Source organism: Apus apus, chromosome 11 (assembly GCF_020740795.1).
Source record: "Apus apus isolate bApuApu2 chromosome 11, bApuApu2.pri.cur, whole genome shotgun sequence".
NCBI classification, from domain to species: Eukaryota; Metazoa; Chordata; class Aves; order Apodiformes; family Apodidae; genus Apus; species Apus apus.
The window spans coordinates 9,032,918-9,093,865 of record NC_067292.1 but is presented as its reverse complement, the minus strand read 5'-3'; the positions used below and the strand labels follow the sequence as shown (position 1 = coordinate 9,093,865).

Genomic DNA, 60,948 nt, shown 5'->3' with positions numbered 1-60,948 from the left:
TCTGTAAGATGGAAGCAATTGTGCACAAGCCCATTAGGGGAAGTTTAGTGAAGAGTTAAGAGTCTTTCTAATAGTAGATGTTAACAAGTTTTGTGAAGGCCAGCAGTATGGCATTGATGGAGTTAGATGTCTGAGATGGTGTCTTTGCAAGTGGTAGTCTTCAGTTTCCTTTTGTATTTTTTCATTACTAAGTTGCTGTTAAATAGGTTTCCTTGTGTAAGTACAGTAAAGATAAAATAGGATTTTAGGTATATGAATCCTGTAGTACTGGTGGTCATCTAAATACTTGGGAGATACCTTCATTTGTGATTAGGAGTTTTTGCAGTTTTGGAGTTCCTGAATAGTTGACACAATTTGAGATTTAAAACACACAATTTTAATAAACCCCACAGGGGGAAAAATACAGCCTATAAAATCCAAAATGCTTAGGAAGAACAGATGGGTACTTGAAAGAAGACCAGGGAGGTTGTGGTAGGATGATCTAGCCAGAAGCTAAGCACCTACACAGCTGCTTGCTCCTCCCACTTCCCCAGCAGGATCAAATGAGCTTTTGGTTTGAAACAAAAGGTTTAATAAGGAAAGAGAGGGGAAAAACCCAGCGATACAATGGCAGTAAGTCACCACATTCCACAGGAAGACGAATGCCCAGCCAGTCTCTGAGCAATGGCCACCTTGGTAGGCAAAAAAACCCCTACCATCTTCTGCTACCAGCTGTATTGCCAGGCATGATGTTCTGTGGCATATCCCTTTGGCTGGTTTGGGTCAGCTGTCCCAGCTGTGTCCTCTCCCAGTTACTCATCACTGCTAGAGAGAGTTGTGACAGTGTGCAAGCACTGTTCAGGAAAAGCAAAACCACTGGTGTAATACCAACAATTTTAGCCACAAAACCCACCACACCACCCCAGGGGCTGCTATTAAGAAAGTTACCTCAGACCTAGCCTAGACCCAGAACAGAAGTATTGATGCATGTGCATGTTCACCCATTCCTCACAATCCCACCCAAAGCTGAAGTAAGCCCTGTCACTTGATGATGGACAAAATTTTATTCCTCCTACATTACTGGAACAAAGTGATGACAGGACTTCAATAATTAGTTGTTCAAAAATCAGGTCTTTACATTTTAGCTCCTGAGGTTTTTCTAGTGCAACCCATGTGCTCCTCTTTGATTTTCTGGGGGCTGAAGGTCAATGTTAAACAGTTTATAGTATATTAATTTTACCCAATATTCCAACTACATGAAAAACCAAAACATTCTTAGCACTGAAGTGCTACTGGAAAAGTTACTTAAAGCAGTACTGAAGTCTTTCTGGGTAACAAGTGCATAAAGAAGCACTGAAGATTGTGCTGAAACACAGTACCAGTGACTGTGCTTTCCCAAACTGAATTACATGTTGTGCATGACAGAGCATCTCAAAGCTGGGACTCCAGCTTACAGCTGATCTAACAATGCTGCTCCCTTCTCAGCACAATGCTTTTCACACAGCACTCTGACCTACAGGATATCACTTATCCTGGCTCTAATCCTGGGGCCCTTCTCTAATCTTTTCTTTCCCTGCCACTAAAATAGCAGAGGATGGTAGTTTTTTCCCTTAATTTTAGTGAGATGGACTTACAGAAAAGTCCAGTGAATTCCAGAGCTGGTGCAGTTAAGTGGCAGAAACAGGGCAAGGGAGAAGGCAGCAGTAGCTGGATCTCCCTCTTCTGGTAGCAGTGAATGATTAGAATGCTCAATGCTTCTCTTGAAATTTGTGGTGGTAACCACAAAAAAACTTGGTAGCAAGTGGAGACAGGTATAAAACCTGTAATACAGGTTATTGCCTCTATAATATCTAAACTGTTGCTCCTAATGCAAAAATAAAACCAAGTGTTCACAAGGCTGTTTCCTTCTTTAAATGTAATGGAATGTTACCAAACTTTCTAACTTTCAACTGAGAAAAGGTGCAAGATCAGCTAGAGCACAGCTTCACAGGAATGTAATGAATTAACAGATGTACACTCCAGTACAGCATTTGTAAAGCTGTAAAGTTGGATCATCCCATTTTTAAACATGTACCTGGCTCTATCACTGTACAGGATGCTACACTTGAAGAGTAAGGAATACTCCAGAAATGGAACTGTAATGGAAAAAAAGAAAAAATTGTGCTTAACTGAAGAAACCTATCTGGCATTAAGCAGCACAGGAAGAAGTCTGGCTGATGAGTTACATGGTTTTAAATTTATGTAAGTTGCCTGTGCTTTAGAAAGGTCACCATTTGGTTTTCAGTGCCAAAGATTCTAATGAGCATAAGCAATTGAGAATCTGCTCAACTACTTCCTTTTTTTACTGTCCAAAAGCAGTGGTTGGTGTTTTTGGTCTTTTTTAAACTGCTTCAACAAAGCTAATAATCTCCTTGAAAAGCTGATCAAGGCCACGAGTGAGAGGAAAAAAACCCAGGCAGGTTACAGATAAAAGCACTGGTAGAATCAAGTGTGATGGCATAACATTCCTTGGTCACTTTTGTCAATAATGACATAAGGCTCCTGGATTTCATTTACTTTTGAATTATAGTTCTCCAGCTTTACTTCACCGGATTCAGGAGAGTCATGTTCAGGCTGCGAGAGGTTCCTTCTGCCCTGTGTGGTGGTCCTTCTTACACATGAAGACCGAACATCTATACTTTGTGGTGGAATGTAGGTGAGGTTGGGTGGCTCTCTAATGTGTTTGAAGCACTCACAGGCTGTATGTGCATTAGGAGTATCCAATAATAGTCTCTTGCTATCAGAATCAACAGTGGGATCCTCCATGTTCCTGGTACTACAGCACGGATCTGAAGATGGCTCAGTATGTACAGCTGCTCTGCTCTGCATCTGAGCATTAGTCAGATATGTATGGTTTATTTGGGAATGATTAAATTCTCTGACGTGCCTGTCACTTGTACTTGCATATGATACTGACTCAGGTTGGCCAGTTTCCTCTACTGGATACATAAGGTCTTCCTGAGTGTCCTTGATTTGTAGTTTTGTGAAGGTTAAAGACAGCTCACAAACTTTCTCTTCCCTGGGGACACTGCAGTGTTGGACAGATGCAGTGTCCTCGTACAGCAGGGACTTCAGCTCATTGGGTTCATCTGCAGGGTCCAGGTCTATGCAATTTATGGCATCGTTAATTTCTGCTTCAATTGATCCTCTGGAGACTTCTTGAGCTGTGTACTCCAAAGTGGCTTTGCTGTCACAAGAGCTGTCAGCAAATAGTGCAAAGGCTGGTGGACCGCTTGCTCCTGGTGAGAGCGGCACAGGCCTGATCTCATTTGCAGCTGACTCTGCAGAGACTGCCAAAGCACATTCTTCACTTAGACTGGCTCTTGGCTTTTTTTCAAAAGCTTTTGGAGAAAGATTCTCGCTGAAAATAGGTGTTTGTCTTATGACAATGTCACTATATTTGATTAAGAAGTCCTCACTGTCTGAGCATTTGCCTGGAAAATGTGCAGTGTTAATGACTTGCCTTTGGTGTTCCTGAAGCCTGTTAGTGGATTGAGTAACTGCTAACTGAGGTATCTCATCTTTGATCCTCAGATTCCCAGCAGCTTCAAAGGCTACATCACTATTAGTTGAAGACCTCTGTTGAGTAGCAAGGCACAGACATGTCTCACTGTTTTCTTTATTTTCTAGATTTTCAGCATCTTCTCTCTGGGGTGTTTGATCCTCTTTGTCCTTATCTCCAGGATGCTGGTGCATTTGTATGTTCTTCTGTAGGGTTTTCTCCAAATTGCCGTGTTTTTCTTCACTTGTCATTTCAAGGATGGTTTCACACTCAATTCTTGCCAGGAATATTTCAAATGCAGTCTGCTTTGTTTCCTCATTGTTTCTCTTTTTGACAAGTGAAAACTCTGTTGCTGTTGTTGCAATGTAACCTATTTTCTCCAGTACTGTTTTTACAATGTCATCTGGGAGCACAGATTGAATATAGTAGACAAAATTACCCGTGAACGTCTGAAACAAAATGCAAGATTGAAAAACAGGTGAACACTTTTTGGGTGGGGTGGAGGGAAGCATGAAAGACTTCCTAAAAATCAAAAGTTCTTTAAAAATTAGCATTATTTTCTAAGCCTCTCAGCATTATAGCTTTGCTATTGCACATTAATTTCCATGAAGTTATGCCAGTTTAAACCTGCTGAGATACTTGCTAGGAGCATCAATATTAAAAAAGGAAGAGAGCAGGAAAATAATTTTAGTCAGACTAGAGAAACTCAGAAATATGTCTTTTGTGCTCTAGTGAAATGCAGGATTTTTCAATGAAGATTCATAGAACAAATAAATGAGGGCTGATCTTTTCCTAAAGAAACAGACATGGTGCAGTCACTGTTAATAATATTTCTTATTATCAGGCTGCCCAGCTTGAGACTGACTTACCTACTTCTAGGACTGAGACTTAAGCATTGGTCTCACAAGCACAAGCTTAGGGGGAGAACAAAACTGCCCCCTCCAAAAGGCTGTAGTGCAATGTAGGACTGAGCCTCAGTCTCAGGTAAAGCTGTCAGCACTGCCTTTCACTCCCCAGCTTCTGATCCTTCTAGAGGGGACATGAGGAGCTGGTATTGGAGGGGGGCGGGAATGGTGGTGTGTGTGTGTGTGACATCAGAGCAGATGACAAGTCAGGAAATGTGTGTAGAAGCTCAGGATTCTTGTACTATGTCCTGTTTTAGATGAATGAGAATACTGGAATATACAGCTGTTTGAGAATCTGCAGAGGGGACTAAATGGCAGGGAGAAGGAAATGGCTTTTCCTCCCCAGCACCTGTTGCTGTAGAAAGGGAAGTAAGTTTCCATGTTGAGCATTCAAGGATATTGTTTAATTACAAATTTTGCATGTGTTGGAGACTGCTCTCTCTTTTGGGAAATGAGAGATGTTCAGTGTGCTAGGGAAGAGGGGTAATCTTGACCATCTAGCTACAAAAAGCAGCCACATTTCCTTTTTCAAAGGAGTTTTTCCTACTCGCTTCACTAGCTGCAGTCACCAGAGCTGGGACAGGTGCTATAATCACTGGACCAGAGAGACACTGGTCCACCTGGGCACTGGCATCAAGCTGTTAGCAAAACTGATGACTGAAGTAAAAAGCATCCCCTCCTTACAGGCAAATTAAGGTTAAAACTCAGAGTAATGAGAGCCTTTCATTGTGCCTCTTCACTTCTCTACCGTCTCACAATAACTGAAGGTCTCTGTTCCCAAATCCCTGGGCCGGGCAGGCCCTTAAGGCCCGGTCTCGGCGCGGACAAGGCCCGCAGAGGGCAATGAACGCCTCGCACGGCGCAGGGCACCCCTAACCCGTTCCAAATCGGCTCTTAAGCGCAGCTCCGACCTTCCCGCGACGGGGCCGCTGCCTCCTGCGCAGGAGGGAAGAGGCCTCGAAGCCCCGCGGTCGCCGGGCCCCGAGGCCGGAGCAGCCCTTCCCGGGGCTGGCTGCGCCCGCGGCCCGTCCCTACCTTCAGCGACCAGATTTCCTTCCGCCACGGGCAGAGGAGCAGGTTGACGCAGAGCAGCTCCAGCACCTCCAGCGCCTTCAGCAGCCCGGGCAGGACGCTGCCGCCCCGCCGGCCCCGCGCCCGCCGGCACCGCTCCGCCACGCCGCGCACGTCCAGGCAGCCGCGGCGCGGGCCCAGCAGCCGCCGCGCTCTCGCCTTCAGGGAGGCCTCGTCGCACACCGCCAGCTGCCCCGCGGCCCCTCGGGCCAGGTAGTAGGCCAGGTAGTCCCGCAGCACCTCCTCCTCGCCCGCCGCCGGCTCCTTCATGGCGGCGGCAGCGCCGCCCGGCCCGCCGAGCTGCCCCCGCCCGGGCCTGGCGCCGCCCGGCCCGACAGCGGCCGCGGGGCGGGGCCGGGGAACCGAAACCGAAAGGCGGGGGCGGGGCCGCGCGGGGCGGGGCGCGCGGGGCGGGGCCGCGCGGGCTGTTGTCGCCTTCGCGCGAGCGCGTGGTGTTGCCGCCCGAGCCGGGCGGCGGCGCGTGAGGTGCCGCCCTGAGGTGACGCCCCGCGCTGAGGTGAAGCCCCGCGCTGAGGTGAAGCCCCGCGCTCCCGGGCTGGCAGCGCCGGTACCGGCCTTCCCGGGCCTTCTCCTGCCTCCTTCAGCCGCGAGCACCCGAGGGAGGTGTCCGCCGCGGGCGTGGCCTTGGGGAGGTGAGTCCCCGGGCTGGCGTGAGGGTGAAAGCTGCCCTAGGGGTACGTGTGTTGTGGGGTGAGACGAGACCATCTGTAACAGCGTGTTCCTCCTGCTCACTTTGTTACTCTTTTTATGTTGCCGCTGTGTTCCTGGACTAGGTTTTGGTAAGGATCAGCTGAAAGAGACTTGTGTCTTCTGCTGTGCTAGCTGAAAAGTTTCCTGGAATGAGTTTAAAATGGAGGGTTGGGTCCAGCCACTGGAAAGCAAACCTGACTTGGGTCCAGATAGTTTTGCTAACCTTGGCTTTCGGAATCCGAATTTCAGAGTCTCTTCTCGTGGCCGCTACAATGTTGCATGTGTGTGTGATTTCATAAACTAGTACCAGCATCTGCCTGCTGAGACCTTAGTTTTTGTTGTAGGCCAGCTGGGCTGCCATCTTCAGCAGTGTCTCCACTGACTTGACTTGCAAAAGTGTATTTGACTTGATGGTTTTTTAATGGCTCATCTTGTTATAGATCGTCTTCATTACATGAAAGACTTTTAAATTAATATTTGACTTGCTGTTAGCCGCTGGGAATGTATGGTTTCTCTTTATTAAGGGAAATTTCAAGCTTACTTGACTGCAGTCCTTTTTCTTTCTGGTGGAAAGTGACTGTGTGGTGTTGCAAACAAACTGGTTTTCTCTCTGACTTTCCAGGCAAAAGGGCTTTCTAAAAACATATGGTTTTGATCGTCATTCCAAGTGAAATGTCATTAGGAAATACTTTTGTAGAATTTGTGTATGGATAATTGCTATATAAAAATTGCTGATCTAGCCAAGAGGGTTGGGGGAACAAATCCCCATACTGCCACCACATGTTAAAATGAGGCCATTTGGCCATCTGCTGCAATGTCTGAGTTTCCTCCCCTGCCATATGTGCAAGCACACACAGACAAGCGTGGCTGTGCTCTTAGTCGGGTGCCTGCGGGCTCAGTGCTCTTCTCGCCATATGCAAAACTTCATTGACCCAGATGAGAGGGTTGGATTTCATGTTTCTGCACACCCCCTCCCACAGGGCCAGAATGGATTCTTTAGACTTCGTGGTTCTCATTTCCATATAGAATAGGTGCATTTTGTTAAAGCCTTGTGGATTTTGGTAGAATGATACAGGGAATCTTGCTTTGTTGCTGGTTCTTTTGAGTATTTCACTTTTCAGTAAAACATATTTGCATAATACAGTAAATACTGAGTCGTCTCTTCTGTCTAGCTATAACCTGTGTTTTTATTCTCTGAATTAGTTTTCTAATATGGCCTCTAAGGATGGGATTTATTTTCTGTTTTGAAGATCCTGATACTTTAAAAGCTTTTTCTCTGAAAGGGAAGCTTAATTACTTCACTGGTGTGTATGTGTTAACAGTCCTACCACTGCCAACAGGGCAGAGTAGTCACCCATGACTCAGGTGCTCTAAAGACCATTTGCGGTTCCCTGCATTATGAGGTCTTCCATCTTGCTCCTCCTTCCACAATGAGCTTTTGAAGAGTTTTGCTCTTTTCTGGGTGTATTAATTTTGTTTATTACTGGTTTCAATCTCTTGAAGAAATGTAAAATCATGCTAGGAGCACAGCTGTGACAAAATAGTCTTATTTTTTTACAGGTCTGTCATTGCTTCACTGTAATTTCAATTTAAATCTAGAAAAAATGCCTTTCTGCTGCGAATGTATTTGGTTCATTTGGAGCATAACAGAAGACATAATCCATCAAAGAGTTTTGGTTTGTTTGTTTGTTTTTTTGAGACTACATCAGGCAAAAGTCTGACCTTTAGTAACAGGAGAGAAGAGGAATTAAGTAGAAAGGAATGTTCACTTCCAGCTGTGTATACAAACTTTTCTGTTTCCCTGGAGTTCAAAAGATGTTATGCCAATATACCTGGTGAATTGCATCAGGCTATATACATGACTCTTTTTCTGATTGCAGTTGTGCTGATTAAGGCAGAGGAGGGTAATTAAAGCAATATTGATAGGAGATGCAGGAGAACAAATAAGAGAATAAAGGCGTTGAACCCAAAACATGAATGGACCACTGTGGATACTTCTAGATTCCTTAAAGCTCTAACTTACTTTGTGCCTCTGCTGGATGTAAAAGGTATTTTGCTTGTTAGTTCTTTTTGCATTCATGGAAGTGAGAATATATATGCACATGGACCTGTCTGAAATCAGAGCTGTGAATTTATTATATGTTTATGAGTTCAGTAGCCACTGTTCAAGCATACATTACTGTGAGCTGAGCAAAAGGGAAATGAATATGAACTTTGCTAGCTGAGAAAGGGATTTAATGCGCGAGATGCTGTTGGGGATTCAGAAAACATGGGTTTAGTTCTGATCTATCTGCAATTCCCACTTCACATGTAGCACATCACTTCAGTGGAGCTAGGCCTGGAGGTGCTTGGATATAACTGTGGTGATGAGTATTTTCACTGTAAGCTTCTTGCTGTGACAACACTATGGTGTTAGAAATCATGTAGTTCTCTGTGGGTCACCAATATGGTCCAGGCCAAGAGAATCCTCTTTTCCCAGTTTTCACTGCAGCAGTATTGCAGACTCTTCCCTTCCTGCTCTTGCTGGGCTGGGCTCATCCTGACTGAGCACACACTGACCCACCCCCCCTGAGCAAAAGAGACCTGACTTTCCCCATGGCTGCTTATTCCTGTGATCTCTGGCAGATGTAAAATCCAAATGTGAGTGGGTGAAGCACAATGTTGCTTAGTCAACAGCTGCCTAGTTGCCTGATTAACAGGAGGTTAAAGGCTGTGGGTAGTCCCAAAGTGGTACCGATGCAATAAAGAGCAGAAAAGCTATATTTAATACAGGTATGTTCTTTACTAAAAGTTCTCTGTAAAGATCAGTATCCTAAAAACAGAAGCAAAAGAGATGACTACAGAAATACAGTATTATTGTCACGTAGCAAGAAAAAGCATGTCCATACAATTTTCTTTGATACTAGTAATAAATGAAAGGCCTGTATTAAGCCTTTTTTAGGACTGGCATTAAAATTATGCAAGAGTTTTGGATAAAATCTCATAGGAGAATATGAATTTCTTAAGAGGAGCATAAAGAGATGCTCTGTCAACTTTGCTGAGATTTATCTGGCATCTTAAATATTCTCCAAGAAATGAAAATATGTTCTTACTGCATCATTACAAGAAATGTCAACACTGTTCCAGTCGTAGCAACTGAAGATCTTAGAGCAGCTTTAGAGCTACAGATGTCTCTTCTATGTCTATTTGCAGAGGTATATGGTTTGGATTTATAAGCTTTTCCCCCACAACTTTGTTGGATATCGCCTAGTTAAAAAGATGAACAAAAGCAGAATTTTCTAAGCTACTCCTGCAAATGATTGTAGTAAGGTATCACTGACCGTAACATACTCTACTTTTGACTTAGTTTGTTTTTTAAAGGTATTTGTTTATAACGAATAACGTAAGCTATGCATTTAGTGGTAACTTAGAAAAAATTCTACAAAGTATGGATGTGTATGTTTTGGTTGGCTTCCTTATCTGTGTAACAAAAAAGCAGGGATTATTCTTGTGACCTCTGTGTAGCGTGATAAATACATGACATGACTTTGTAAAGCGGTATTACCACAAGAGGGAGTAGACAGCTATTTGTAAGTAATGCTGCTGCTTGCAATCCAGATCACAGTGCTTAGGATGTGTAACTGTTAACAAATTAAGAAAGACCTTGATTAATTTTCTGTTCTTCTAGTAATGCAATTCTATCATGAGGTAAAATACAAATCTCCCATTTTAATCAGAAGCCTACTTAGAATTACTTTATTTTTTTAAACAACAGATGGAAAGTTAGTGGAAGAGCATGAAATCCCTGTAGAGTTAAAAAACAAGCAGGTTGACAGGATTTTCCAAAATGTACAAAACCTGTAAGCATCTGTAACAGAATAGAGGCTTGCCTGCCAGATCTGAAAAGTCCTCTGCCCTTGTCTTCAGAAGAAAATTCAGGTTTGCCATGTTACAGGTGAAAGTGAGATCCACTTTCAGGGGAAAAAAAAAAACAACAAAACAAATCGCATTGCCCTCTAAAATTTGTTCATTAGATTTCTCCCTCCATCTCCTCAGTAACAGCTTGAAGGAAGCAGAGCCTGGTCCTAGTGCCTTACCCTGTTCTAGGCAGGTCTCCAAGAGCTGCAGGAAGACACAGCTATGAAAGTGTATTCTGCATAAATAAACCTCTGTGCTTTCCTTCACTTTTTATTTTCTTGCCAATAAAACTGACTGGCGTGTTTCTATGTGGGTTTTCATTTATTGCCTCTAATAGATGCTGTGGAGTTTTGTCTTTCTTATTGCAGGTTACTCTGCATACCACAAAATTGTTTACACTAGTACTTTATACAAAGGAATAATCCTATCTGTTAAAAATATAAAATACAGCCTACATTCTGGCAATGCCTGCCAGCAGTTTTGCAATGCAAAATTGTGATTTTTTTGTTATTTTTGGCGTAGTATGCTGAGAATGTTGAAAATCTTGCTGCACTGCAAAAGAATTGTTATTTTAGCAAAATACATATTTACTGTCATCTACTTAGCGAAAAATGCATACTTACCTTATCTCATCATGTACATATGACTCCATGATGGTATAATTTATAGAGCAGTAAGAACCATATAATTACTTCCCATCTAAGTATTAATTATAATTGTGTCAATCTTTGGAGTGTTGAATGATGATTACAGTTGAAAATTAGTTAGTATTTACAGAAAATCTAAGTGCAATTTTAATAATTTGGATGATGCTTCCTTTTAAACACAGTTATGTATTTACTATACTCATTTTTTATATATCCTTCAGTGGGGGTAGTAAAGTGAAGTCCATTTTATCAGTGTAATTTTTTTTTCAGTGAAAATACCTAGAAGAGATTTAGTGGAAGTGAGCCTCTGATAACTTTGCTAACTAGTAGTGGTTGAAGATGTAGATTAGCCCTTAAGGAGACAGTGTGGTTCTGTACCATGCAAGATTAAACTCTCTCATCTGCAGTTCACCTCTGCTGTTCCTGCTAGCGTGCATCTCCACCTTGTATGCATTTATCATATGCATGTGTGAAAAGTCCAGGTCTGTGAACAAAGGCTAGATTTGTGGGTAGCAAAACCTCAGTGAAAAGGATCACATCTGATAAAAGAGGTTTCTGCACAAAGTGGGGTTCTCTGTTACTGTGCATGCCAAGTCCAGCATCTATTATTTACATCACACTCATGCAATTACTAGAGCTCAAGGTCTTTTGTAACACTACAGGCTCCTTACTGGAGAAGGAGATTTGTTAGTGCCTGAAAATGCAGTCATGTATGGGAATTGGCATGAAGTATCTTCTGGGGGTCCAGACGCTGCCTTTCCCTTGGCTAGAGCAGGTCCCTGTAAGGGCTCGCAGCTCCCAGGCTTGCACACAGCTGTTGTACAGCTTCCATAGGCAAAGCCAATTGGTCTTGGGGATCCACTGCCACCTCTCCATCACTTGCCACTGGTTTATTTTGAAGAAGGCTTAGACCAGGCTTTGCAATGGTCTGGAAAACTTGGCCAGTACCAGGCTTTCCAAAGGAAAAATGTAGCTATCAAAATATTATTCTCCTTTTTCTTTTGCTCCTATATGGTACTGATAGCCATGTTTTGCAGGCAGTGTTCTACTCTGTCTACTGAAATACACTAAGCAAAGATTTAAAAATGCTTTGTTGTTGAGACACTGAATGAAATGTACAAAGACAGCAAAATGCTCTTTTCCCTTCTTCTTTAAAACATGCAAAGTATCATAAAATCAACAAGTAGGCTTGACTGGATACCATGTATCTACATTAAGAGTGGCTGATCTCAGTGTGCTTTGAAATGCTTCAAAAAAGTCAGATGCACTGCTTGTCACTGCTGCTCTTTTATGCTGTGTGATGTCATGGAATGCTTTGAAGCACAAAGAGGGAAGTTTAGGTAAATTTTCAAAATTCACTATAAAAAAGAAATTCTATTTCATCCCTGTTTAAAGATATAAAATAAATAAAACTTTCAGAGGTTTTATTCTTCTATTTAAATGTTTTTGTTGGTCTTAGTTCTTCAGAAGAATTGAAGGAAAGAGCTGCTTTTATTCACATGATTTGGTTCAGAAGAGTCTGATAGTCAGTGGAAGAATTTTTCAGTACTTCCATTGGTACAAGTGGGATGGGTATATTCTGTTCACACACCACTGTCTCATACAGGGGTGCAGCCTCCAGAGTGAGAGACGACAAAGAGATGGATGAAATAGGCTGCTGCAAGTCCTGCAGCCTGACTGCATAATTTGCAGCCTCTCCTGTAGTCCCAGATGCTGCTTCCTCTTCCAGGCTAATGTTGATAGATATTTCATTTCTTTGACATGGGTCCGTAAGAGAATATGGAGGGGGATCATCTGTGGGAATATATACTTGTGTTGCTCCTGGCCCCATGCATTCATCGTAGCTGAAAGAAAAAAAGCATTTTTCATTAAATTCCTGTGAAAAATGCCATAGTACGTTATTTTCAACATAACAGGGGCAGGTAAAATGAAAAGAAGAGGATCATCTGGTGTTCTGTTCCTCAGCTCATGTCCTTGTTTACCCTTCCATGTGAGACACGTGAGAGCATAATACTTAAAAGCACATCTTCAAATACCTAAAGGTAATCCTAGAAGTCTCAATAAAGTTCACAGAATTGCTTAGGTTGGAGAAGACCTTCAAGATCTTAAGTCCCACCATTAAGCCTACTCTACTAAGTCCAGCACTAAGCCATATCCCCAGGCACATCCTCCTGCATGAAAGTAACATCTGTGACAGAACCATTCAGCTGAGGGATAAGGCTAGCTCCTTACAGCCAGTTATGTGGGAGCGGGAGGAATAACACTGCTGGCTCTCATAAAGCTGTCCAGGCTGCACCAGTCACCACAGGTGCAGCACAGTGGAGTCTCATTCTTGCTCTCAACTGCTTGTTAAGTCATAAAGTAGTTGGGGGAAAAAGGAAGCAGTGTTACTTATTTTAGTTATGAAATAAGGTATATAGAGAGCTTGAGACAGAATCTAAAGTAGTGTATCGCATCAAACACTGTCCTCCTGCCTCACAGGTCTCTGGTGCTCAGCCAGCAGTTACATGCTGTGGGTTGTCTGGGTTGCAGATCTGTGTTGGAAGGGATAGCAGGATTTCTTGCTGAGGTGCAGAGCTGTGATGAATAATCTTGACAGACTCATGCTGGTCATTCGGAGACTCGGCAGACTCCCCATCAGGTTCCTCCAAAAAAGGAGGAATGCAAGACAGGCCAATTTGTGGGATTTCATTAAGAGCCATCTCAGATCTATCCAGGGTTTGTAATTCTGCCTGTGCCGCCAAGCTAGTGCCAGGGGACACATCTTGCTCCACTACTGTGCTCAGTACTAGCTGTCCTTGTGTGAATGCTGACAGGCACCTTATATTGGACAGTACAGCCTAGGGACGCCTACAAGGGGTAAATAATGACCCTGGATAGACTAGTGTCTTTGTGCTTGTGTTTTTCCATGTTTTGTGTTGCAGGAAGGGGATGGGAATGGATAAAGAGGACATGACCAGGCTCCATGCATTTGTACCATGTGGCACTGGCATGACACAGTCGTCTGAGCCTAAGGGCTCTGCAGAGATTGCACTGTAGCCCCAAGGAGGGCTGAACCAGAACTGGAGAATCTGGTCTGTTATCTGAGTGACCTACTGTCTGGCTAATTTAGTATCACCTGTTCACAAACTAAAGCTGACTCCACTTTTGCTGTCAAACTAGCCCAGGTCTAGTGGTTTGAAGGGAGGTCCTGTTTTTCTGGCTCACTGGCTACAGGCAAAAGTGAGGAAGAGTCATAACATCATGATCTTAAATGTTGGACCTGCTTTGTTTCTGGCTGCCTTGTTTACCTCTTTCAGGATCATTTTAAATGTGATTTTGAAGAAGGAAATGTTTCCTATAAAAAAACCCCTTCACCTACTCAGTTAGCCTGAAAAACTAGTCTGCTCAAACCAGATAAATTTAGAACCCACTTCTTCAACCGCACTAACTGCAGAGTTATTAAGATCTAGGATATTTCCTGAAACTTAGGATATTTAGCATATGTCTTTCCAGTAGACTGCAGGCAGTCATTCTGCCTCCTGTAATTGCGTTACTGCCAGGTTAAACACAAGCTAATAAACCCTAGTTGTAGATTTTAAGTGGCTTGCAGTAGGGAAGCTTTCATTGGTTAGAGCGAGCTGAAATCTACTGCAGTCAACCATGGAGGCCCTGCCTTAGCAAAATAATTGGTTCTGCTTCTCTCATTCATACCTTACCCTCAGAGTGATCCTGTTGATTTCACTGGTATTGTTCCTAGTCTGACTGATGGATGTGGTTTTTGGGGAAAGGAGAAGTAAGAAAGTGAAATCTTATCACTACGTTATTAAATAACTCAAATATCCAAAGATGTTTTTATTTTTACCTCCCTTTTATCTTATTTTCATATTCATAAGGACAATGGTTTTAAATTCAGATTAGGAAATTTCTATTTCCCCACCAGAAACAATGGTATTTGAAAACATAATACTGTTCTGAATATCCTGAATAGGGCTGCTAGATACTTCAGAAACAAGTCCCAGTATGTAGGAGGTCAGATTGTTTTTGTATAGCATGTGGAAAAGATTTCAGTTCAGCCCTTTCTAAGCCCCCTGAAGCTTTCAGGCATACCTGATACTCTTTTAAACCATCTTAGACTTCAGTTGGAGATCGAGAACTTGATGTCCCCAACTCAACCCTTCGTGAACTCAGAGCAAAGGAAGTGCCATTCTTAGCAGGATTACCTGCTGTGAGATGCATCTTAATTTATGTTTTGCTGACCCAAAGCCCAGTGAATTCATTTAAAAACTTTCCACAGATTTTGACTGACTTAATCAGGCTCATGAAGAGCACCTAGTGGGTCCTGTTCCTATAGTAAGAGTTGTAGTTTTGAAAAGCCTACAGGAATGTGAGTTTCAAGGTGAAAAATTTTGAATCATTTTATCGAGACACAAAAGGGAAGAAGCTTCTGTGTCTCGTGGTTCTGGGCCTAGGCCCAGTGCAAGGGAAATCTGCCACAGTCCTAAAGGAGAAATGGGCACAATATGAACTTTGCTTCTACTTAACTGTTGTGATCTGATTATCTGCATTTCCTTCCCTTTTAATTTAATTTAGTATCTTTCAGGGACTGTACCTCAGCTCTGCAGAATTGAAATGCTTGGAGGGATAAATAGTAAAATAATCTAAAAAATATTTTTTTTGGCAATTAAGTTCACATTTTAAAAATTGAATAGGGTGGTAAGAAACATATGCCAGTTTTTCAATTAAGTAACTTTTTGGCATCTTCACAACTGTACCTACAGATCATTATTGCCAAGCAGGTAACTTAAAATAATTAAAATAGCTTTTTTTTTAAAAAAAAACAACAACACAAAAAACACACACAAAAAAACCCCACAACCAAAACCAAAACTTGTACTTCATTAGCAATTTATGATTTTGATAGTCAATTTCCCATATTCTGTTCTAAGCGTGGTGTCTTTGCTTGTAATGCTGACATTGCAAACAGCTATGGCTACGATACTAGTAGTGGAGGCCACAGATAAGGTTCCTAGCATATTCAGTTAAAGAAAGGAGATGAATTAAGGTCATACAGGCAATGTTAACTTTGTGGTTTTTTTCCCCTAGCTTCTGAGTATTTTATGGTTGGTTCCAACCCTCCCCCCCCCGTTTAACAGCCTCAGTAATTTGATTGTGCTTTTCAAGTGCTGTTATAGAGGTATTCCTGTAGTATAACTAATGAATTATCAACCCTACAAGCACAAATTTTATTTTGCAGACAGGAAAGCACAGTCTTTCCTTCAAAGAGACTATAATATGTAACTTGCGCATGTAGTATTCAGGATTCTAAGCAAGTATTCTAAGTAATGCACAGTTTGACAGGCACCCACTATCCATGTATATTGGTAAAGGATCACTTAAAAAATTGTAATAGCAATAATTTATTGCAGTTGACTACTGTGCATTGATATGAGTGATACAGGACTAAATTCTTGCTGTTGTCTTAAAATATAGCTTCATCTATCTCTGAGGAGAAGAGGCAAATGGACTCTCCCATGCAGTGAGGGGTGTATCATGAAGTAAGTGGCACTGCTTAGTTGTCACGCTGTGTGAGGTCTGCACCTTTAACAAAGCTTTTAGGTTTCTTTCTTTTTACTTGTAAACAACACAAAGTAGAATAGAATGAAGGAGCAGCTTTGTAATGATGGTTACCACTGAAAACAACCAGTGTATCCATAACAATCAATAGTGATGATTCCTATTATTAAAATTATACTGTTACATGCAAGTCCCTTAAGTGTGGTAACTGATGCTGCTGATTTCATCTGAGAAGGTGGCAGCTGTAAAGCTGTGGTTTCAACATAACCCCATGTCCATGTCAACTGAAAAGAAGTGTCTCCTGCCCCACAGCATAATCCTACATGTTCCTTGAACTACTTTATCCAAACTGTGATCTCCCAATCTGGAGCTAAATAGGCAAAAAGGTCGTGTGCATGTTTTTGTGGCTTCAGTGTATCTTACAGGCAATCATGAGAAGGAAGGGGTTACTGACCATGAAATGTCTATTGTGTATGGGTTTTTTTGGCCTTGTTTCTTGTCATAATATCTTCATTGACTGTGCTGTTGAGATTTTAAGGGATAATTATACTGGGAATGGCAAGGTGGGCTGATGTCTATTAGTATCATTTTACCGCATGTAAATGTGATCTGCAAGGAGGGGAGTGTTTGAAAAAATACAGCAGCTCTTCAAGCTGACCTCGTTGACTCAGAATGTTGTTGGGAATAACTTAATGAATTTGTCAGTTCTCATTGCAATAGGTATTAGGATAGGTTCGTTGCTAAGGAAACCCAAAACAGCTTATTTAAATAGCTGACATTCATAAATTATGACCTGCTCTCTGGGGAAAAAAGAAGGTTCTATTTACAGAATTTTTTAAGATGCAAAAAATAGCTAGAGAAAAAAGTCAAATATGGGGAATGAGGAATTCTTTGTGAAATAGATGTCTTTTTGTTTACTTCATTCGTTATATGTTATGACTGCTAAAATTGCTTCTGTTGCCTTGTTTCTGTTTTGCTGATGACCTACTGTCTTCTTTACATAATGGTAAACAGAATCATTGAATGTGGAAAATATTTGTGCTGACGGATGTAAGGTATGATGAAAACAACACAGGATGTTTATATGATGTTACTACATAATAAAGAAAAGCTGAAATTAAAACAAATACTATAACTCTCTTAAAGGAGGATCAAAGGAAAAAAATGTGTTTGATAACTGTGTAAATCGTCCATCTGATGATGCTATCACTGCTCACACTATCTACCAGCAGCTGGGTTTTTTGGACAGCAGCTTGGAAATATGTCAATGTTTCCTTTGAGGTGTTTTTTCTTAGAATACCTGTATTACTGATGAGTAACTACCATGAAAAAAAGTATCAATTTTGACAGGACCACTCTTATAGTGAACGAGGCAGGATATTTTTCTAGGTTATTTTTGATACTGATAGTTTGCATTTGAGATACTAGATACATTTACTAAGTATATTTTGACTTTTAAATGCTTTGTCAGTGATTTATTAAGCATTACTTCAGTATTTTCATATAACAGCAATTCATTCCAGGTTACTGATTGTCTTAGCCATTTACTTAGTTTAATGCTTCAACAGTAATATAGAATGAAGAGTCAAAATGTCTTTCTTCATCAAAAAATAAACACTCAGAATTGTTGGGGTCTGGTAGTTAGGAGAACAATAGTGCAAGAATAAGCAAATGTAGTTAAGTGGCACCTCTTCCTATGCTATTTTGGTTCTCCTAGTTACTGTGTTTGTATGACATAAAAATCCATCTGTCTCTGGGCCTGGGTAATAATGAGAATTTTTTACTATGACTGATCCCAAATACCAGTGGGTACAGGTGTGTGCAACACACATGTAACACCCAGAGGTAACAGCCTGGTGTGTTAGCCAAGCCAGGAAGGAATGATCCAATGCTCCATAAAATCACTGTAGTATTTTCTGGGAATGTTTTGTCAGATACGTTTGAAATGCCGCTATTTAAACAAGGGGGAGACGCCTCCTAACGTACCCTGGAGGAACTTCTCTCTATTAGCTTTAGAGTGATGCTGCTCTCCTAGCTTAACTGCCTTTTAAGCTCCCAGAGGTGTGGTAAATGCACCTCAAAGGTGCCTGCCTGATCTTGGAGTAGGTAACCATGTAACAAATAACACTTATTTTCTATTTTAATGATTTTAAATAACAAAAAATGTAACCCAGGGTATTGTTCAAGGAGACATCTAAGGCTTAAGTAACTTAACCCTTGAAGAAACAGGAAACTTGGAATTAAAATTTTTCTGCCTTTTTTTCTGTTCATAGTTACTTCTGGAATTTCCCATTCCCTGTAACTGCAATAGGACCATTTGTGTTAATAACTGTGATAACCCTGGATCTTTATTCTGCACTGTGTGTCAAGATAATATTGAGGACATTGTGATTCTTTGAATAAATATTCCAGATGAAAAATAAAATTAAATGCAAACAGTGTTTTCATGAGAACATATACCAGATAGCATTTGGAATTGATATAATACAGTTTCAACACAAATGTGCAGCTTTAAATGCTTAAAATAAATGTTTTAAATAAAACAAGTAATTCTGTGATGAAGGTTTTATATGAACACATTTTAGCCTGGCATTAATTTTATATATAATACAAACCACTTGCTCATAAGCAGTGTTTAGCCTCTGGATTTATGTAACCATTATACAGTAAATGACAATGAAGCTACAGGCACTAGTTAAGTAATAATAATCAGTTAAGAGAAATTTATTTCAGAGTAATCCCTTGTAGCCTCTCAAGCCATGGAATTAATCCACAAACAACAACATCAATTGTGCTTAGGACCTGCTAATACTTGAGAAAGCTTGCTACGTGTCATCAGGATCACACTTCTAGAAAGGTTTTTTTTTTTCATTCTAGGAATGAATTCTGAGCAGGTGAAGGAAAGCCTAGTTGCAGTATGCAGCAGAAAGTCTAATTACTGGGAAATCAGAGAAATTTTTTTTTATTATTATTTTTTTTCCCCAGTACCCTTTATCAAGGACTTAACAGCTTTAAGTTGTGATTGTTCTGCACAGCACAATGCACTTCTGGTATGAAATGCTTGATGCCTCTCTTTAATCAGGTTTTCCTGCTTCAATTGCTGTGTTTTTTTTAATATGCAACAATACTTTGCACTTCTGGATTGAAAATGGGACAGGTGTAGAGGAAGACTGGTCAGATGATAGTGTCTCAACAGACTTTTTTGGAAAGCTAAGAGATCCTTATTCCTTACCCTCACAATATGCAGGCTGAGGAGTGATAAGATTTTTTTACTGCAAATAAAAGAAGCAATTAAAGAGAAAGACATGGGTATTTAAGAAGAATGGCAATGCCACAAAAAGAAACTATAATAAAATGGCTGTTAAAAATTAAAAAGGAAATAAGAAGGTTGCCATAAGAATTAGGAATTAGGTCTGACCTTAGATATTCTGGAGTGAATATAATGGGGACAAAAGATCCTTGCACACTCTGTTATGGAATAGGTAAGTTTCTATTAAGAATGACCATTTGCAGGAGCAGGGGTGGGCCTGGATCACTGCAGAAGATCCTTTCAAGCCTATGTTCCTCTGACTGAAATGACTTCCTGAAGGATGATCTGTTAGTAGAAAATAGCAAGATGAAGGCAGCTTGAGGGAAAGCCTGTCCATACAGCACATATAACTTGATGGTGCTGCTGCTGGTGTGGTGGCATTCTCATCAGGTGAGAACCTCGCGAGGGTAGGGCTCAGTTTAGCGATGCACCAGAGACACCTGAAATATATATGTTGAGATCTCACTTGTAGACTCTGACCTCTCAAGGGCTGGCTTAATGTTGGGCACTAAGGCAGTCTCCCTGTGCTTACTAGATGAGCTGTGAAATATGAGTACCAGGTAAAAATCCCTTCACAGCAGGGAGCTGTGAATCAAAAAGCAATGATCTTGTTTCTCTATCTAATATTAACTTGTTTCTCTATCTAATATTAATTAGGAATAGCACTAGGATGTGAAGGGAGGGGCTTTTTTGGGTCTAATTGCTCAGAATTTGGAGTCAAAAGAATTGAGAGTTTTATCTCATGTCATGATTTCTAGTGGATTTAATACTGTCATATTTTCAATGGTATTTTTTACTGACTGAAAATCTTAATGAAGATATTTAAATAATACCTGAACTTTATCAGAAATGTCCATCTCGTGTTTTGCCAACTGTCACTGTGATTTGCCAAAAGCTACTTAACTTGCATACCTCCAGGAAAAGCAGCCTTGACAAAGAAATACAGTACAACATAGCAAGTTTTTATGGCAGTTTCCTGCAAGCCTAATTCTGTATTTCAAGAAAATGCAGGAAGCTGGTTCAAGCCTTCCTCCCTCTAATACAGTTAACTTGCTTCCTCAGAAGTGGAGGAGGGAAAAGAGTATCTTGAAAAAGAAAGTATGTTAAATAATCTGCGGTTTTGGTTTTTATATTGAGAGGTAAATTAGGGTATGTCTTTAAGACGTGAGCATTTTCTTTTGCCACTATAAAGTAATTTTTAAATGGATTAACCTGTTTAAAAATGCAGTATTAAGAGTACTGGAATTTATCAAACCTGAACAAGACAATTTTCTCTAGAATTGATCCTATACAGATTAGACAAGGTGACCAGATGAGATAGTGAGCACACTTAAACAAAAAATCCCAACTCAGTGTGTTCTAATGTGAATACTACAATAATGGGTGACTAACAGGTTTTTATCATAGTGCACCCTGCAGGACATATTTCAGTGTGAAATATAGAGACCATTTTTGTGATTTCCATTAAAACTATTCCGGAAGCTAAGTCCCTCCGTCTCGCTCAAGAGCCATTCCTCAGTGATGTTCTGTATTAGACAGTCATGAATCAGAGATGAAAAAGGTGATAAGCTTGGTTGCCTAAAGCTGTGTACATACCATTAATATCCAATCACTAAGGAGTGAAAAAGTACTTTGTAGAGAAGAGAGAAATGCATTTCCTCTGGCCAAAAGGTGAAAAGTTGATAAAATTTCTTTCATTTTGGGGACCTCAAATCTCCTCATTGTTATCATTTTAGAGACTCATTAAGAAAATGCAATTGTTTTTAATCCTTGATTGGTACTGTACTTGAAGCTATTTAAAACATGTAAGCTCAAATTATTTTTAAACACATTTTGGTTTTTATGTATGTATAAAAAGATAATTGGGAAAGCTCACTATAAGTGCATGTGTTACAGTGAACTCTGGGCATAGTGAATATGAGCTAATGATTTCTATGTATAAATATATTAACCATACAGCATCAGCAGCATGTGTTTGGTATGTGTAAAATGACAATTACAGCCACTGTGATCAGGCTCCAAAAGACGCCAAATAATATTATTGATATTTTTTCTTTTATTCTTCTTAAAGGTTTAAAGATACTAAAAGTTCAATGAGATTATTTTACTATCACAGTGAATGTTGAATGAATAGGTAAATATTTCATTTACAGGCTTTCCAGTATTTCTTTCAAAGTCATGTATACTATAATAGTTAATCTGGGGAAGGGAGATTGTTCTTATATTTTGTTCTGGTTGAATTTGTTCATGTTTCCTAACCTGGGGGGAGAAGAATTCTGTGGTCTAGAATTGTTGCTATATCACCTGCATCACCTTTCTCAGACTGAAGTTTTTTAGAAACAAATACTTTGCTATTGCTGGTAACACAGACTGTGAAATACTAACTTACTGCTGCAAGTGTCTGCACATGTTACAAATAGGCTCTAAAATACAGATCCCTAAAATCTTGAAACTGCTTAGTTCCTACCAACTGTATTTTGTTTTTGCATTTCCCTTTTACACATCCTGTAAAATCAATCTGACAGATGCTAACACAAATCTGAGATTCATTAGAAAGTCATTAATTATCCTAAAGGGATGTTTATAGCATATATAAAGCAATATATATTTTGGGCTATCAACAAAAATTGACCAGCTGGCTTCTCTGTAACCAGCCTGCAACTATGACAAGGTAATGACAAAACTCAGTGCATGGTATTCCTTTAAATCTAACATAAAATCTAATGTTAGAAAGTGGTTAGTGGAAGTGTCTATGGTGATAATAAAATTGAACCTCAAATAAATTTGTGATCTAGATCTCTAAGCAACTAAGTTTTTTACACCCCAAAGCATTTTTCATAAATTAATTCCCAATTAAAGCTTTTACATAAGTAGTATTTTTTTTATTTGACTTTCAATTGTAGAGTTGAGATTGGGCAGTCCTGAGCAGTCCTTAGAAACTCCTAACTCTTTGTTTCATCAGCCTTCCACTAAAATTCATTTTCCATGCATTTCATGGTTTAAAGCCCAACTGTTAAATCTAATGAAAACATTCCAGACTGATTATAACACCCCTTTGGCCAAATAGAGGTGTTGTGCTTTCTGCTGAAATAATTTCAGAAACAACAGTTTTAGCAAAATGGTATGTTCAAGAATATTCAGCTCTGCAGCATCTAGTATGCAGTACTGTAATGCTGTTGGCTCTCACAAGCTGTATCAGAACAATGTGATTAAATGAGGGCAATGCCTTTGCGTCTGCTTGTGGTAGCAGGACACTAGTTTTCATGCACTGAATTCTTTCACTTCAAGTAAGGTCTTCAGAGTTATTTGTCAATGCAGTTTCTTTCCCCACTGCTCCTTATTTCTCTTTTGTTGATGGCACAGTTACATTATTAGCTTCTATTACATTGTCCACTCATGAATTAGAAGGATGAAATGCATTACTTTAGCCAGTGCTACATTTCAGTAAACCTACTCTTCAAAACATAATCATATGTAACAAGATTGATCCCAGTCAGTTAATATTTTAAATGCACAATGGTAAATGTATCTTGTTTATGCCTCAAGGCCATGTCTGACAGTCTTCCTGCTGTTAGCACCCATCAGTCAAAATAATCTCCATGCTCTACTAATTAGAAAAAAATACACTTTAGTGTTATGCTGTGGAGGAGAGTGTAAAGATAGCTATACAGAAATTTTTCAGGCTCTCACATTATGAGTGTACTCATACAATGTTTCTCAACCAGTGCTTTTCCAAACAGAAGGTTACAATGCACTAAATAATGTATTAAGAGTAAGTTTAAATATCTTTCTATGTAGCTTTGCTTTCAGCCATCAGCTAAATTCTACTTTTCCTAAATTCTTCTCCCAGTTGTGTTTCTAAGATGTAAAACTTAATACGATTTTGATGATTTGCAAAGCTACTTTTTCTAAAATACTTAACTATGGTAGGAGTGAGAAAACAGAAAAACAGTATTCTATCAGAAAGCAGAACTGAACAAAACAGATCATTCTGACATACCTAGTAATTTGTACTTAGCCCCTAATATAGGATAGGGAGTAAATTGATTGGGATTTTTCATCTAAACCCCTAAAAATACGGAAAGGTTTAAAAGTTTCTTGCACTTTTTTCCTCTTTCTTTTCTCACCCTTTCATCTTTTCTGTCTATTCCGATCTGAACAATCTCAAGGTGAGTAATAAATGTAACTTGAAAGTTCTTGATAGAAATATATATTTTTCTCCTGGAAGTGAAAAATTTACTTGTAGAATAATTTCTTTCAAAGAAAGACATTCATAAGTAATTTTACTTGTTTTTCATTAGTATGCCATCAATCTGATAAATTTTAATGTGAATATTAGTAAATGAGAATTGGCTGTACACATGCTTTTCTTTAGTAAAGATATGTTCTGCTAAGGAAAACTTAAACTTACACTCGAACTAAACAAAGTTTGTATTTAGAGTTTGTGTGACCTGCATTTTTGTAGGAGGTATAAGTCTAGTGGTTTTCTTCAACAGGCTTTGCAAGTGCAGGACTATAACACTCAGGATTTTATAAAAGTACTTACCGTGGAGGTGCATCAGGATACATGATGTTGACCTGAGAAAGTGTATCCAGATAGGAATCAAAATCAAAAGCTGGGGGAAACTCCTCCAAGCAGGTGGATCTCAGCTCTCCAAAAGAGCCACCATAAGAGAAGCCATCTAGAGCTGGAAAACAAGCAATTAAGACTTGTTGCTCTTTTTCTCCACGGTGTATTCTGAGGCAATATCACCACTTACAAATAGTTGTAAATAAGAAAATAAAACCTATCTGGGGCAGAGGAATTATTGGTATTCTGGAACAATCAGGTTTCAGAGGACATTTCTGTTCCTTTAAGAGCAGGTTAGTGTCATCTCTAGATGAACCATGGATTTTCAGGTCGTGGCACAGGCACTGTGTGTTTAGTGCTGCCCTACAAGATGCACATGTCTAAAGCTCTTCTTGCGCCTCAAAGGTTGAAAACAAGTATCAGTTCTGCTGCATGCAGCTTCAGACATTAGCAGGATTGCTGAAATTCCCGGGGGGAATACATTGAAACTTTGCAATTCTGTGAAGGTTTTTGAAAGGAGCCTTAGGTGTTTGATTGTACATAATGTGTTTTGAGAAAACGCTGTTCTGAATAAAAACACTCAAAAAAAGGGGGAAAAACAGGAAAACAGGACTTCCTTAATCCTTTCATGCAAGAGCTCCCTACTTACAGAAATACCACAAAATTAGTGCTGTTTTCTGTCTTTGAGGATAATTAAATAATGCTCAACATTCTTGGGTAAATTTCTCTAAGTATGTCCTGAATTGTGGAAATGCAGCAATCTCCACTGTCCTTTCTTTGCCTCCCTGCAACTGTCTTGCAAATAAAGGGAACGCTCCTTTTCACCTAATGATTAAAATAGTACCTGGGGAGGAGAGCCAGCTTCTAAAGTGACATCAAAGTTAGTGTCTCCTTCAACAGAGGGCAAAGGACTTGCTTGAACTGCCTGTTCTGTCTTCTGGCAATTTTCACCTCTGCCAATTTATTCTTGAGGAATTTACCAAGCCTAATCCAGTCTATCATGCACTGTGCTTTCCATTTGCTTGGTAAGTGAAGGAAGCCAATTTGACTGTGACTCCTGCTGCTCCCATGCTGGCCAGTGGAAACATGCTGAGATATTGGGATGGCATGTGCTAATGTAAAATTTTCACTTGGGTAGACTTCTTTAGTTGAAGATTATTCTTTTGAATTTCTCTGAAAATATCACCATTATTTTATTTTTCCTTTTTTCTAGCGTTGTTATTTCTAACAAGCAATTTGAAAATGGTCCTTTATGTTTTTGCCTGGCTTCAGGGTTTTTAAGGAGCTGAAATTAATGTAGCAGTATGTTTAAATGTATAGTTTGAATCTTAATGGTCAGTATTTTATCATGCCAAAATACTGCTGTTCATGGGTAAGACAATAACTGCAATTTGGGTTTAAATACTTAATTCCAAATTTAGCAGCTGAAAAGTAGGAAAAGCAGATGTTACAATAATAGACATTAGTTTTTGGATTTTTTTTTTTTTTCATTTTTTCCTCTGTATGTTACCATGGGAGTTTGCATTTTACTTCCTTTGAAGTCTCACATTTATTCCCAAAACACAGACATTATTAACTTATCTGGATAAATATTTCTGGAAAAGCAAAAAGTAATTATTCCTGGCTCCACCTGGCCAAACAGATCCTAGGAAATGTGTTTCTTTTAGACCTGAAAATTTCTGGGTCAAGTAATGAAATGAAGTCCAGTTGACATCAGTGGATACTTGATTTGCCTCAGTGAAATCAAGATTTGAGACAGTGCATTTTTATGTGAGTCTCTATTATCTCTTCCATATAAAGAAAAAACCTTCAACAATATGCAAAGAACTGTACTCTTATAACAAACTGCAACTGTAGGATAGTTGACAAAAATTGCTGATCTTCCACTCAATTCATTAATGCAGTTACCATTTGTTTTTTTTATTACCTGAAGACTTACATAGTAACTTTTTGTAACTGTTTTTTCCTCAAATATAGAAATAATCAGATTCTTTCATTTCCTTGACAAAGTGGCTTTTAATTTCTGGTTAGGAAACCCCAAATGGGCCGAAAATATAATTCTACAATCAACTTCTTCATATTCCCAAGTTCTTTTTAAAGTGTGTGGGATTTTTGTTGGAGTGCAGGGGGATAGGAATAGGTGCTTTTTTTGATAGCAAACCAGTCTCCTTAATGATAATGACAGTTGTAATGCCATTTTGATGCCCTGCTGATCTGTTTATATCCAGTTACTAATTTTTGTGGTCAGAAAAGAAGTAATTGCCTAGTCATTGTTCTAGCACACTGCAGAAGTGAGAAGACCCTCAGCTTTCCAACAAATAGAAATTACATTATATGCTATATCAAAGCTATAATGGGATATGAAAATAAACCATCACAAGTCCAGCACTGGAGAAAAAGTCTTGTACTTTATCAAGGGAGAATAAGCTCTTTATGAAATGCTGTCAGTATTGGCCTCGCTCATACTAACCATTAACTATGGAGTTTGTGTTATGTGAATTCAGTGCCTGCACAAAGATGCCATTAAACTGCCTGTGACCTGCTCATCCTATTCTTAAAATTCTTTTTTTTCGTACCATGTGCAGCAGCCAGATGCTTTTTGCTGCCTGTTGCACCAGATATTAAAGAAGTTAAGCACTGTCTTGCTATAACTAGCCATCTTACCATAAACAGCATCTCTCCGCAGATCTGGGTGTCCTAATCGTCCATCCTTTCGCAGACTGCCAACAATGATTGTAACACAGGATAGAAATAGCACAAGGCCAATCACTACTCCAGCCACCAGAAGAGGTGAAACAAGTAAACTGGTATCATTTCCGTTTTCACTGTAGCTGGGGAATTCACTGGTTGGGCTGCTATGGTTCAAGTGAATTTCTATACAGTAGAGACAGAAAGAACATGTCAGTTGTGAAGAGACATTCATGAAGTATGTTTTTACAGGTGCCAAAACGTAGGGCTTTCAAAGCCCCAGGAGACAGCCTGAGATAGATCCATTGTACAATTCCATGCTTTTATGGACAATTTTATGGACTGATTTCTGGAGCTCTTAGTAACTGATGCTGGGGGAGTCATTCATCAGTCATTTCCCTATTACTGGCAAATATCCTGCTGGAGTAGATGTATGTAGCATAATGGTAATTTTGCTTGCTTATTCCTGGAAAGATTCTTTGTATCATGAATTGGTTGATGCTGAAAGAACTTCAGTCTGTGGACTGAGGAACATGAAAATTTAAAAATCTGGGCTGTGAGCAGAACCGAAGAATTGTGTCTTGTTACTAGGAGTGAAAAGACTCCAAGATTTTTGTAGAGAAAGTTCTTGAGAAGTGTGAAACAGAGGTTACCCTTTTGTAGCACTGGGTGTGCTCTAGTTTGTGGCATGAATCAGCATCTCAAGAAAGCAAACAGAATCCCTGCTTAAGGAGAAGGTTCCGTATATTTATTTGTGGACAAAAGTTGGGGCATGCAGTAAAAGTAACCAAAATTGGGCCTAGGTCTTGAAAACAAATTCATAGAATCATTCAGGTTGGAAGAGACCTTAAACATCATCAAGTTCCAACTCCCTGCCATAAGCAGGGAACCCTACCACTAGACCAGGTTGCACATAACCTCGTCCAACCTGCACTTGGCTTTGTTGAACTTCATGAAGTTGGCACTGGCCCACCTCTCCAGCCTGTCAAGGTCCCTCTGGATTGGATCCCTTCCCTCTTGGGTGTCAACCACACCCCACAGCTTGATATCATCACAGGATTTGCTGAGGATACACTCAATCCGACTGTCCATGCCTCCAACAAAGATGTTAAACAGCACTGGTCCCAGTACTGACCCCTGAGGGACACCACTCGTGACCTGCCTCCATTTGGACATTGAGCCATTGACCACAACTCTCTGGGTGTGGCCATCCAGCCAATCTCTTATCCACTGAGTGGTCCATCTGTCAAATCCATGCCTTCTCAGTTTGGAGACCAGGATGTCATGTGGGACAGTGTCAAATTGTAATGAGCACCCATTTTCCTATCCTTAATCCACAGCTTATTAAAAACCAAACACACAGACACACCTCCCCAAATTAAAAAGAAATCTCCCATTAGCTGTTCAGGTTCAGCTATGTGCCAAGTAAACTGGAATTTTATTGATGCAAGAAATTATTGGAAATGCATACATATCAAGACTAGCTTTCAAATACGGCATGTATATATTACGTATCTGGCTATATGCCAGCTGAATGGATAAATAATTGGTTTCTTACAGAAACTAAGGCTAAAAAATATTATTCTTGAATGATCTGTAAAGTGAATATGTGCTTTTGGAAGTGCAAATCCTTTTTACATGGATAGATGTTAGCAGATAGTTTTCAGCAGTGTTTTCCCCACTCTTTTCCTTTGGGATATACCATTCAGTGTTTTGCAGTCATAACATATTAAAAAGAAGATGATGGCTTCAAGCTAATGTATATTATCATTGGCTAATGCTTGACATTGAGAGAATACCCAGGGGAATTAGCACATAGTAGGTTTTTTGTTACTTTTTTATAAGCAGTCGACTGTTGGCTGAGAACCTTTGTGAGCAATTAAGATAGACAGCCAAGACGTGCTGAGCATTTGCAAAGCATTTTATGTCAGAAGAGAAAACTGAATTTTCTGAAAACTGAACTGATTCTGTAGTGTTCACTCAAAAGGATATGGAAACCTGTACTACTAAGTGCAAAAAGTTTTTCCCAATGGGTTTTATATTTGAGGAGTAGATTCTGCTGCTATTATGAATGTTGCACTATTACAAAACTTCCCCAAGTTTACAAAATTCTAATAGTGTTTCTTATTTGTACAGTGTTTTTTTTAAACAGACTATATTGGTAATGTGTCCAACAAGCATGTACTCAGTCTGGCTGTCTGGCTTTCCATAGCCTTGTTTATACAGATTGTTGCAAATTCTGCCTTTGAAAGATGCAAATATCTCAGCAGTGCCAGCTAGTTTAAATCACAGTTGCAGGGAATTGACGCCTGAACTGAAAGTACTGCTGGTTAATTTATTGGTAGTTTTGGCTGACTTGCAAAGATAAAAGGGAAGAATCAGCTTTGCTGCCATCATGAAATCATGAATCTGGGGTGTGAGGTTGCTGCACGCACTTTCATGCTTGTGGTCTTCAAACTGAAGTCAAGTAGTACTGAAATCAGAGTCGGTGATAAACTTGTCAAGTTCAGCGGGGAAAAAAAAAGCAGCCATAGCAAAGTACTTTCAGATCTTTTGAAGTGTGTACAACTTCTAAATGATCCTCTTAACAGGAAGGGACTATCTAAGGAAAAGAAGAACAGCTTTGTTTGTTTGTCTGTTTGTTTTCCTTTTTGTTGTTGTGTATTGTTTAGCTGTGGAAGCCAGCTGGTATCTTAACACATAGACTATTTTGGAGATTCCTGAGGTGCCACCCAGTGTGAGCAATAATATTAGGTCCTATTTTGCTTGATAGCAATTTAACAGGTTAGCAGTGACTTCAAATAGAAAGTACTCACTCTATAATCTCCACTTGTACTTGAGTTTTACTTCAAGACAGCTCATTTATCTGGCATGTTCTTAGGGCTTCCTTAGCTGTTCCAAATCTTGTCAGTTGTATCTCTTGTTTCTCACTATCATGAATCTTTCTTCTGTTTTTTGCTCTTAGTCTAATTGAACCCAGTGTCTGGTAAAGACAAGATATATTGCAATAGTGCTCTTATTAGAAGGAATGAATAACTCCCCTTAGCCTCGTGCCTAAAACAATATGCAGCTGATAAACTTCTCTTATGGTGGTGTTTTCAATTTGATACTGTGAGTCAAGTCATCCAGACTTTACAGACTGACTACTATGGGAATTGCTCAAGTGTCTAACATCTACAGAATGAGACACTATGTTGATATAAATTCTTTGGGTTTGAATTCTTTGGTGCCAAAAGATATTCACATCACTTTTGGCAAAGGAATGTCTTATAATTTTTTCTCCTTTTATCCAAATATCTCTTCTTTTGATAAACCGTACATTGCTGTATATAAAAATGCTATGTTTTTTAATTCAAAATAGAAGTATCTGCAAATTTATAGAAAGCCTATAAATGTAACAGCAATAGCAAAGTGATAACTTTTTTTTGAGGTAAGTTGTATTTTTTCTATGAAACTGTAAATTGTAAACAATACATGCATAAATATGAATGCTTTATATCTAATCTTATGAATTCTATTGGATGCACAAACTATTGGTTTTATCCAGTGATGGGAGTAGTGTAACTAACCAGACATGGCACAAATGGAACATGCTGGCTGTTGCAGCTGTGAATATGATGCAAGGGGCACATATGGCTGAGTGAGCACTTAATTTGGAATGAGAGTACTAGTGGAAAATTGCCTACACTATCCATTTGGTGTTAGACAATAAATTATCCACCTGCAGAATCCCTTAAATATCATATTATTTTACCTAGTGCTTCTGAATCTCAACAGAGCAACTTGTAACTGAAGGAGGCATAGTACAACTTGACTTTTTTGGTGGATGGTATGAAGGAATTGAGATTGTTTAAGCTGAGGAAAAGGAGGCTGAGAGTAGACCTCATTGCCCTCTATAACTACCTGAAAGGAGGTTGTAGGGAGGTGGGTGTTGGCCTCTTCTCCCAAGCAAATAATGGTATGACCAGAGGAAATGGCCTGAAGTTGCAGCAGGGAAAGTTTAGATTAAATGTCAGGATGAATTTCTATACTGGAAGAGTGGTCAGGCACTGGAACATCCTGCCCAGAGAGCTGAGTGAGTCACCATCTTTGGAGATATTCAAGAAACATGAAGATGTGGCACTTGAAGGCATGCTCTAGTGGCCAAGATTGTGGGGTGTTGATGGTTGGACTTGGTAATCTCAGAGATCCTTTCCAACCATAAAGATTTTTTTTTTTTTTTTTTTTTTTTGTGAAGGCACATATGCTCCAGTGAAGCCACAACAGTGTCTGTAATACATAGGGTTTTCTTTGTTCCCTTTAAAAATTGGAGATGATTTTAAGCCTGGATCTTATTAAGATAAGCAAATCTTTTCCCCTGGTTTAAAATTTCTGATAATTCATGTTATCACTGGTGGAGAGGATGAGACATGGAGTTTTGTTTCCCAGGCTGAAATGTGGATGAGCAACTCATGAAGTGCTGATGTGTCGTACTGGAAGGATTTAGTGTGCAAATCATACACACATCTATGTCCCTGTCAGTCTCAGTTAAGCCTTGCCTGGGGACAGGATGGGCTTAGTGATTACTTGTTGAACTAAAGCTGTATACCTTGATATAGTGCAAGTTGTTTGGTGATCTAGCACCTCATATTACCTTTAAATATACTATATTGTATAAGTGTACAGGACTGGCAATGAGTGGGAAGCTCAGTGCATAGATTTTAAATAATCCCAACAAGTGCCTCAAACACCTAAGCAATTTAAAACATGTTCCTTATATCCTTATTTTTATAACTCTTACTTGAGAATGTTGGAATATGCAGTCTCTTTATCAAAGGGAAGAGTCTAACTGATGGCAAGAAGGATTTGAGATGTCCCAGAGAGGCACAGACGTAAGTAAATCAGTGGAACTGATAAAGGCTTTGTTGATTCTGCCTTTATGAATGGTTCCTGTTCAAAGATTATTTAGTCTGGCCAAGAGTGACCAATTGGATTCTGCACTTGCTGCTGTTGTGTGAAATAAGCCTCTGGCTACAGCTGCTGTCACACTGGTTATTTCTGTAGTTCCCATGCAGGAGGTCACAAAAAGAGTACAAAAACAAGCTGAAAAAGGTTCGGATCATAGGCAGTAGCTTTGTGCAGAGAATGACTGTAGCAAGGGCAAGCGGAGTAATAGTCATTGAATGCAAAGGCCTCACAGGAGCTAAATCTTTAAAAAAAAAAAAGAGTTACTTTTTTCTACCTTTTTTAAAAAAAAAAAAACATCTGTGAGATTGAGATCTTTCCCATCTGGATCTGGAGGAAGGTTGAAACATCCCAACATTCCACTTATGCTAGATAAATGCCAGGATGACATCTGCTTATGGGACTTACTTTGGTTATCCCGAGTGTACTTCAGGAGTGGCTTCAGATAAAAATCTGGCCTGTATTTGTTTTACATTTATAGTTTGTTCAACTTTTTGTTTGTTTGGTTGGTTTTTTGTGGAAACAACCTGCCAATTTTAAATGGAAAAAGTTTTTATTCCTCTGTGTTCTCTATGATTCCTCAAATAGCTTCTTTCAATCTTTTTTGTCTTCTTGAAGGATTAATCTTGGCACATCTATAGTTGTGCTCCAACGTATAAGATATAAAGCAGCTGTGATGGCAACTTATTATGGTAGGAATAACTAGGAACCCAGAAAGACTTGACAACTGAGTAAGTACAGAGACTTTGTAGCTATTAGTAGAAGTATGGAAGATAGAAAATTGGTCACTGAAGAAAGGGCTTTGTAGGTCAATAATAATCACATAGGGATTGCTTCAAACTTTTACCGTAATGTGGCTGGTAAAAGGCATAGTATGGTGTTCATAATCATAGATTAAAGATTGGTTGATCTAGTTTAGCTCATGTGTATTGCAGCTGAAATTATTTAAGCCACTTTCTGAGTGCCCATTAACTTGTGCTTGATGGTAGCTTATCTTCTGGAATGGTACTCAGAAGTTATTTGGCAAAGTCAATGAATAAACAAATGTTTGCTGTCAGTTGCTGCAACTGTGACATTTAAACAGTTCCTAAAACCAAATAATACTCACTATTATTTTCTATACAAATGGTTAACTAATCTTGTCTGATTGTTCCTACTGAGGGAGGTACTTCAGATTATCCAAACCCCTATGAATGTGATTAACAAAGCAGGATCTATACATTTAGGCTAAGTTTCTCTGTGGCTCACATTGCCTATTTGATCTTTGTCACTGCATATACATGTACTAATAATAATTAAAACTCTTCACTTGAAAAAATCAAAACCTTATTCAGAATACGATACTGTGTGGTAAGGACATGTCAGTTTTATCTGATGCACTCAGCTTGAAGTGAATTTGGAACATACTTACAGGTAGAAAAGCCACCCGTGACCTTGAGAAGCTCATCCAAGGAAGAAAGGGTGGCCTTTCCTCTGAGATACCTAACTCTACCTTTTTATCATGTCTGGTGGCTATCAGATAATGACTTTTCTCTTCTTGCATTGACATCCTTATTATAGAGCCAGAATGAGTAAGATTGGATCACCAGCAGCTTGCAAATTGAGACTGTCAGAAGCAAAGAGAATGTGTCTGCATAAGGGCTCAGAAAATAAATCTTTTCAGACGCTGTGGCTTTAGGGTATTATGTTGATGTCACAGCAGCATGTATAGGTGCTGTTTCAAATTAACAGGAAAAATCTTCCAATTTTCACATCCATGCTCTATTTTATCAACATGATAAATACCACTGCAGTGAAACAAATCACTCTGGAAGTATAACAGCCCACTTTGTGATGGACAATATATTTTTTTCCCCTATTTTCTCATATACAAGCAACTTTGAACTAATAACATTTTATAAGCAGGCCCCAAATCTATTACTTCTCTCAGAAACTCTTTATTAGGGCTTGGAAATAAGTATGATGAGAATTCTATTGTACCCTTTAAAGTAAAGTTACCTTCATAAGCTCAGATCCATCTTAGGCTAGTAGTGACTTGACTGGGGCAAAAGCAATGTGTTTTTGTTTGTTTGTTTTTTTATTGTGAGAAACTCTGGGATTTTTGAACAAAAGCTTCTCATACAGAATTTGGAAAAAATCATGGAATGGTTAGAGTTGGAAGGGACCTTAAAGATCATTGAGTTCCAAAAAATGTAGCAATTTAATATTTTTTCTTTTTGTTCTGAAAGGGGAAGGTTTGAAAAATTGTAATTGGCAAATAATTGTATATTTTACCTCAGCATTCTGTTGGCTTGAACTGTGATGTAGATGTTTCATGTTTTTTCTTCAAGGAGCTTGAGCTCGGTCTGAACTGTATCTAATGTGACCTAAAGAGGTATCTTCCTCTTTGAGCAGGGCTCATGGAAGATGTAGCCCATGCAGCAAACAAAATGTATATTGGGAGGGAGTGGAACTCAAAGCCGAAACTTTCTTCATAGACTTTACTTCCCACCTCTACAGAAAAAATGACAAGGCAGTGAAAATTCTTAGCTCTACCAATAACAGTGGTGAGCAGCAGACTTCTGCCCACTATATTCATTTATGAGTCTGTAAATCAGCCACTTCTCATTATTATTAAATTGGCTCAAATTTATAAGACTTTTTAAATTATGAAGTTTTGTATTTTCCTTTTGTTGCATTGAACAATTGAATTGGTTCTATTAACTAGCATCTTTCAGCAATCATTAACTGGCTCAAATGATGTGAAACTTGGGAAGACAGATAATCTAGTATCTGCAACAAAGTTCTGAGACTGAACTACTAACGGATCTTCAGGAATCATATCTACCTTACATATGCCTCAAACACTCCTTCTAGAGTGTTTGTGGCCATGTGCTGCTTCTTATTTAAGACTTGTCCTATCAAAATAATCCAGTTTCTTTTTCTGTCCTCATCTCCAGTCTTAAACAGTAGTAACCTACTAAAAAATATTATGTAGAGGAATGATTGACATTCACTACTTAGAAAATAATGACAACAACAAAAATTCTAATCTAGCTAGTTGTGTAAGAAACTGGGTGCCAAGACAGAAACCTGTTAACAAATGCTAGGTGATTATCAGATGTGATATATCTTGGTCTTTCTTTCAAGGTGACTTGAATTTTTTTTTAATAATGAAAATGGCTTTGCAGTGTTGTTATACACTTTCATATGAATTATGGTGTTAATGTCACAGAGTATACAAATCCTATAGTATGACTTCCATTATCATTTGTATCAGGGAAAGCTACAGCAGTATCTGCCTGCATAAATCAAGAAGTTTCCTCATACATTTAGAAGCGATTTCATTCCCTCAGAATTCAATCTGAATAGGACTAGGACTTCTGCTTAGACAGCTGCAGTAATGTCAATAATAGCAAACCAGATATTGATTCTTGGGATGATTTCAATCACATAGTCTTGTTTTTAAAGTGTCACCAAAATTCAAGGACACTGAAAGATCTCTAGAAACCGAGTTACTCAAACATGACTATTTGAAAAACTGGGGGGGAAAATAACTTTCTTTAAAATCTCTAATGCTTCCACCTTCTTGCAGTAGTGATGTTCACATCAGAGAGATGTGCTTTGTATGTTTAGTCTAATGTTAAAGGTCACTAGCCATTGTTCTTGCAGTTTATCAGATAACTGATTTGATCTCTGGATGCAATTTGCTATTTTGGATGAGGCAGAATGATCGTCCTGTGACTATTAACCCACTACTGCAGCAGAAATAGAGCCTTGATTGTCTCCTAGACCCTGCTGTTAACTCCTAACATGCCTGAATGCAAATAATCCTACCTCTTTTCTATTAATATTCATAGTAGAAATGTGTCTGTTAAATTGTTCCCATTTATCTACTGGATAAGGAGATTAATTTTTTTTTTTTTTAAAGCCATGGGGTTCTTAGTGAAGAAGATAGTATCTGGGCTGATGTAAAATCCTCTTCTGTTCCCTTTCACGCACACGGAGAAAGATACGGAGAAAGATATAAACAACTTTGTAACAGAAAATAAAGTTATTCTGTCCCCAGTTATCCTGATCACATGTGACTGCACATGGATTTTCATCTACATATCTACTAACAGCATGGACTTTTACAGTTGCTGATGAAGAAATTAAAAAAGAATCACCAAAAAAAAAAAAAAGGAACCCCTTCTTCAGTTTCCTCTTATCTGTGTTAGTTATTAATTTTAACTAGGTGCTGACAGATGAGAGTTACATTCTTAGGTTCATAATGAGGCCAAGAGGATTCACACAATATGGCCAATTACGGTGCTTCTATTTAAATAAACTAAACATACTTCTTCCCTAGCAATAAGGTAGATATTACATTACAATAAAAGAGAACTTGGAATGTGCTTCAATGTGAAGGTGATGTAAAAAGTTCACATTGGAAGAATTTATCACCATCCCAAAGAGAATACTAAACTTGGATTCATAAATAGTATGCACCTGTTCCTATGTGGATGAATATCTGAATGAGATAGCTAGATACACTAGTACTTCAATTCTGGTGTGAATGTCTGAACCAGTGTTTTATGGAGCTGCATCTACAGCTTTACAATGTTCAGTCTGTGCATGTTGTCCTACTACAATTTGTTCTAAAGCCTGTACTGAATATCATACTCTGCAAGGACTTTCACTTTATATCCTCTGATCTCCCTTGTGCTGGCAACATATGATACAAGAAATGTCATGCTGTTTGGATTATTAAAATAATTGATGCATTTGTATTTACTGTGTCACTTGTTAATACTATCTTGTTAAGTCCCTCTGGGGATGAGATCACAGATTTTTCTAACTAGCAGCTGCTGCACAGTTTCCTAAAATACCAGATTTTAGGGTTGGGCCAACGAAGACAGGGTTGATGATAAAAACAGATGACTTCATTGCTAACAATACACCTGAGCTTGCAAGCATTGAATGCTTGTGAAGGTATGGGCAACCTTGTTGATTCAGGAAGTGCTAAGACTGTTCAGGAAGCTTTTTGGTTCTGAAAGGAAAGTCACTGCTCCTGTTCTGCCATATTACTTGGAAATAAACCATGTCTGTGAAGCAAGATTATAGAGAGCCTAATAATGCATGTGTTTATTCCTCATACTGCCCTTTATCCATGTTTGATTACCCAAAAAAGCTGCAAAGAGAAACATATACATATCAACCTTAGAAAATTGCTGAGATAAAAAGTAATGAACAGTGTATAATGCATTAATTTACAATATGTGTCAAGATGATTACTGATGGTATGAATTATGGTCCTATTTCCTCTGCTTAATTTAGCACAGGAGTTCTTTTTTTAACTCTCTAAGTACTACTACTACTCTTTCCAAACAAGTCTTCACCAACTCCAGTTTCTGAATCATTAAAGAAGAAATCAATACAGTGTCCAGTCAAATTATTTTGTGCACTGGCTCAGTTATCTGCTCATCTCTTAGTTACTCCCAAACATGAAAACAGAAACAAGCAGATAGTTCACAGAGGCAGGATTCCAAATGAGCAGGAAGTCAGTAAGATGTGCTGTGGGAATGCTGTCTTTTTCAAAACTGCATTCATACCAGTTTTACATGTGCAAGTTTAATGTACATGCATAATGATCAAGGTAGGAGATGAGATGAATTATTCATCCCTGCAAGCATCAATAGGTTAGGAACATAAATATAACACTTACTTGCAAGCTTATTGAATTAGATTAGAAATATACTTCTTTTTTTGTTGTTGTTGTTATGGTTGTATTTTTTCAATTACTTTTTTTTTTTCCAATGGAATTTTAGCAAATTGCTTTTTATCTTAATTTATTTTTTGCAAACTCTAAAAGCAATTTGAAGCAGAGAAATCTAACTTCAAGATTATTCATAATCTTGAAGTAACATTTTTTAATTCTAATTAATACGTTCCATAAAGACAGTATATTTGACATGAATTCCTGGTATTGAGTTACAAGAATCCATGTGGGAGAAGGGTGCTTGAGCCTTGGAATAACACGTAGTTGATCTGTCACATTTGCTTCAGATGTGGCTTCTTTAGGATGACACACAAAGCAGTCCTGGCTGCAGTGTGCAATTTGGGGTTCAAAGGCCTGGGGACAGAGGAATGGGTTGCAGCTGTGGGCCCCATAGGTATGTCTGTAACATTTGTGTGGAACCTCTTTCTATGGTAGGGATGTGGTGACATTTGTGATGGAGGTATTTGAATTAATGGAATATTTCACTAGTCTCTTTTACTGTATAAACACTGTCCTTTGGATTCTTATGATCATTTAATATGAATACATCAAACCCACAAAACCCATGACTGGCTACTAAAAATGTGTATATACATATATTATCACCAATAGTTGCTGTGCTATGATCCCAAATCAAGATTAATATGAAATCAATTTGCATAATGTCAACCTTAATCTCAGCTTTCACTTATCATCCTTTAATAAGAGAGCTTTTCTCATCCTTGTTGGCAATTTATACTGATGAAATTAGGCTTTTTTCACTGCAACTTAGCAAAGTGAAGCAAAGTTATCATTTTTCCATAAAGTGTTAGGAATGATGCTGACTTTAAGGCATGTTTGGTGCATTTGGTGAATGCCAGTTTGCCTGTCCTTCATAACTGTGGAGGAGACAAGAGGAGGCAGGTTTCTCACCCATCTCCTGCCTTCTCGCTTGGATGAAACAACTGCTAAAGGGAGTGGACTGAGAGCAGAACTATCCTCCTAGAACTCTGATGCTGCAGGTGCCCTGTCTTTTGCAGTAACATGTGGCAGGGCATTGTGGTTCCCTATTTAGCAGGTCATGTGACTTTTGGTTGGTTACAGAAGGAACATTTGTGGCCTTATTTTGCATTCAGTTAGCACCCTGTTAGGATAAAATAGTGCTCTACACAGTGGGGAGGATATGGTGCTCGCTGGACTTTGCAGTGCAAAGGACAGCTGCATGGCTGGAAATCCATGGCCTGTACATCCAATGTAGTTCTTTCTGTTCTGGCAGAAAAGATGATGTATCAGCAACTTGGCATCCAAAGTCTAAATGCTTGCTTCCTTTTCAAAGGGATGATGTGGTATTAGTGCTAAAGAATGGCATGTTACCCAACACCAAATCATTATGATGGTAGGATCTCTCGGGAGACAAGTCAACTTCTCAAGCACCAAACAATTCAACAAGGCTGTGACCCCTTTTTTTGGCTTGTTCAGTCTTGAAATCCCATGCTGACCTCTATTAGTGTAAGTATGATCCAGTTTTGTCAGAAGAGCACTTTATTGTGTGCCTACTGAAAGGGCCAGAAGTTCAAACTGCATTGCAGTCTTCTGAGGACAGAGGGTTGCACTGAGGATCTGAACTGACACACGAGTGCATCTGAGTGCCACGTTAACTGAATGTATGTCGTAAGTCAGCCACCAAAAGGGCAATACCTTAACTCCGCTCTTCCTTGAATTGACTTGTGATTTAAATTAAACACAACTGACACTTTCTGCAGCACATTATTTGTTTTATGCTCTGTGTTAAGTCCCATTCTAATTTTGCGTATTTTTTTCTTCGCTTTCTATGACCTGTGGAAGAGGGATTAATTACCAGCACACTGTTTCCGTAAGCTAAGCAATTACTTCTAATGAATAGTACATGGGTTACATGAAGAGAAAAATTAGGAAAAAGGAGACTCTAGAAACTTGGTTTGTGTTTTGTTTTCTTGATGCTTTTATCTCTTCTGCACTGAGGATTACTATGCTTTTTATTATTTATGGTGCAATTATATCACATCTGTTAGATTTTTCATATTTTGCTTCCTATTCCTTAAAAAGTGGGAAATATAAGTAACATCCCTGTACTATCTTTGTATTTTTTGTTTTTATCCTGATGATGATTCCTTTCTCCAGACAAGAAAAATTAAGATGTTGCCCTATACCTGTGTCACTCATGCATTTTTATAATTACGTAAACTTTGTCCTCCTTGTTAACCCATGTTCTATGGACTATCTCCAGAACAGACTTTATGTAGTACTTTGCAAAGTCCATGCCGATTACTATCTTCAGCATAGTATTAAGGGCAAGAAAATGCTTGGAGCCCAACAAAAGCTGTTGGACTGACCTCACTGTATCTTACTGAAGTGATGAATCTGTCCTGTATTTTCATTGACTGACCACTTTATTTTTTGTACCAGTTATGTACTTCTACATGTTTCTGGTGCACTGTATCATATACTATAGTATTGAGAATCAGCATCCCTGTAGGAAAGTTATGTGTGAAAAAGAGCTGGCTGACAAGTAGAGGGATACACACTTCACTCTCTTGGTATTAATGCATCTCTGCACTGCTGCCACTGAGCCAACAGTTTCAGTCTGAGGGGAGGAGAGAGAGCAATGATATTTGTAATCCCCTGCTAAATGCAAATAAGTTCTATGTCTCTTTCTTCTGGAGATTGCTTCCCTGAGTCAGTGGAGTTAATTTACATTTCAGTGACATCTGCAAGAATTTTGCCAACACAGCTTATTACTGGAAACATTGTGTCAGTTCTGACATTTCTTTTTCCTGGGAGAATCCCCAGAATGGTTGTTTTTGTTATTAGTAGCAGACTTGCTGCTTCACTAGCAGAGACACTCAGAAAGCAATGCCAGTCTGAAAGTTCCTGTTCCTCAGCTAGTAGAGAACTCAATCCCCAAGTTAAGTCACTACAGCTTCTTATGGCCATGGTGTCAAGCACGCTGTGTGAATAAAAACCTTCCCCACAACAATTTTATCCTGGAAGCAGAACCGGTACCCTGACCTTGGCCCTAGAGCAGACACAGGATTGGTCCCCAGGCCTTGTTTCTAGAGCAGATGCACAAACATCTATGGTTGACAGAACTCTGGAGAGCCACACTGCAGTAGCAGGGCTCCCATATGAACACCAAGCAGATCCAACTCCCAAACAGACACATAAATAATGTTTAAATTAATCCAGCACTCCTGGGGCCAGACAGCTGAATCCATGGAAAACAAAGGCTATCCCTGTAATTGCACTTAAGTTTGTTATAAAAGAATGCTCCATTCCTAGCAAAGAATCTTTTTTCCCATGCAACTATTAAGGCAAGTGCAGGGTTACAGTGATGGTGAACGACTTACCAGTGCTTTAGGCCAGAAGCACCATCTAAGTTAGATCCTGAACTCTTTAGTCTTCCTTTCACTGGTTTGTGCATTTCTCTGGCTCTCAATGCAGAAGGGTTGAGGGGATTACTTCTACCTCCCTCCTCATGTCTTCAGGGTTTCATTCATTTATAAACATAATTTAATAGTTCTGTAAATTACTGTTGTTTATGAGAGTCTCCAATGATGCCTAGTAAGATAGATCAGGAGAATATTTTGTTGTCTACCATAACATATTTTTTTTCCTACCCTGCTTATATATTTATATATAATACGCATTTATTTGCCACTTTTCTCTCTGGAACAAAGCCTGGGAGCCATGAACACTTCTCTTGCAACGTAATGATATGAACAAGCCTCTTCTGTTAGCCACTTAGATGAAATCAACCAAATCATCTCAGTCATGATTTAAGGCATATTTGAATTTAAGATTTCAAGGAGGCTTTATGCCCCCTGGCCCTGCTGACCATTTTCTATTTGCTCTGTATTTTTCATCTTATTCTCAACTCTACTGCACGTAGTTTCCCACTAATTCATGTTTTGAAAAGTTAATGTGCCAAAAAGCTGGAATATACTACTTATTTATAAAGAAAACATGGACAAAGAAGTTAGGTCTCCCATTTGGGCAGTAAGAAGAGACTGGATGCAGCTATGGGACAGGTTGAATCTCTATGAAATCACCTTTCCAAGTACCTGTCTCCACTGACAATCTATAGTATGTAAGCCTGAATTTAGAGGGTCTGTACACCTTCACTGAAACTGTTTGCAAGGACTAGGATAAGCCTGGATACAAATTTGCAAGGAGACTATGAAATGACAAATTCCTTTTCTTCAGTTGGTGTAACTTCAAAAGCACATTTAATGGATTTAACTCGGAATGAATGGAAACAAAAGAATGCACTCATTAGGTTAAAATTTAATATTTTCAGTGACTGTTGTCACTTCGTTATTTCAAGCACTGTCATGTTAATGTAATAGCTGTTCAAGTAAAAGTACCATCTCTTCCTTAAAATCTGCTTTTCTTACAAGAACTGTCCAAAATCCAAGTCTGGATAGTATTCAAACACACTTTCCTCAACAGTCTTGTGACAAGACTATGTTAAGCATCTTGGCTGACTCTAGACAGGATTACCTAGAGAGAACTTTCCATAGGCAGAATTACCTACGTGACCTTATATAAACTGCATGGTGATGGAGATTATTAATCCTAATGGCCTGTGGTATTTAATAGAAAGGCAATCTGTGGGATTATCTGTGTAGTGCAGCTTTTAGAACAAACATTAACCTGTCTCCTTTTAATATAAGCCATAAGTAGGGTCTTCATGACAGAGTTATTTTAAGGTTTTGTGCAGTGTTTAATTACTTTGATAACAAAAAGAGAAGTATCAAGTGACATAAAAGACAATTTCTTTGGTATAAAAGACTCCAGTTATGTAACCCTTGGAAGTGGGAGCAATAATTGCACAGGTTATGACTGTATTTGTCTTCAGTGGGGCAAATTCTTTGGTTCCCATGAAAATGTATGTTTAAACCGGAAGCAGAATTTTAGCCTGTAATACTAGTTTGTCATAGTTTCAGGAAAGTCTTTAGATAGATAATACAGCCTTAAAAGCACAGAGGTAATCAGAGATACTGAAAGATAGATAAAATCTTTGTATGCATGTAAGCTTCTATGCTCATTGGTTGGCTAGAGGACTGGACAAATAGTGGATAAAAGCAAGAACATCGTAAGTGCTACAGGTCTACACTGTTTTGCTGAGTGTATTTTCTGAGAAATGTATGGTTAACTCTTGAGCAAAGATTATACATTTGATCTCTTACAGCAAGGGAAATATTAGCTTGTTTTCTCAAGTGGAACAAATCCATGCATTGCTTCTCAGGGTAGCTTCCCTTGAGTACATGTAGTACAATGCTTTTGTTAAGACCTAGCAGTGCTTCTACTTCAGATTCCAGAGGATTTAACAGCGAAAAATCACTGTCAGTCAAATTAAGAGAGTGCAAGAAAAAGAAAGGGGGAGAAAGAGAGAGGAAGATAGATACAAGAATGCATTTTTTCATGTGGTGATTCTGGTTGACCGATACACACAGAAATAGGCAAATATATTCATACTTTTGAGATACACTTTAAATAGTTAATGTTCTTTCCCATTAGGCTGAATTTCATGGTAGCTGCACATTAAATGAATACTTTAATGTCAGTGTTTTGCTTCTTAAATGCTAAAATTAAGCTCCCAGAGTAAGCTAAGGAAGTAACTATTTTGTCTCTGAAAGCCAAGATAACTATGCAAGGTAAAAACTAACTGAATTGTAGGGATATAGAATGAAACTAATTCCTCCTTTTGTTTTTTTCTTTCTACATTAAGGTACCTCCTTTACAGAGCTGTGTTTATAGATGTGTATGCACACATCACCTGTTGCTAAGCCTGTACTGTTGTGTAAGAATCATCTCTATGAATGCACCCACAGCTTGTCAAGCTGTGGTTGTTTACTGTGATACCATAAATAGCCTTTTAGCAATATTGGAGCTAGGGTTCAACACAATGACTGGTACTGTTACTCTTTTATTACCATAATGTCTTGAAACCATGGTTAGGAAACTGGATGTGTGAGGTGATACCAAAGAACCAGATTTCCTTCTCTCAAAAGAACTTATCCCACATTTTTCTTATTCAATCCACCACTTGTTGATGTTCTTCCTGCCAGAACTAGACTATGGTTTATGACAATAGCACTGATGTTTTCCATCTTGGGGCAATATGATACATGTGTGATAGAAATCTCTCCTTGAATATAGCTTCACTGGGAAGTCTGGTCTTACTCCCAGTAGATACTGTGGATGTTGATTTTGAGGACCCAAGATTTTCCAGATTCCTTTCCCTGAAAAATCACTTCACTGTGGCTAGCTGCAAAGCTTTCCCCATATGTGCCTAGGTCTGAAAGGGTGTGTAAAATGCTATAGCCTGTCTTTCCTTTATAACCACTATTCTATGTGTGAGCTCTCTGGGATCTTTCTTACTGTCTCAAATGGAAATCTTGAATGTCTCTGCCATTTGCTCATAATTGGACAACTAAGAATGTCAGGAGTTCCAGTGTGACTAGACTGCCCACAATAGTGGTGGATATTTTCAAAATACCATGGCCTCAATCTTGTTTTCCAGCGCTGGACCACAAAGTATTTCAGTGAGCTACATGACAGTAAAACTGATGTAATACAGCTGAGAAAGAGCTGTCAGTTTTGTTTTTCCCCTGTCCTAGGTATTTATTTCTGAACTCTTTTCTTGGCATCTCTTCTTCATTTTCTCTTCCCATTTCTGAGGCACGTCTTACCTGCTTAACTGATACAAAGCATTCTTTTGTTCCAAATGAGTACTGAGACCACATGGTGATGGTTACTGGTATAGGGAGCCCCCATAACAGTCACTGTTGTATCTGATTTTATAAATGCTAGAGCAAAAGGTTCTCATTTTATTCCCTCCCAACCCCTAAGTACATGAATCCAGAATATTAGGTTAGGTGTTAATGACACAAGGGGCAGGAGATGATTTGAAAGTAATTTCCCATTCACCCTATCATTAGTCTGCTTCTGTGGTTGATGTACTGCCAGGGTTTTAAGAAGGGAGATCTCAGGCATTCCCCATAGCTACTTACAAATCCAAAATCCCCTGGAATAAATTGACATTCATTATGAGCGATATAAGAGACTGGGGAACTTTGCCATTTATTTCCCTTTTTAAAGAAAAAAGGCTTTCTCAGACCAAAAAAGAAAACTGTTGGACTAAGAAACTTCCAATGGGTATACTATGGGAAAGCTTTTTGTTTTTAAACCTGCACAAAGGACAACCTTCCATGCTTTTGGATTCTGCAATCTGGAATTGTGTGTTTGTTAATGGCCTGAATACTCACACTAGAGCTACTAGTTTAAACTTAGGTACTGTTGGAGAGGATCAAGTCCAGTCCAAAACAAAAAACTCACCATGCTTCTCTGATGATTTTTAAGAACTCTAGTATTGATAGGAATGATTGACTAGTTTTCAGACTGATGAGATAATTTTCTTGGGGCAATAAGAAATACATTCCAACCTTTTACTTTGGTGGCTATATTTTATCCCAGTTCTTCTGGGTGATTGTTCTATTATATTTGTTGTTAGCTGAGACTGAATTATTGTTTTATTCCAGCTTTGGGACATGAAGTTGGATGTGATCAGCTTCCCTGAGAACCCCTCTGTAGCTGTAGTCCACCAAAAATTCTACAGTCTCAAAAGCTGATGAAGACTTGCCTGTAAGTAGAAACACCTAAATACTTAAGTGCTGACTGTAGGTATTTACTTGAGAGTGAACTGTACTGCTGTTCAGAAGAACCTGAAAAAGGTTCTCATTTTTCAGTTTGATGGATATTGAAGTATGTTTGTACAGATTTTTCAACATGGTTCTAAAAGATGTGTGTTCTTTATGGTATATGTGCTGTGTAACCAGTAGTTGTTAAACAGAAACAGCACCGCTACTGCTGTTTCAGCTTTACTAAAAGGTATCTTAGGTTTCTAGAAAGCCAGAGATGGGGGAAGGATGTGGAATTAAATCAAAATAGAAAGAGCAAAATAAAGTAACACAGTAAAGCATATTACTAGCCTTGAAAGTCTTCTTGGACTTTGATAAAGATTCCATATAATGAGTTTAAGAAACAGACTTCTGCACACTATGTGACAGTATCACCAGCTGCTTGGCAATGTAATTAATTGATCCTATCACAAAAGCTCTTTACTAATTACATGGAAAACAGTCTTGTGAGTAGTACTCAGAGGGTTCATTTGCTGTCCTGTTGAGTGCTGTGCAATATGCCTGTATGTTCACTCTTCCATTAGAAGCAGGGATTGTGATCCAAACATTATGGACACTTCACTCTATATACAGTAGAATATGTGGACTCCTCTACTCAGGAATTTTTAGGCTCAGGAAATAATCTCAAGCCTACTTTCTCAGGGTCAAGCTTTCAAAAAACTATGCTTCAACCAGAACAGATGCTTGGGAACGTAATACTATCTTCTCTGTGATAGTTTTTCCCCTTTTGCTAGGGGTTACTCTCACCATAATTCTCGAGATATACAGAAAACTATTCTTCCTAGCTGGTGTTGTCTTTAGCAAACATTAGGGAGCACTCATTTTAAGCACTCCATCAACTGGTTTCTGAGGGTGACTCCTTCAGGTTAGTGGGTGGAGGTGAGCAACTGTGGAGACACGATCTTTAACAGAACTTGATCCACAGAAAAGAGCTGCAGGATACCAACACTCGATAAAGAACTGTACACCATAGATCCTCTCAGACCTTAGTAAGATTTAATGCTAAGTGCTGTTTCAGCTTTTCACTGTCCTCTGCATAATTTCAGACTGTAAGTATAAAATAATTGGTGATAAAACCACTACAACAACAACAACTTAGTTTAAGTAATAGAAAGGGATTTAAATTCCAGCATATAATGATTTTCAGTTTCCATAACTAAGAATAACTTTGGCAATGGTTGTTTTCACAGACAACTCAAAATGTCGAATGTAGCTTTATTCTGTTACTTTAATGCTGAAATTATTCATTTGTAATATGCTAAAAATGAAAATTTTAGCCTGTCTATATACTGGTTTTATGTTATGATTGATGATAAGAATTATGAACTTCCACCCCCCTGGAAATGCATTTCAAAACATCTGCTTGGCATCCATTGAGGCATTCTTAGTCAAGGAATACTATATTGCATGGCAGAAATTTGGACTATAGCTTTTGTTTGGCTTTAAAAAAGGACCAGACAACATGTAGCTCTGTTGCTGCCTTGTCCTTTATCACTAAGTAGCAGTGCTATTCTGGACAGTATGAGACTGAAGGAAATGATCCACCAGATCTAATTGCGTAATTGTTCTGTGTAGGTTTTCTGTTGGTGCTGATCTTCTAACGGGTCTTGCTGTTACTCAGCAGAACCAACATGACAGAGGTGCTTTGGCACTCATCTGAAACATTTCAGTGTCTTTGAAGTATATATGAAGTGACAGATGTTAGTGCCTCACTAGATGACACTCTGCTTTCAGGTTCATCTGTGAACAGCAAATCAGTCTTTCCATTGAAAAATAATGAATTTTTCCTCTAGGCAATTTCTAGTTTGTGTGCGCTTCTGTAACCATTGCAAATGATCTGTTGGCTTTGAGCTTTTAACTACAGTAATGTGACTACTTTGTGACTATTTGACTCTCTTTTGTCAGCTTTCATTGTTGTAGCTTTTTCTTATTAGCATGGAATTGACAGCTTTGCATTTAGAAAAAAAAATCACATATATTAAAAGGAGGTTGTTGCCACTCACTACTTATTTAATGCACACCTTTATGGAAGGGCAAAAAGTAATGCATAATTATGTGCAATCTAAGGTTCTGAAAGGTTTTATGTGCTCCAGGCAAGATGCAAGATAATAGAAATTGATGTGTTCTCATTAAATTTTCCATGACCACACCCAACATGTTTTCTCAGAGAAAAAAAACAAACCACATGTCTAGCTCTACTCTCCGCTGATTAGATTAGGAATTCAGAGCATAAGTACCTGAGGTCTTGCTTAAATTCAGGTCTTGTCTGTCCTCCCATGCATGTTAACTGCAGCCATTCAGAATTCTCAATTATGAACTCTTAATCTTTTGTGCTCCATGGGTCTGACCTGCTCTGCCTAATGGACTATGATCAATTCTACAGAGTGCTTGTGTTGCATGAGTGTGTGAACTCCTCTGTAAAGCCAGGCAGCGGGTTCTGACAAGCATGGATCTGTAGACTGAACAGTTGGTGTGGGGGACCTGCTGTCTGCACTATGCATGTTTCAGAGGGTTTTACTTTGGATGAGCTCTGTCTTGCCTCCATGCAACTGAATGCCTATTAGAGGACAGGCTCACTCCTGAAACTCATTTTTTTTTTGTTCACTTTCATCTCAAGTCTGTTGGCACTAGCTGTCAGTATGCTCTCCCTCTTGTAACTTCTGGTCTTTTTGCAAAATTGTGGCTATGTTCTTCTGTGTACAATGTTGTCTTAACTAAAAACCCCAGCTCTTCAAATATTTCTGGCAAGTAGTTAGTGACAGCTTGTGATCAGTCCTATTTGTACTATGTAGAATAAAGTAATTTCTCCTCTTAAATGTTGCTAGTTACAAAAAGGACAGTGAAAGGAAGGTTTTAAAGTTAGAACTATAGCTTGAAATTAACAAACAAGAATAACAAACAAAAAGTAAGGTTAAATCACCAAATTTGCTAGTAACCAGTAATTGCTGAGATTACAACATAGTTTTTGTCAGCAATCCTCCAGCTCTTTCAACTTAATTGCAGCAAATCTGATTCTAAAACAATCTGCACTCTTTACAAACTTTATCTTAGGACTCCTTTAAATAAACTGGGTATCTCTGACTGACAGTAATTCTTACCTCTACCTTGCCCAAGTACTATTTTAATCAGCTGGCAGTTAGTTTATTTATTCACATTAACATTTCCAAATGCAGAGTGCCCAGCCAGCAGTCACTGCTCTGTAGAGCTGCCAAGGTCTAATTGTTTCCGGCAATGATGACTGCCTTCTTTAGGCTGTTTTTTCTGTTTTTTTCCCCCTCCCCCCCTCAACTTGCATTTCAGAGCAGCAGCCTTCACAATACATTAGCTTAATGCATTTTGAGCTTGACCAAGTCTTGCATTCCCACTGCTGCTAATATTTGTCTACTAGTCTACTTGAAATCAGCATGTAGTATAAAGGACATAGACATGTGAATAAATAATTCTCTAAATACCCATATCCTTGCAACAGCAAAACCACATCACATCTAACCTTTAGAGCAGCATATTGCTACAAACACTAATTCAGTGAGAAAATAGATTCACATTGGTAGGACATTGTGTCACGATTTAGGAAACTGAAGGGTAACTCACTTGAGCATGTTAGTTTGATGGACATGTAGTCTCTGCCACAGTCCTTCTTGTAGTGGCAGCGCAGCCAGTTTAAGAGGCAGAGCCCGTCACCACACTGTAGTTCTTCTTTTTTACAGGGCAGGATGCTCTGTTCATCTGAAAGGAGGAGAAACAATAGATGACTTTGGGTAACAAGTAACTCCTTCCTGAGTAACAAACACACATGTCTACTGAAAGTCAGTCTTTCTGGTTTTGAAAGCCTTGGGTGGGTGAAAAAGCTCTTACTTTGTCAGATGTGAAAAGGGTCTGGAACTCAAATATACACACTCACGCACACACACTGTTGTGGCTGATCATATAAATAGTGTTTGAGACAGATCAGGTCTAGGTGAAGCATACCAAAGAAACTACAAGGGTACCATCTCTCTGAGGCACCTTGTCTTCTCACTGACTTACATGCTTTAACATCCAAAATGAAAGATTACATCTTTGTACCAGCTTAGCACACAAAAAGGATGAATGAGGGAGGGGAAAAGAGATCTGCTGTCTCGCATAAACCTGAAGGATGGAATTAAAGGTTTCTTAGCTTTAAGTATAACACTCTCACAAACCGTTTCTATTTTGACAATTAAGGGTAGGAACTCAGCATGAGGAAGGATTTTTTTCAATAATATTAATAAACCCTTGGGTAAATTTATGGAGACATAACCTCAGGTTTGGTTTGCAGAAACATTAAATCCTACGTAGTAGGGTCTGCAGCTCTGTATGAAGCCATGGTATGTAAAAGTATTCCAGTTTGTTAGGTTAAAAATCTATTAATATACGACAAAGAACAAACAAATTCATGGAGATCAGAAAGTCTGAAAATTATCAAAGAAAAGAGGGGAGAAAAAACCTCCTACATTATCTGAAGGAGGTATTAGTTGAGGGTTTTTTTTCCCCCCATGTTTCACCAGTTGTGCTATTGAAAGTTGTCTTGTTTTAATGGTAGATAAAAGGAAACTATTTTCTGACAAGAGTATCTTTACACAACTGAGTGTGCAAGTGGATACACTGACATTGTTTAGTTGCAGTTTTGTAGGTCTGCCTGATAATGACAAACAGAAGTAAAATTGACAATATAGTTCATTAATGACATAATACCAAGTTTTTAAGTTTGAAAAGGAAGACTTTTGTGTGTCTTGCGAAATCAGCTTTAAATTTTGTTAGATTACTAGAGCTGTACTCCAGTTACTTTATGTGAGTAATCTTTCAACATTCCAAATAATGGCAAATAAAAGTCCGACTCCAACAGGAAAAACATTAGCTCTTGAAGTAAAGGCACAGGGGGTTAAGTGTGCAAATCGGTATCCAACAGAAGACAGGCAGTTCTGCTGCATCGTATTTGCTCTCCTATATTTTTAATTCAGATCCTTTTTGTCATCCTTTGTAGCTGCAAAATCATGCAGTCTGGAGTAACTGTTCATGATTTCCAATTCTCCACACAGCTGCTCCAGTGGAAGATGTCAGTACCCCAAATGCATTTATAAATATTGCCAGCACTGACAGCACACTCTAACAGTAAATCTTAGACTGTGTGCTTATACCTGGCAGCTCTGCAATCTAGAGGCCAGTAATCAGATCATATTGTTTTGTACCTGCAGAACATACTGCAGCATGTTTCCCAAATGGCTACTGTATTTCTGCTAGGCATCTGAGACAATTTTGGGGTGAAATGGCATAGAATTAGCACAATTAAAGTGGCGAGGGCTCCTGTCTGGGTTTTTTTGTGGTGTTTTGTTGCTTGTGTTTTTGTTGTTGTTAGGTTTTTTGGTTGGTTGGTTGGTTTTTTTGTTTGTTGGGTGTTTTTTTTTGTTTTGTTTTTTTTGTGTGTGGTTTAAAAAAAAAGAGGTTTTTTTAGATAAAATATTATTGAAAAAACAGCTAAGCAATAATCACTTTGGGGTACCAAACATAGTCATTCTGTAAATGTTAACTTTAGACTGGTCGCACAGCCATTGCAAATACCAAAAAGGAACAACAAAATAATGCAAAGGAAAAAAATAATGTATTAGCAAATTTATTAATTGATCCTATATACATCTCACATCTTTATATCTTCCATAAATTCTGTTTAGTTCATAATCTAGTTTGAAGTTGCCCTAATTATTTTAAACCTCTGAACTTACTCCAGTCTACACCCCTTTGTATGTTTCTTGTTCATTGTTCTGTTTTCTGTAGTTCAGCACAACTGACCCTCTATCACTGGCTTAGGTTTCACCACTTTTTGGATATAAAAAAGTTTTCTGCAGTTCCTGCAAAATAAAATTCCTTTTTTCCTTTTCATCACTTTACTGGCTCTACTTTGAAGGTCACTTTAGACAAATGCCCCTTCTCTGTCATCCAGAAAGTAATACTTAGCTTTCTGCTTCTGCTAGTTGTTGTTGAACTGTTTAAGTCGCTTTTGGATACCATCTTCATGGAAATGCTAGAAAAACATTGTGATGTTGTTTTATTTTCATGGAGAATAATATGATTGTAAGCTATAAGAAATGATACAGGCAGATCCAATTTTTTCTAACTGAAAAGCAGTTGATGGTTAAAAAACAAAAGAGTGTGGAAACCTATCCCATAAAGCTTTATTTCCCAGATGTAGCAAAAGCAACTTATGCATTCTGTGCATCCAGATGGTACAGATCTTCCATATATTCTCAAGGGAAGCTGCAAAATAACTGAAAAAACCCCTAAAAATAGGTAAATGCTTTTTTGAGCAAGAAACTGAGGCACAGGTCTATAGAATCAGAACAGGCAGGGACAGAGGTAGGCATCACAATCGGTGCAGTACTGACTGCACAATTTAATTTTACTGACTACATAAGTGCTGTCAAAGCCAACTGAACTGCTTGCTTCTGCCAGCTCTGAAATTTAGGCCAAAGCATCTGAACACAGAGATTCCAAGTAGGCTTTACAATAGCTCATATCAATTAGGTATCTACCTCTCCTTGACAGATGCTCTGCATAAAGGTGTCTGGGCATCTACTGCATTTTTAAGTGCTTGAACATATAGCCCAAATACAATCATTATATAATAATGAAAGGTCAGACTGCAAGAGTCAATGGCACTCAGTACCCCTAAAATGTATCTCTCCTGTTCTTCTCTGAGAGGTTTCTCAGTATGGCTGCTTGTATCACTTTGATGAAATCCCCTTTATTTCTATTTATTTGACAGGGAGCAGGGTTGTACTCTGTATTTTGCATAGCAGTTGCATAGGAATTAATTCTGATCTATTGTTCTCTCCTCTGAGAAAATCAACAACCAGGAATGAGAGGTAGGAGTTGGGAGAAGCTGCTGAAACTAAAGAATTAAGTCAGTAGTTACAGAGAAATTAATTACTTGGAGTTGTCAGCCTACATCCTTGTAAATGAAGATGAGAAATTGTCAGGCTTAGAGAGAAATTGATACCTTCCTAGTGCAGATTCCAGTCTAATAAATGAAAAGGTGAAAAAATAATTATTGATGTAACTGAGATGATTTCAAGCCATTACAAAATACACTGAAAGCGGGAAGATACTGAGCAGGATATGACTTATTAGGAGAAAAGAACAAAGAATTCTAAGGTGTGGTTCTGAAGGTATTTGAATATCCTTCCCTTCTGCCCAGTTGTGGTCATTTAAGTCTGAAGTGCAACATGGAAAACTGTAGGGAGAGATGGATGCCTCCAGAAAACATCCATGCTCTGAGGAAAAAAAAAAATCTGTGAAGTAAAGAGCAAATTATTCTTTATATTCTATGTAAACTTCGCTGTGCACTTAGAGAAGGGGGGGCAACTAAAGCATGTGTTCCCCTCACTGTCTGGAACAGACATACATGATTTCTGATATTCTCTCTTAAAGAAGAGAGACTGGTGTTGGTAGATGTTGGTGCTTTGATCAATGACACTTCTCAAGGCATCCTACAAGTACAAGGGAATACAGTGCTGCAGGGTGCAGAAGTCTGGGTGCAGATGTATCTGTCTCTCAAGCTTCCTGGCATAATGTACTCACTCTAGGATGCCATCTCACAGCAAAGTTGTCATGGTTGAAGCAACCTCTTGTCTTTCTGTATGTCTCAAATCTGGGGCAGTCAACAGAGCTCCTGAAAGATACTTGCAAAGAGCCAAAATCACCCAGTTTCTTCACCTCTTTGAACGGTGACCCTGGGCTTCCCCTGTGCATATGAATGTGAAGTTATGTTCATTGAGTACTGGCCTCCAGGCAAACTCTTAAACTGGCTGTGTTTGGAGACCAGTCTGGGAAAAATAAAAGATTTGCCATCAAGAACATGAGCTACAGACTCCCTAGTCCGTAGCAGTGGAGAGTGCATTCTATTCATGCTGTGTGCAGAAAGACTTTCTTGTTTATGAGCAAAAATTTGTTCGACCTTCCACTGTTGTCCTGGGATCTCAAACACAGCTAGTTGTGCTAGAGTTAATGACAACACAGCTGGCAGCCAGCTGTGCTGTTAGGGTGTGTGAGCTGAATGCTGAGGGACAGCATCCAAAGTACCTACTCAAGAGCCTGCTGGGGAGGAGGTGCAGGAGGCAGGGCTATGCAGGAAGGGAAGACAGTTTGGATAGAACCTTTTCCTCTACCTTTTTACTTTTCTGACAGTTTTGGGCCCTCTTCATTTACGTATTACAAATACTGACTGGGTTTCATGACTGCTGGTTAATAATGACTTATACCCACTGTCATCAGTATTTTCTAATGTTGACTTTTTATTTTGCAAAAGCAAACAAGCACACCTGACAAAAAGCTGAACACACTTTGCAAAGAAAATCCAATGTTTCTCTCAGAAAGAAACATCTAAAGCAACAAAACTACTAGCAAATCTTATTTCTGATCAGAAAGTTCTATTAAATGCTGGAACAGTCAACCTGTCTAGGTACTGTGTGGTTGAAGTCATATGTGTCAGTTCTTAGGTACAAGTAATCCTGGACTTCGCTTGTGTGACTTTACCCCTTTTTCCTGTAGAAGATGCAGTGTTCTTGAGGCATTCCTGACTCAGTACGAGAAGACCTTCAGTCCTGCTCCTGGGCCATTGCACTTGCTTAGGAAATTCAGTGTGTGGAGGGTAAACAGCTCTAGTACCTGGCATACATGAATCTGTACAGCTGAAGACTCTACTATGTAGTCTCCTTCCTGTATTGTGTGTTAATAGCCTGGGATAACAGCAGTCTCTTTTCATGTTCACTATGAAAGTGTAATACAAGCCACAGTTTGTTTGTTTGCTTGGTTTTTAAATGTTACCTGTTATTGTCAGTAGAACATTTCACAGTCTAGGCATTATTGTAGAGGGGCAGAACGTAAGGCCTGGCTGAACCATAGTCAGTTGAAGCCAAAGTAACACAAAAATATTGTCTTAAGAAGACTTAATTTTGAAGAGACATAGGCACCCATTTGGAAATCAAGTCAATGTTCAGATTATGCTCAGATGCTTTGAACTGTTGCTGCACTTCTATCACAAACCTCCGCTAATCTAAAGTTAATGCAATACTAAGTTAATTTTGCAGACTTGCCCTGGCCCAGGTTGGATTCTAATGTCTCCATTGTTTTTTCCTAAGCAAACACCGTTTTGCACTTGCTCTTGAGCCCACCTTGATTTTTTTTTTCCTCCTAGGAGTTTAAGGGGTTACCAGGCAATCAGAAAGACAACACTTTGCATTTACTTGGTTTTGCACTGTCTTCCGCTTTACCAACCAAACTCTGCTCCTAGTTTCCAAAGTTATCTTAGGGTTAGATCCTACAAATACCTGTGTTGACAGAAGCTGGTCTTGGCACTATGAATAACTTCTCCAGGTTGATAGGTTGTGGCAGCAAACATCAGGCTTGATTAATATTTCTAGTCTGTGAGTGATAGTAGCTGTCTGACTACTGTTTCTTTATGTATGTTCCAGAATAAATACGGTAACTTTTTGCCTCTCTTTAAAATTCAGGTTCAATCATATGATTTCTCATCCATGTTGGGCATCTTAGCTTGACAGCTGTTATTGAAGTCGTAATCTAGTTGGAACATTTCAGCATGGCTTTTCTTGGGGCTGCAGCACCTGCTTGGAGTGGTATGGTTATTTTAATTGTTGTATGTTTTTATCATTATGCATTCTTTCATCCAAGAATTTGGACATGCTGCTCTGCTTCCCTGCACACGTGTGTTTCTGCCAAAATAGGACCAGTGACATGGGCAGGATTTACTCCTATAATGTTTTATTTCCTTTTCAGAAAACTTTCTTGTAATAACTACAAAAGTCAGTCATAAAAAGGCGAGTAGGAGGAAGTCAAAAGTCGAGAATTGTTTTATTTCAATGACCGGAAGTAATTTTTAGCCACATTTATTTCACTAGTGAATGCCAAACTGATAAAAATTTTGACTGATGTCAGTGTGCTCGATTTGTAAATCAGTTTTAGCAGCTATGTGCTAATTTGTTGTAGTGGGAGAAAATGCTAAAAAAAGTGGGTTTTATTTATTTTCTTAAATTTTTTTTAAAGGAAATACCGAAGTATTTGTACCTGACACAAAATGTTATGGTCCTCTATTTCAGACAATTTCCTCACTAATTTCTCTGAGTTTTGTTTGTATAAAGATTACAAGGTTAAGTCAATCTCTGTTAACTCAGTTGTTTTTTAGCCAGGAAGTTATTTGCTTTTTAATGGAATGATGTTCATCTGCTGGAGGACTTTAAATATAATATTCCTACAGCTGTACATGACTGCAAGGCATGACATTACTGAAGTTTAAAAAAAAGACTACTTACAGAGATGGGAATTATTGCTGCCTGTTCCAATATGGATGGAGCTTCCAGAGATGAGAGGAAGATGGAAGAAAAGAACTAAGTTGGGAAAAATGGAAAAAAAAAAGGTCCTTAGTAGCAGTTTGTTTTTATTTTGCAACCAGATGTTGAAGATACTTTGTGTTGTTAACGTGCACCGAGTCTCACTGGGGCAGGATTTTATGTTTCAGACTCTGAATACACACACAAATGTAGCTTGAATGGGGGTGAAACAAACACGTAATTGCTTCATACTTCCAGGAATCACTCCAGTTCAGGAAATATTATATATTACTTTAATGCCCCTTAGATTTAAAAACCCATGTAAAAACAATGTGTTATGTAAATATGCTAATTATTGTTGTTAAGTCATCCACCAGTCTCTGAAACACACACTTGCCACTGTAAAACAAAAACTGTTTCCTAATTTAAGTGCATCTTGAATACCTTAGGTGTATGAGTGTGTCAAATTGGGTTGGAATAAAGTTATTCTAAAATACGATACACATCCTCCCACTATGCACTTAAGCTTTAATATTTATAACTTGCACTTCAATACTTGCAGGCAACGAAATGCACACGAGTGAAACGTGTCCTAAATAACAACATGTTTAGATTTATTTCACGATGGGTGTGTTTGCTCCTGCAGTTGCCATTCGGAGCAGGGCGTCGTGCCGGGCTGTGTGTACACCCCGCTGAGGGTGCTGTCCCCGGGGCCGCTCCTGCCCCCCGCGCCTCCAGCCGCTCACCCTCCTCGCCGGGGTTTTCCCTCTGAACGTCGCGCTCGCCAGCTGAGCCGCACCCCGCTGGGCACCGCGCTGGCCGGCACAGCCCGGTGCTGCTGCTGCTTGGTTGGGGTTTTTTTTTTGGGAGGGGGTGCGCGAGTAACGGAAAGTTTCCGCGGAAACCCACCCCCCGCCGGGGCGCGCCGCCGCCGCCCGCCCCCCGGGGCCGAGTCCTGGCCCGCCCGCCGGGCTCCCCACGGCAGGGGCGGGCGGCCGGCGCGGCTCCTGCCGCCTCAGCGCCCCTCACCCCGGCACCGCGCCCCTTACCCCGGCACAGCGCGGCGGCCGTTGTCTCCATGCGCTTCCGCCGCGGGGCCCGGGCGGCTGGCGAGCGGCGAGGCGGCAGCAGCCACCGCCGGGAGACGCGCCCCGCCGCCTCCTCCTGCGCGGGGGCCGGAGCGGCGGCGGCTGGACGGAGCCGGCGCCCATGGGCGGAGGGCGGGGGAAGGAGGGTGACCTCCGCCCCGCGGGGGCCGGCCGGAGCTCCCCCTCCCTGGCGCTGCCTGCAGCCGCGGCGGGGAGGGACGGAGTCGGGGCGGCCCGGCCGGAGGGGAGCGGGGCTGCCGCGGTGCAGGGGGGCGGCCCGGCCGGGGGGCTTTGGGTCCGGCGCAGGCCGCACGGCGGGCCGGGCCGCCCGCGGGTGCTCGGGGCTCCACATGTGTGCGGGTTGACCCGGCCTAGGGGAGCCTCTGAGCTCCCGGCTCCGCTCCTTCCCCTCCTTTCTGCAGCCGCTAGGGAAAGGGAAAGAAGGTGTTCGGGATGCTGCAGGGTTTTGCTGCTTGGATAAGGAGCTGAAAGCCGGGTCTAGCCCAGCACCTTGGGCTAAAACGGAGGGAACGGACGGGATTATATCAGAGCAGTGCAGGGGAAATGTGTCGGGATGGGGGCCGGGAAGAATGTAGTCTAAGTAAGAGCAAAAAAAACACTTTACGATAGTAAGATTTACTTGTTACCAGGGATCTTGGAAACGTTTCTTATTGTCAACGATAAGTGCCCTAGTGCTAGAGACAGAGGCAATACAGGGTTGCAGCGGGTACTGAACCTACGAGCTACTAAGAAAGGCATGTCGTTAGCTGCTTAGGTAAAGAATGAGAGAAGTAAAACCTGTAAAGAGTTTCTATTGTCATTAATCAACTCTTCTTTTTATTTTCTTTCTTTCTTTCTTTCTTTCTTTCTTTTCTTTTCTTTTCTTTTCTTTTCTTTTCTTTTCTTTTCTTTTCTTTTCTTTTCTTTTCTTTTCTTTTCTTTTCTTTTCTTTTCTTTTCTTTTCTTTTCTTTTCTTTTCAAATCCAGACAAGTGTTAAGTCAATCTAAGCCAGTTGAAATGAAGGTTTACTAGAAATGCACAAGTATTTTGTTACAGCTCAGGGATACCTGAACCTTTTTGCTAAAACTATAGTACCCTGGTTCTTAATTAACACATCTCTGCTCTAAAATCCTTCAAAGTGCTGCTTCAAAATTTATCTTGTGATTAATTTCTTCAACCCGTCAGAATACTGGATTCCTTGAAAGATTAATTCTCAGTCATTTCAATAAATGGAAACTGCATGGCATCATTTTAGGCCTCTTCGTTGTTTAATTATGGTGTGAATGACTGACTCTATATACGCATCAGAAAAGCTGATTTTCTGTGTATTGGTTTTTTTGATATCTGTCCTCTTGTCCTCATTCTGCATGTGGAGAGTAATGTGTGCATGTAAAAATGTACGTAAGGACAGTAAACTATTTTCTCCACTTTAAATTTCAGTAATTTCTAATGTGTAATACATCTGCTCATTTTGGTGATGGCATCTTTCCTAAATGGCACCTTACATTTAGTCATAGTTTCAGTATTAACTTTCTTTCTGACAGACTAGGAGTCTTATGTTTGACTGAAAAATCCATGCTTAGACAATATCAGAAGCTGACAAAATGTGAAAAATATAGTGGCCTTAGGAGTTGACTTTGAATGCCAGGGAATTGCTTAGTGTTTGGTAACTCTGACCCCTTCCTGTGACAGTCTTTATCTCCTGTGGAAATTGCAACTACTTCTGAGACAGAACATGTTTGTTTCTGGGTTAAACAACACAATGTACACAACGTAAGATCCATCAAAACCTGCAGAAACATCATCACAAGTAAAACTAATTTTCTTGGTACTTACCGGTACTCAGAACACTCATCTGGAGTCTACTGAAATGTTGTAGGCTTTGCTCACCCCACAAATTTCCAAATCTGCATCACATGTATGGAGGTGGGGCAGGTTTTTACCCTTTTGTCCTGTGTTATTTTCAGCTTTTAGGGATTTCTGTTTTTCTCATTCAGTTCAGCACCTGAATGAAATGTGCTACAGAATTCACGCCAGACTCCCATTTGCACACCTAGTGCAAATCACTATGCAGTGATGTGTTGTCTCAGGGTGATGTTATGGGTAGTATACATTGTTATTTGTTTCCTTTTGTTGCATCTGCTTTTCTGTTTCAGTATTTGTATTAAAGAAAAGTTTCCACAAATAAATGACTTATTACATAGGAAATTGCTTATGGACTGTATGTTAGAGAGCTGCAACAAAGATAAACAATAATCAGAATTTGTGCTGCTCATGTCTATTTACATTGGGTTAGCATGTCTTTCTCATAGCATCACAAAACAAGGAGGACCAAAACAGCTTCTCTTTCAGTTGATTTATGGTTGGTGTGTCCAGTCTGAATTCTGTCACTTTCTCAAGAATTTTTTTCCCCAGCCTTTAGAGGTAGGTACTGTGACTGACTAGGAGCTCAAGTACATTTAGGTAAGGTTCAGAATGGCATTCCTTATGGATGTAACTGTACAAAGTTGCTGTCCTCAGTGGTTGTTTCCCAGTTTACTGATAAGGGGAAATCGGGGAGAAACCATTGCTGCAGACAGATAATTTTACATTTTCCTCAGTCTAGGGACTTAATTATAAAACTGTGCTGTTATTACAGTCTGATGAAGTGACAGGCCACCTCAACTTGGCTTACCATCTCCTGTGGCTTCATTTGAGATTCTTGGAGCTCAGTGCTGAACTGATGCTGAAGTGTGGTAGCTGCTATGCTACCTGCATGGACTTTTTGTGACAGCCAGTTTTGGTAAGGCAAAATAAATTTTATTCCTATAATGAGATATCTTTTTGACTGAGAATTTTTATGTATTAAGAATGAGACTTTGGGGGATACTGTTCATCACTTTTTTTTTTTTTTTTTTAAATGGAAAAGGTGGTAATGAAATAAGTGTGAGTTGGATTATACAGTTATTCTTAGATAACGTGTCTCAGGATGAGCAAAATGGATTAATCATCGTTTATGGAACAGGGAAGTCTTTTCTATGTGTTTTGTGCCAAGTCAGAGGTAAGTAATAGCACTGATCTAGCAGCAGCGATATTTCATCAGCTGCTGTAGAGTTCTCAGCACCAAGTGTTTGCAGATATATTTGCCTTCAACATTACTTGGCCAGGTCTAACGCCAGCTCAGCTTGCCCTGCACCTGTGCTAGGCCAGCAGTGCCAGAAGTGCTGGGCATTCCCAGGGCTTTGCCATTTCTGGGCAAGCTAATTACACCAGGCCCTGGGCTAAGGTGATGCCTTGCTGGGAGTTTCCACTGTGTGGTGGCTCAGGCTGTATAAATCTGTGCTTGCTGCTGAAAACAAGAGGTCAGAAAAAGCAAGACTGGAAATTGGTAGGAAGCATCTCATGCTTTCACAGCTTGCTGTGTTCTGAAATGTAATGAAGGATATTTGAAGAAAATTTTTTCAAATTATTCCCTTTTGACAAAAAAAAAAAGTTCATTCTGCTTTCTCAAAAACTGACTTAAAATATGAAAATAGATGGTCATTTTGGCATGGGAAGTCTTAATGCCTAAATTAGTTTTCAACTTAACTTTTGTGAAAAGCTGCAACATTTTTGAAAGTGTTTTTCAAGTATTTTTATATAATTTTCCGTTAAAGATCAGAGCAGTGGTACAGACCTGCTATTTGTAGGCATGAATTTGTGCACTATTTTTTGCTGTCCTTGCTCCCATCATTCAATTGAAGACCTTTGCCATTGATCTCATAGAGCTGTGGAACAGTGTAGGTTGGAAGGGACTTCTGCAGGTCAGATTGTCCCATCCCCTGACTAAAAAGCAGGTCCTTCAGAGAAGGTCCAGAGCCTTGTCCAGCTGTGTCATTGATATCTACAAGGTAGGAGACTCAAATCTGTGGCGCCAGTTCCCGTGATATCTATGCTTATGATGAAATGATTTTCATTATATCTAATCAGCATTGTTGATGTATTATAATGTGTATCTATTGCCTCTTATAATTTTATCTCCAGACCGAGTCTTTCTCCATCTTCTCTGTATCCTCCTGATATGTAGCTGAAGGCAGCAATGAGATTCCCCCAAACCTTCTTCAGGCTGAAAAATCCAATATGCTCATTCTCTCCTTGTACACAGACACTCCAGTCCCCTGATCACCTTGCTTACCCATAACTGGACTCACTCCAGTATGTCAGTGTCTGTCTTGTATTGGGAAGCCCAAAGGTGGCCAAAAT

The 60,948-nt window shown here is 39.4% G+C and overlaps 2 protein-coding genes across 2 annotated transcripts; both read right to left on the bottom strand.

Moving 5' to 3' along the window:
• Positions 1-548: 548 nt before the first annotated feature.
• Positions 549-5,835, bottom strand: LOC127389041 (uncharacterized). The gene is made up of 2 exons (XM_051629131.1): positions 5,461-5,835; positions 549-3,969 (listed from the first exon to the last, which is right to left on the bottom strand). The coding sequence occupies exons 1-2, from the start codon at positions 5,764-5,766 to the stop codon at positions 2,464-2,466; spliced, it is 1,812 nt and encodes a 603-aa protein (XP_051485091.1). The 5' UTR covers positions 5,767-5,835; the 3' UTR covers positions 549-2,463.
• A 5,202-nt stretch (positions 5,836-11,037) lies between these two features.
• Positions 11,038-57,485, bottom strand: BEAN1 (brain expressed associated with NEDD4 1). The gene is made up of 7 exons (XM_051629782.1): positions 57,374-57,485; positions 56,688-57,323; positions 55,621-55,695; positions 48,872-49,006; positions 26,852-27,061; positions 24,164-24,305; positions 11,038-12,595 (listed from the first exon to the last, which is right to left on the bottom strand). Exons 1-7 carry the CDS (start codon positions 57,483-57,485, stop codon positions 12,247-12,249), a joined length of 1,659 nt encoding a protein of 552 aa, XP_051485742.1. The 3' UTR covers positions 11,038-12,246.
• Between the last annotated feature and the right edge of the window lie 3,463 nt (positions 57,486-60,948).

What these genes read in the sequence shown, in the direction of transcription:
- BEAN1 (XM_051629782.1), bottom strand. Translation starts at nt 57,485, where the DNA reads ATGCCTTTCTTAGTAGCTCGTAGGTTCAGTACCCGCTGCAACCCTGTA. An exon ending in CAGCAATAATTCCCATCTCT is followed by an intron (nt 49,007 to 55,620) that starts GTAAGTAGTCTT and finishes TCCTCCTTTCAG; the next exon opens with ATGAACAGAGCATCCTGCCC. An exon ending in CATCAAACTAACATGCTCAA is followed by an intron (nt 27,062 to 48,871) that starts GTGAGTTACCCT and finishes TCTACTGTATAG; the next exon opens with AAATTCACTTGAACCATAGC.
- LOC127389041 (XM_051629131.1), bottom strand. Translation starts at nt 5,766, where the DNA reads ATGAAGGAGCCGGCGGCGGGCGAGGAGGAGGTGCTGCGGGACTACCTG. An exon ending in AGGAAATCTGGTCGCTGAAG is followed by an intron (nt 3,970 to 5,460) that starts GTAGGGACGGGC and finishes ATTTTGTTTCAG; the next exon opens with ACGTTCACGGGTAATTTTGT.